The 72,089-nt window shown below is 40.3% G+C and overlaps 2 long non-coding RNA genes across 10 annotated transcripts in view; both read right to left on the bottom strand.

The window, feature by feature from the left end:
* The window catches only part of LOC126503149 (uncharacterized), a 4,472-nt gene extending 626 nt beyond the window's left edge, over positions 1-3,846 (bottom strand). Inside the window, exons 1-5 of one of the 6 annotated variants that reach the window (XR_007592178.1) lie at positions 3,555-3,845; positions 3,275-3,463; positions 2,965-3,122; positions 2,523-2,665; positions 648-742 (exon numbers count right to left, since the gene is read on the bottom strand). This is a non-coding gene — a long non-coding RNA (uncharacterized lncRNA). Of the gene's footprint in view, positions 1-647; positions 743-2,522; positions 2,666-2,964; positions 3,464-3,554 lie in introns of all 6 variants that reach the window. The other 5 variants (XR_007592177.1, XR_007592175.1, XR_007592180.1 and 2 more) reach the window with 5 other exon arrangements.
* A 29,790-nt stretch (positions 3,847-33,636) lies between these two features.
* LOC126503150 (uncharacterized) lies at positions 33,637-50,174 on the bottom strand. 4 transcript variants are annotated; one of them, XR_007592182.1, is made up of 6 exons: positions 49,853-50,039; positions 49,392-49,561; positions 46,757-46,963; positions 37,835-39,079; positions 34,937-35,018; positions 33,637-34,635 (listed from the first exon to the last, which is right to left on the bottom strand). It is a non-coding gene; the product is annotated as an uncharacterized lncRNA (long non-coding RNA). The 4 variants fall into 4 exon arrangements; XR_007592183.1 differs by lacking the exons at positions 33,637-34,635; positions 34,937-35,018 and adding an exon at positions 50,136-50,174 and having other exon boundaries at positions 36,502-39,079; positions 49,853-49,921; XR_007592184.1 differs by lacking the exons at positions 33,637-34,635; positions 34,937-35,018 and adding an exon at positions 50,049-50,130 and having other exon boundaries at positions 36,502-39,079; positions 49,853-49,921.
* Between the last annotated feature and the right edge of the window lie 21,915 nt (positions 50,175-72,089).

Here is a 72,089-nt window from a genome sequence, read left to right as displayed (position 1 = left end):
TAATTTCACTTCTGTGCAAAAGCAGCTGATACCAATTTGACCAAGGGTACAATAGGCACAATAGCTCCCAAAAGGTCTGGGGTAGACTAGTCTAGCATTTGAACAGGCGAAACATACAAAAGTAAAACACATGCTTACTGAGTACCTACCCTGTGACTGGCATATTTAATCTTAGCCAGAATTAAATGAATTAAGGTGGCAGCAACTCATTCCAAAGATGAGAAAAGTGATGCTTAAAATAATTGAATGGTATAACTACCCATTCATCTTCATATCAAAGGGTCAAAAGGAGTCTTAGACCCTTATGTTCCATTGTACTGTATGGCCATCAAATTAAATCTGTTTTCAGATGATGAGACACAGGACCACAAAGGCTACCAAGACACAGCTCAAACAGTATGTATAGGAAACAGAAGAGAATTCATTTCAGTGAGATGTTTCCAGCCTTTTAGCCAATCCTTGTGGTTTTCTCAGGGTCAGCTTTTAGTAGTTAACATCTCCTAGTCTGCCCTTCAAGACCTAAGGAAAACAAGCCAACTAACCTTTAATCTTGAGAGTTTCAAAGAAGTATGTATTATTTTGGATGACTCCCCAAGTGTTAGTTTGAGTGACTAATTTTCTTTAAGATAATCATCACAAATGCTTACCTTTTCCAAGCTGTTATGCTTTCAAGTCTGAAAAGAATGGCTTTTTTTCTTTTCATGTATCAACTTCTCCCAAATTTCTTTACTTCTACAAGCAGCTGTGAATGCAATGGGAAAGCACAAAATTCTTTTGCTATAGGTAGATGCACCGAATATTCAGAACCACAATCAATGAATCCAGAATTGGAAGACATTTGGGAAGGGCAGGATTTTATACCTGAAGAATGGATTCTTTGTATGATGCAGAAATTGTTCTAATTGCATGCTTTTGCCTGTGTTCAAAGCCCTGATTGTGCAAGACTAAGGCTCTTTTGGAAGTATATAAGTGGTAACAGTCCCCAGTGGGCAAATTTAAAGAATTATTTGTTCACTTGTGGTTTTTTTTCTTATGGAGACAGATAAAACTTGCATCGTTGCATGTTTTAGTATGCCAAGTTGTAGAATATAAATATCTTCTCTTCTGATCTCTCTCTCTCTCTCTCTCTCTCTCTCTCTCTCTCTCTCTCTCTCTCTCTCTCTCTTTCACACACACACACACACATACGAGAGAGAGAGAGAGAGAAGCATACACAGACTCTGTGTAAGGGTGTGTGTACATATGTATGTGTGTGTACATATTATAGTACTGGTGAATGAACTTATACTTGTGCATACTAGGCCAGCACTTTAGCACTGAGCTACATGTCCAGCCCTGCTTTTATCTTTGATCGATTCCATGTACTAAGAATTCTCAGTATTTTATGAAGGCTATTAAGCACTAGTATTTGACTTTTTTCATTTTTATCCTTTGTCAACTTTAAGGAGGCTTTAAATCTTGACAGAATCCTAGAATATAATCTTCACATTAGAAAATACAGTGATAAACAAGCAGTAATGTAAGCATACTTGTATCTTAGGTATCAAGAGTTCTGATTTGGAAGGAAAGTTTGATTTTTGACACATGCCCCCTTGTTTCTATTTGATTTAAAACAGACTCATTACGCATGTGGAAGTTTTGAGTTCAAACAATATAGATGATGCAATATGAAGAAAACAATCCTCTTGTCTGGAATCAGAAATCTTAAGTTACCATATAAATCCTATTGCTGATTCCTGTATGCCCTTGGAAAAGAAACTTGGCCCTTCTCCCCTTAATATTTCCTAATCCATATGGATACAATTGGTCTAGGGTATCCCAAAAAATCATCTGACATCCTAAAATCATACAGATATGTGATATGTTTAATGGGAAGAGATAAATACATGATATGACAGGAATCCAGTCATTGCTTTAGAAAGCATTGTGTATCTCATGCTGGATTGCTCCTCTAGAATACATTATCTTCACCCCAGTCTAAGTTATGTCTCTTGTCTAAGCCTTGAATCATTCCAACTGTACAACATTAGCTTACAAGCTTTGGTATGAAACTCACAGAGTGTGGCTGCGTGTGCTACAGTAAAAAGTGGCAGACATGGAGCATTCTGAATTTCATACAAAGTCACAGGAGAAAAAAAATGACCTTAAAATTCGGCAAAGATGCAAGTATTTCTGCAGAAATAACACATACTTTAATGGCAGTCTGTCTCTTTTTCTCCCTTCCAAACACAGGAAAAAGATAGTTCAAGTTACTGATTAACTTCAACACACTGATCTTTGCTTCTGTCTAAGGTCCATAGAAACTGGCTAGATGTCTTTTATCAAACAGAAAACTGTTTTTTTAAATGCCTTTAAAGGCCAAATTCTCTATTATCCTGAGGTATCAGACTAAATCTCATTTGCTTGCAATATGTATAGTTTATTTTCCCAGAGACCAGGGAATTCTAAAGGAATGTTGTTTTTTCCTAACTGCATGGTTATGTGTTCATTATCAGAATGAAATATTAATGTCCATGACTTACCCCCTTTCTCCTAATAGTGTTCATTCTTAATGAGAAAGTAAGAGCAATGAGAAGTTGGTTCTATAAATAGTGATTTCCACCATTGTTGGTGTTGGCTATGAAGGGAAAAAAAACTGTGGGAAGGACCTCTTCACAGCAGTCACCTTGAATATATATAGAAAAGAACTTTAGTAAGAGAATTGAAATTGATGTAACAAATGACATTGTGTTAACATATGAGATACGGTATTGTTAAGGAGAAAAATATATAAGGAGGTATTAATGTACCTATCATTATTATGCAACAACACAAGAAGAATCAGGAGGCTTTGATTTAGAGAGAAAAAAAAACATAATCAAGGCAGCTCATTTCTGAGAATTTTGATGTAATATAAACTGCAAGCACGCTGACTTAGGGCATTATTCAGTGATAGGAAGGGAACATGGATCAGACTGCTGGTACCTGAGCATTCTGGGTCATGTCGCTGTTTGTGCTTTCACTGACATTTATTGCGGTTTGTTTGTTAAGGATTCCCTGAACACCAAGCCTAATCTATCAACCCAGCAGAAATCACATTTTGTGCAGCCTGCTGGACACATTCACAAGGCTGTTCCACACACCTGTTAAATAAACACATCCACCATTAAATCCTCCTTCTTCTTTCTGATAAACTAACTATTCTCTCACCTGCCCGCCATTTTCCACACCTTGCTTTCCAAGTCAAAAATGTTCCAAATTACAATGATTACCTCTTTATCTGGAAACTCTCTACCTGATAGGTAGTATGTCCTGATGATGATCACTCTTGCTTCGGAGTTCTTCTTGAGACTATTCTTCCAATTCACAAGCTTCTCTAATTCCATGTCTCCATCAACTGTCAACGAAATGGCTGCACAGGTCCTCCGATTCTACTGCTTCCTGCACATGAAGCATCCGCCACACCGATTACAAAGTTGTCTTCCTTTAAAAACAAAATAGAAATAGATTTCTATTACTCATGTGCTTACATGTTCAGATATCTACATACTGCACAGGGGAAAAGACAAACTCACAAATATAGCATGAAAGGACATGTGACTGGAATATATTAGCTGCTCATCATGTCCTCAGCTCACGTTGCATTAAGCTTCTGATCATATTCTACATAGATGACCTTGAGCAACGTCTGTCTATGACCATGGACCAAACTATCACTCTGTCTTGAAATTTCCTTTACTGCCACCAGTATCCAACAAGGTTATTATGAACACAAATGCATAGCAGCTATGAATGCCTAAACAAGGCCTGCACAAGACTTGACACCTAACACTGTTTTACATCGGTGGTGAAGTGCCCACGAGGCTCCACTCTCTTCTGAGAGGCTACTCCAAGTTAATAATTACCAAATGGGGGGGTGTTGGGTGTCCTTCAGTGTTGCAGACATTGGTCTGTCTGCTGTCTGTACTCCGTCATATGATTCCCTTCTCCAAGGTGACATTACAAACTTGAATCAAAATCAGTGACTCAAAAAGAATTTTTATGAAGTATGATAGAAGAAAGGGTATAGTTCAGAAGAAGATGAGGTCAGAGGGAAGAGATGAGCATAAAGGGTGGAAATAGGATAAGAAGTTCATAATGCTTTTTGTATGCATGTGGAATGTTTTTTAAATGGGAATTTCCCTTTTTCTAAATTCAAATACCTCTTCATCCTTCTAGATATAAGAAAAAATCATTTTTTCTTTAGCTTTCTATGATAGAACTTTCCCCCAATATTGATAACATGTATTTTTCCTACCTTTCACCCACAGCACCCTAATTTTATTGCAGCTTCACCTGTTTATGCATCAGAGGCCTTTTAATAGACAACAAAACTCTCAAGGGTAGGGGACTGATTCCATTGACCTTTCTATTTCCTGTGTCTCTAATTAGCCTGGTAAATGGCATGTGTTCAATAAGTGAATGACTGATTATCACTTCTGGATACTGTACAAATAAGTAATTACCCTTTAGAAAAAAATCACAATCCACGCCAGGGCGATACACAATACTTTATGAAGAAGAAGTAAGAATTCAGAATCATCTGGAAGGATTGTTTTGAAAGAAAATATACCTATGCCCTTGTAACCAACACAGCTTTGACAGGAGAAAAAGAAAGACGAAAGATACCAACTAACATATTTATGGTAGTGTGAAATCCAAAGTCCACTATGGAAGTGAAATTAGGGACACTCATTCACTCTAAGCTTGGCTTTCTCCCTGGTAGAGGTGGTGACTGAAACTTCGGAAAAGGGTGAGGGTATCAAGGAATCTGGTGTCAAGAGAGAAGACCACATACAGAGTCCATATTGTCCTCAAATTCTTTCTGAGGATTACACAGCTAAAACATCCTCCTGTTTGTTCCCTGTCATACATGTTAACCTCTTAATTCTGACATGTTTCATCACTGAGAGTCTCTGATTCATGCACAATCAAGAAGAAAATCATTTGATTCCAGGGATGCTTTTAGTTGGCTGAAATTCCCAGTTTTTTCTGAGTATTGTGCTCAAATGAAAGACAGAGTTGAAGAAAACATCAACATTCAGTTCTGTCTTTCCTACTTTATGCCAATTTCTTCCTTTTCTCCTTCATTTCAGCAAGTGAAATTGTGATTCAACTAATCTGACAATTCTTGGGGGGAAATTTGTTTTCCCGATAAATTAAACTCACATCTTGGCATATTTGATAAAATTACAGTAATATGCCTCTGAAATTCAACTTATTCCTCATAATATTTTTTTCCTTGTATCAGTTCGTAAGAGGCAGTGGTAAAATGATTGGGCGGAGAGAGGGGGAGAAGAAACTCACAACTCGAAACAAGAAAGCACTTCTAGTTTGTACATTGCATTACCAATTACTTAATACTAATTTAAAGCTACCAATTCCCATCAGTTTCATACTGCAAAGTGTCATGAATCTTATGCATAATAAAGCAGAAGAAAAAGGTTGAAATGAGAGTAGAAGAGCAAACATTTCCACTTTTAAAATCTCTATTATTTTACATCAGTGTGCCGTATGATAATCTCAGTGGTTGAATGACTTAAAGAAAACCAACAGATACTGGATTTTATGAAAACCCTGGGACTGGGTATGAGAAACCCTAAAATGAGAGACTTGAGAGTCTAGAAAAGAGAGCTGTCTATTATCCCAGTGGTAGTCCAGGGCCTGCTATTGATTCTTGTTTCAGTGAGCACATGAATAAGGAAATACAGCTGTTGTGAGTTTCTGGAACCCATTTAGAAATGTTGATAACTCTGAGACATCATTAGTTCATATATAATCTGGATTATTGCGAATCGAGCTGTAAGTAAAATATTGGTGGGAACTTATCTGATTTATATACAGGAATTTTTATCTTCAGTGAAAGGCAAAGTTTGCCTTTTGTCAGAAATGCACAGAAATAAAAAATATGAGAGAGAAGGGGTGGCCGGTCTTTCAGCTCTTCCTTCCATGAGATGAGAGAGAAGGGGTGGCTGGCCTTTCAGCTATTTATTCTATGAAGTCATCCTGTAATAACCAGGTAATGGAAGATCTACTGAGCTAAACCTCCCTTAAGTAATCATGAGTACAATGTATGAAAAAGTCCACTGAGAGACAAGATGTTGTGGGTTTCATGTTCCCTCCCCTACAGATGGCAAAACTCAAGAATAGTAAAGCACTTGAAATACACGAGTAAGCGCAATATAGAATTAGTGACTGTCATCCCCCTCTGACTCTGGAGGCCCTGGACACACATGCACAGCTCAAGCCCCTGTAGCAGAATCAGCAGCATAGAGACAAAACCCCAAACTTAATGACAAACAGAAAACTGACGTAGATTGCTCCATATTGGAATGTATGGACATTGATACAGTCCAGCTCATACTTGTCAACACACAAATAGGAGACAACTGTTCCAGTCATTCTGGTCCAGAGGGATGTCTCTCTTTTAATTCCTCTTCCACTGAAGTGATAGATTTTGTAAAGCCTTTCTGGGTGCCACACATGGTTCAATGGTAAAATCTTGAACCCTGAACCCTTAGTGTAAGACACTTTCCTATCATTTGGATATTGTGTTGGGTAAGAGCTGAGGGATCTGGAATAAATAGACACAAATGCTTAATAATAACTATATTTGGGTTCAAAAATCATAATACACAGTCTGCAATATTAGATGAAAAGCTGAGAGTTCTGGAGCACATCTGCTCCCAGTACATAGAGGATGAAACAGGAAACTCATGAGGTCTAGGCCAGCCTAGCATACATATTGTGAACTTTCCTCAAGAAATAATTAGATTGGTGTTTTCATCAATTGTGATAGAATCTCTACCTACAAATGCTTAAATATCATTTGTAAAATACTTACTTTTATCACCCTTGAACAAAGTCATGCGCTGTAAGTGGAAGGGTTCCACTATGTATGCTTTAAACCATAACTGAAGGGGACTACGCTATTTAAAACACTATTTCTCACTCATAACTCACCCTTCTTCCCTCTTTGCCATCTAGCCCACCATAGCCAGATGAATGAACCTCTTTTGAAATGTGTACAAGTCTTCAAAACAACACAGGTGTACACAGAACGGAGTGGGGCTTAGATGCCTCTTATCTTCTTTCCTTGGTTTGTATGGTTGCCATTTTTAACAAAATCTCAATCATTTGATTTCACCAATAAAGACCCAGAAGCCACATTCTGGGGTCAAAACTTACTGGCTCAGAGAGTCAGAGAAAGCATCCAGCTGACCTTCTTCCTCAGTCAACTTCCCAGAAACCTCCACTCTCTTACCATCTGAAACAAGACTCTCAAACTAAGTGTCCCTCTTGTGGACTTCCTGTGCATCTCTCTATTGTTCCTCCTCCCTCCCTCTTAATCTCTATGGCTTTGTCTTGTTCACTTCCTGTCAATGGGTTGCTTGCTCTGCCTCTCAAGCTTTGGTTGATTCATCTAATACTGTTTACAATATCCAAGCAGAAAGCACTTGGAGCAAAGGTGTGTGCTAGGGCTGAGCCACACCATAATGAGAAACAGGTTTGTCTACAAATTATGCAATCTTGGGGTTCACAGTGCAACACACGATTCATATGATTGATATCCTGCAATATACGAGACAAAGTATTTTTCTTCTTTGTTAAATAAACCAGAGTTAACAGTTTATTTTCTAATTCTTGAAGAACAATGAAGAAATTTCTAAAATTAAAATTTTTATTTTTATTCAATTGTTTTTAATTCTTTTTTTTTTTTTTTAGTTTGTAATATATGGCAGGCACTGTGTTAGACTCTAGGGCAATTTAAGGAATAAAGTCTACATGATCACTGCAGCTGTCCCAGGTAGAGAGACCAAACTGCTCTGAATGGCCCTGCGCCAATGAGTATGTAGACTTAGTGAATCAGAAAAAAAAAAAAAAAAAAAAAAAAAACAGAAAAAAAAAAAAAAAAAACTTTCAAAGAGGATGTGGGGAAGTGGGAGGAGTTAGGTTAGGTAGAGCGGTGGTGGGGTGAATATATAAAGTACATTGATGAAATTCCCCAAGAATTGATCAAAATATATTATTTAAAAACACAGTATTGGTGTAGCCATGCAGGTCCTGATTGTCAAATCAATGAAATGACTTCAGAAACAGATTTACACACTTTGACAAAACAGAGAAATTCAAGCATTTACTCAGTTCCCGCCAATGAAATTTAACAAAACATCTGAAAAATCAAAAACATAAATTACTTTTTATTTAAAAATATTTTAATTTTGCATACTAGCCCAAGTTCCCCCTACGTCTCCTTCTCCTGTCCATCAGACTTCTCTTCATACCCCCCCCATCCTCTCCTCAGAGGAGGCAATGTCTCCTCTATGGAGTCAGCAAAGTCTTGTATACCAAGTTGAGAAAGAACCAAGTCCCTCTCCCCTGTATCAAGGCTGAGCAAGGCATCCCACCATAGGCTCTGAAAAAACCAGTTCATGCTCCCAGGATAAGCCCTGGTCCCACTGACAGGAGACCCCCCCCCCCAGTCCAACAGATCAAGCCATATAACTATCACTCACATTCAGAGGGCTTAAGAAGAAGAAAATAAGTAATTTTAGGCAGATTTCTGTTGTTGCAGCAAAGTACTCCAAATCATAATTTTAAAAGAGTAAGCTGCAGTTTGAAAGCCTCAGTCTAGGCTTAGTTGCATAGTTTTGAGGGTTCATGGTGAGGAAGTAATCATGGCAGAAGCTTGCAGTAGAGTGTGCTATTGACCTGGCAGCCTGGAAGGAAGGGAGTGAAAAAGTGGAGGGTCTGGAATCCCAATACCCCCTTAATGTCAGGCTGGAGGACCAACCCTCTTCCCAGCAGGCTCCACTTCTCCAAACCTTCTGTGCCTCCTAAGAACCCCACACTGAGACCAATTCTTTACCACTTGGGCCTCTGAGAAACGTTTCAAGGCCAATCCATAGAACACAGAAATTTGTTCTAATGCCAAAGAAAAGTCCAAATGCCAATTTGCTGCCCTTCAAATCTTGGCTAATTTATAAATTTCCCTAAAGTAAAATTAGATTGCTCATTATGCTAAACCGATTATTAAGTTGGACTTGCAAGAACTGCGATCATGGTTGAGGAGGAAAGCATGAAGGTCAACTCACACACAGGCAGCAAGAGGATAACTGAAACCTAGGAAATGTATTTGTCAGCTACCTCTTCTCAACTGAGTTGGTGTTTGATAAATATCCTGTATGGAGGAGAGGAGGGAACCTAAAATTAGAGTTAACTGAGCAGAGACAAGTTCCCCCAAAATGACTTGAGAGCTATGTGATTGGCCATGAGCTTTGTCTCCATCCCTGTCTCCGCGAGTTATGTGCCTTCACAAGAAAGGGTCAGATCTTCAGAATAGACTCAGGTAGGAAGGTTTCCTGACAGAACAAACTGTTCACCAAAACATGCCACCTTGAATTAATAGCACCAGCAGATAAAACCACTTCCTTTCTGATGTCATGCTGACTGAATTGACATATAGGGCCAGGTCATATAATCTGAATCCAACAATATGTAGGAAAAAAGAAATGTGTTACCAATTATGAGAATACACTAGCAAAGGAAGGGGGAAGTGATATGTATAGCACACTTTGATAATGTGACCTCAAGAGGTTGGTGGAGCTAAAAATTATACAAAACAACAAAAACAAAGAAACAAAGAATTAGAACCAGAGTATATAATCTTAATTTTAAAACTCAGATAGATCTGGAGATGTAGGTCAGTGGTACACCATTTACCTGATAGACAGAGAACCTTTGGTTCTGGTCTCAGAACCACAAGAAAGAAAGAAAGAAAGAAAGAAAGAAAGAAAGAAAGAAAGAAAGAAAGAAAGAAAGAAAGAAAGAGAAAAGGAAGGAAGGAAACAAGGAAGGAAGGAAGGAAGGAAGGAGGAAAGAAGGAAGGAAGGAAGGAAGGAAGGAAGGAAGGAAGGAAGGAAGGAAGAAAATGCATGTAGGGGGAGATAAATTAAATTAAATTTGGTTTTAAAGTGAGAAGCAATCAATATTCCAGAAGGAATTATCAGAGAAACCTAAAGTATAGAACAAAGGAACATAGAAATAACTGCACGAAGATTCCAGAAGTCAGTGCAGGAGCAATAATTGATGACTGTACTCCAAAACTGTTGAAGTGTGTTAGCATTAAAGAGATTTCACCATTTGACATATTTTAATGCAACTGTGGAGAATAAGAGAAAAAGGATTGTTAAAAGCAACCAACAATAATAGACACTTCCAAAGAACAAAAACTGCACCAAGAGTCAGGTTTTCACCATCAACCTTAAAAGATGGTGGAGTATTTTCTTCAGTGGCATGACCTAAAGTCTACAAAACAGAAATAGCATCCAAGAAGAAAATTTCCACACATGGAGCACTAAAGACGATTTTCATCGAAAAATAGAATTAATATGCTAAATAACTTTATTCAGTTTGGAGACAAGAAAAGGATTTAAATAAAGGCATTTTTAGTAACAAAGTATTAATAAAACTAAGGAATTTAAAAATATTTTTTTACATTAAATGTACTCAAGTCATAGTTCTTATAATTCGATCCTAGTAATTTGTTTCAAATAAATAATAGAGCAAACAATAAAAGATGTAGTTTCAATGTGTTTCTGGTTATTTACTGAATGTTCCATAAAACTCTTCGAAGCATGGGAAATGTGTGTCAATAGAGGATTATTGAAATAAAAAATGATGCATTTATGATTTACGTAAGAAAGATTATAAAGGTCCTTTGTACTCATATAAATATGGTTTTAATGTTATAAGTCGTAAAAGACAAAACATGTTAGGAAATAAAATGTTTCATTTGATCCAATATGAGTTTAAAAGTATACATTTTACTTGGGTAGTCTCCATACTCAGGAAAGTTCAGATGAGAACACATGATCCTTTTTTCCTGGGGTGCAGGACAGTGTGAGGGTCCATGGTCTTTGTTTTATTTTCGTTCTTCTTAAAAAATTTTGTTGTTCTATTTTTATTTGTGAATGTGTGTATTTTTGAGTCTGAGTGTGGGTATATGTGCATGTGCAGGGCTGAGAGAGGCCAGAAAAGGACAGAGGAGAGTCAGGAGTCAGAAGAGGTTGGAAGCCATGTGCTCTTACTGTTGAGCCATCCCCCAACCTCAGATTTTGTGTTCCTTCCCATAGCGATGGTTCATCCGGAGGCCGAGTTCCTGGGTAAGCCCTTATTTGCTGAGACTTTCCTACCAAACGGCACACTTTTGCAGCCCCCATCATGTTCAGGACTGTCATTTCATTTAGTGATGCAGTGGCGTGAGGGAAGTCTCCCTGGGAACTGTTTCCCGCGTAGAACAATAAGCTCTCCACAAAGGATACTGGGACTCTCCTGTGGACTGTCTAGTCCCCCAATGAGCCAGGCTCACTAGTCTACCGGAGTCGCATGGCAAGAGACATAGCATGGCTGTTGCAAAGCCTGGAAATGGGGAAAAAATACAGCTCAGACTGGGTGAGCATAAACAATGGGGAGCAATATCTCACTTCCCCATGCAGACCGCCTCATATCTCATTCTCTTTGAAAACGGGACCTTTGCTTTTTTTCCTAAGACCACCCCAGTTCCTGGGATTTGTTAAAGTCAAATAAAACTCAAGCTGTGCCCAAGAAGAGTCAGTGCTTCTTAACCCGTCCTTGCCTGGTGATCTCACCTGCTTCTGGCCTGAAACATTTCGTTTTATTTTCATTCTCACAAAACGAGAATTTGGTGGGGGGGAGATAAAAGACTGGGCTGTTCTCCCAGGAGAGCAGAATTCCGGTCCCAGCATCACTATCTGTTGGTTTACATGGGTCTGTAACTCCAGCTCTAGGTGGATACAATGTCTCTAGCCTCCTAGGGTACCTGCACGCATGGGCACGTACCTACACACATACACACAACTTAAAATAATAAAAAACAAATCCTTAAAACTTTTTTTTTAATAGACTCAAAAAATAGAAGTCGACCAATCCACAGTCTAATACCACAACAAGATATTCCATTTCTTTTCCAGTTAGGGTAAGAACCACCCAAAGGAGATTTAATCTTGCAATTATTTTTCAAGCCTGCTATTTTACCTCCAGACTTTGCAGCAAGAAAAGTCTTGTAACAATTTTTAGAGTTTGTCTAATAGAGAGCCTGCCTCGTAAGTCTAGCGCTTCATTCCAATCCAAATATATCACTGCCGGTTTACAGCCGGAATCATGGGAGGAATTTGAGCAGCTTGTTGGATTGTTTAGTTGGAATATATGGAAAAGTTGAGGTTATACATTCCAACACATCACTGTAAATGATGTACTATGGAAAATTCTAAGCGAGCGTTTCGGAGGATTCTGGAAAGTATATTTAGAGCGCAGATACAACAGAAAGAGAGGAAGTCTCGGGGCATTCGCAGTGACTCTCTTGCCGCCTAGCCTGGGCCTCTGTGTTTGCAATGAACAATGTGTCCGTTCCCTTCATCTTGTGGAAGACACGTTGTATTTTTAAAATGGCTATACTCCCAGACCATACCAAAAATTTCTATTAATGTTTAACATTCTGATAACCAAGAAAAAAATAAATAACCTCGTCAAAATTTATGGGTTTTGCTTCTCCTCTTAATGTTTTGCAAATCCCTGGATATTTCCTCCTGAGGAACATGGTAAAAAGTGGTAAATAAAACAGTTTTCAATATTTTTCCTATAGACCAATTTTAATAATTAATATGAAGCCATACATTTCCAGAGAGAACAAAGATTATATTCGTTTTTAAACTCTTTCCTATCACAAATGCTGCACAAGGGCTTTTAACTAGGAAGAACATATAGTTCTAGAAACAAGCCTGTTAATTGAAGCCAATCATCTCCGTACAATTGTGTGACGCGCGCGCGCGTGTGTGTGTGTGTGTGTGTGTGTGTATTACTGAGACTCCAACCCAGGCTCTCTGTGTGTGTTAGGCAAATGTTCTACCACTGAGTCACACACACACACACACTGAAATTATTGGTACTATTCCTCTTCATTGTCAGGAACTTAAAAGGTATATAACTCTCTAATTTCAAAAATTTGAAAGGTGGGCTTGGTGACACGTTTCTATTTCTCAGTCCTCAGAAGACAAGAGAGCACTAGGTTTCTGGGTCAGTCTAAGACAAATGTCTGTACCGTGCCAGACAAACATGGAAACAGGAGCCTCTTTTCATGCCGTTCTCTTCGTTATGTCTCGGGATCCACTCCCATTAGAAATCAAAGTCAATGCTGCAAAGAAACAGCATCCTCTTAGGCTGGGCTTGCATGCTGCTGCGTTCCCAGGGATGATTTTCTTCTCAAGGTCTGCACAGTCGGTACCCTCCACTCTTCTTCTTAGATTTGACCCAGTTGGGAAAATGTATGGACTCAGATACACTCAATAGCTCTCCCCTCCATCCGCTTCTCCTTTATGTGCTGCTGGACCCAAACCTGCTGAATTGCACAGGGACTGGAGTCATCAGCAATTTCTCTTCTCTTATTTTTTTAATGATTAGAAATTATTTTTTTTACTTTATTTTTTTATCAATTTTATTCTTCTCTCATACATTGCATCCTAGCCAATTCTCCCTCCCCCAGTCCCCCCCTCACTTCCCTTTTACCCAGATCAACTCCTCTTCTTCTTCCATTCAAAACAAACACACAAAATAGACCTCCCAATTGTATCCACCAAACATGACCCAACGAGATACAATAAGCATGGATACAAACCGTCATATCATGGCTCTTTATGGCAACCCAGGAGGAGAAAGAGTCCCAAGTGCAGGCAAAAGAGTCATGGACAACCCCACTCCTATTGTTGAGACCCAGCAGAGCATCAAGCTACATGACCATAAGGTATAAGCAAAAGACCTATCTCTACCCATGTCGTTTCAGTTTCTGTGGGCCCCTATGAGCCCTGCTCAGTTGATTCTGTGGGCCATGCTCTCATGGTGTCCCCTCTGCCTGTCACAATCCTTTCTTTCCCTCTTCTGAGGGATTCCACTGGATCTGCTTAGTGTTTGACTGTGGCTCTCTAAATCTGTTTCCGACAGTTGGTGGATGATGGCCCTTTGATAGCAACTGGGTTAGACATTGATCTATGAATATAACAGAATATCATTAAGACACTTTATTGAATTTGGGGGGTATTTTTTGTTTTCTGGTTTTGGTTTTGGTGTTTTGTTTTATTTTTGTCAGTTGTGATTGGTTCCATCCTGAATCTCTGGGCTTTTCAGCCTCTGGCTTCTGGCCACTAAGGAGATGTCAGGCATGTACTCCCTCTCAAGGTGTGGACCTCATGTTGGACCAGTCATGGGTTAGCCACTCCCACAAGCTCTGTGCAACCATTGCCTCAGCAGGTCTTACAGGCAGGACAGATCTAAGGTCTGTTTTTCGGTCAAAGGTATTTTTTTTTTTTTGGTGAGGTTGGTGTCCCAGTTCTTGGGTTCCATATCTTGCTTTACTAGGAGACTTCTCTACAGTTACTCTCATAGATTTCAGGAAGTTTTCAGTGCACTGGGTTTCTACATAAACCCTCTAAATTTCCCTCCAAATCCCTCTCAGTACTCTCTCATTCCATCTCTCCCCATGCCAATCTGACCCCACCTGTTTCCATCCACACCTGCACCCAGTCCAGCTGCAAAGTCTATTCTCTTTTCCCTTTCCAGGGAAATCCATGAGTCCCACAGATATAGCCTCTCTGGGTCTGTGGATTGTAGAATGGTTATCCTTTACTTAACAGCTAATATCCACTTATGAGTGAAAACATTCTATGTTTGTCTTTCTGCCTCTGGACTACCTCACTGGGATGATCTATTCTAGTTCAATTCATTTGCCTTCAAATTTCATGATGTCATTGTTTTTAACAGCTGAGTTACTCCATTGTGTAATAATCCATTATGTAAATGTACCACATTTCTTTATGCATTCTTCAGTTGAGGGACAGCTAAGTTGTTTCCAGTTTCTGGCTACTATGAATAAAGCTGCTATGAGTACGGTTGAGCAAGTGTCCTTGTAGTAGGACACTTTTGGTGGATATATCATCAGCAATTTTTAACTAATCGTGTCTTCCAAATGAAATGGGGTTTCCAAATCTTATAGTAATTGTAGAATCTGGTGTCATATAAAATATCTAGTGTTTTCTAGGGCTAATTATTTTTCTCCTAATTTTTAGAACAAATTAATATAATGCATGAATTTTGTTCCTCTATTCTAGTGATATTTATTAAGAACTTGCATATACACAACACTCATAAATATATGTGCTCAGTATTTATTGAAATCTATTTGAAAAGACCTGGGTAATATATAATTGCATATATACATATATTTGAAATCTATATAACATCACAAGCAAGGTTATTCTATGCTCTTTTTTGTACAGTATGTTGATAAAAATCTCATAAATATTTCCAAATTTATGTTTAAAATACATAAAAATATTAAACATACATACAGAGAGAGAAGGAGTGAGAAAGAGACCATAAAAGAAAAGCTTGATATGTTGATACATTTGACCAAATCTATATTTTAAATTTTCATTTAGACATGAAAAAGGGAATGCATTTTTAGCACTAGTGTCACTGAAGCAAAGTTATTTGGGCTTTAAAATCATAAGTACATATAAACAATGACTCAATGTTGAAAAAAATCAAACTTTATTGAAAAAGAAGTGGAATCTGAAGGAGTTGCTGGATGTTTAGAATACTAAATGCCAATGTGTTATAAAAGGCCGCCTGTTTATTTCCTGGCTCCCCAGACTTCTGAAATAGTCAGACAGAAATTATATTATTTAAATCACTGCTTGGCCAATCACTTAAGTGTATTGCTAGTTAGCTCTTATATCTAGTATTAACCCATTTTCAGTATTTTATATTTTACCACAAGGCTCGTGGCTTACCAGCAAGGTTCCAGCATGTCTGTCTCTGGTGGTGGTTCCATGGCTTCTTGTAAACTCTGCCTTCCTTCTCCTGGCATTCAGTTTAGTTTTCCCCACCCAGCTCTATTCTGCCCTGCTCTGCTATAGGCTCAAGACAGTTTCTTAATTAACCAATGATATTCATAGCATACAGAGCGGAATCCCACATCACCAATGCCAACACAAACTGTAGACAATACCAGACATTTTGTTTGCTAGGGATGTATGTTTCACCACAGGGGGACTATATTGGGCTCTGGGTTTCACTTCAGTAAACAAGTATGAGGATGCATTGGGTGCTGATTCATGGCCCACACGCTGGAACTCCTGATGGCTTCCAGAGTCATTGGGTGCTAAGTTCTGTTCTACGTGTATGTTGGAATTCCTGATGGCTTCTGATGTTGACCCAGAAAAAGTCCCTCCAGACTCATTGGCACCAGAAACACAGCATGGAGGGAAAACCCACTGGCAAGATAAAGAGAGAACTGAAAGCCTATACTCAGTGTATTGAGACCATATTTCTTCCAGACTTTTGGGGTTCCCTTATTCCTGCCAGGCCAAGCATGTGTCTCCAAGAGGAGACTTGGAGAGGACACTGTTTTCTAGATTTCTCATTCAGAAAAATCGCATATAGGGAGTGGCATAGAAAGAAAAGGAGAGTTTGACAATTAAGTGGCCAGATCCTCAAAAGAGGCATCCAGGGAGCATCCACACAGACTGAGATTCCATCAGTGCCATGATCTTGCTAGATTAAAACTGCCAAAATTCAAGGAAAGCATTCAGTCGCAAAATAAGGTAAGATCTAAGCAAACAACTCAACTTTCAGTCAGTTCCTGCAGAGCTCAAAAAAAAAAAAAAAAAAAAAAGACCTCAAAAAAGCAATATCTAAAAAAGCCAAAGCAAAGAAAAGTCAAAATAATTATCCTTGGGCACTTAAAAATAGGTATTGCTGGATAAAATTATTACAGGATACAATAAAAAAATATTAAGAGAATGATTTCATTGTTATTGAGAAATAAAAACAAAAATGGTTAAAATGAAAATGTCAGTGTAAAGAGATAGAGGAAGAACACCAGCAGAAAGCAGAATAAAGGGACACAATTCTAGAACTGTGAACACACAAAAAAATTAAGGTAATTAAATTAATTCAACAAATAGAATACATAGGAAATCAAAGTTTAAGATGGAGAATATATAGCAGGCTGGAGGCTATGATTCCAGCACCTGGGAAGATCTTGGCCCAGTAACTGGGGAAATGCCTGTTTCAGCACAGATGCCTATGAAATTTCAGGGCAGTGGATGTAAGGCGATGCAATCAATGCTTGCAAAGAGAAATAAGAGTGTGAATGACAGAATGTAAAACATGATAATCACCAGACAAGTCTACAACCAAGTTTGAAGCTGAGAGATGAAGAGATAATGTCTTCAAATTCGCTAAGTAAATGTGCATTCAAACAAATACTACCCTCAACCAAACCATCCAACAATTGATGGTGAACAGAAATCAAGTATAGTAGCATATGAAGACATTTTCAAGCATGCAAACCCTCCCTAAAAATTATGATCACCCATGTTAATTATCTCAAGAAGTTTCTGAACATGATGATTTGTCCTAAATCAGAAGACACTGATGCTTCGAAAAGAAACCCAGAATTGAGGAATAAGGGTCCAGAAGAGCCATATAATATCTCTGAAGCAAACTAGTCTGTTGAGCAGGAGGGGCATAGAGGGCTCCAGAAGGCATGACTCCTGGCTTGGAATGGAGTCATGGGTGGCTGGGGATGAAGAAGCAGTCATTGGCCAAGCACTGTACACTTTAACTCAAAGAGGATTTAGTTGTCCTCATTAATGAATGTGACACAATCGTCATGGGATGTCAACCTAGAAACAGAAATAAGGCAATTACAGTTCTCATGGTCAAAATGAAATATTTTGCAAGATAAAAATTATAATATATTGCTTTGTCTATAGTAACATAAATACCAATTATCAACTCAGCAAAACTACTATAAAACATAATTTTGAAAGAGTAGGAACTAGATAGAAAATAGATGGTAATAAGGCAAAAATATTAATCCTCACTTTATAAGAATGCAATGTAAGATAACTAAAAGAAATAGGAAATTTAAGAAATAGCAACATAGAATATGAAAAGACAAACACCCAAAAATTTAACTAGAAGAAACAAAGGAAAGGGGGAATACCATAATCAGAAACATGAAGAGCTATTTTCAATTTCTGCTTTGTAAGATACTTTTTGCTGTTTATACAATGTATGTACACTATCTAGAGTATGGGCCTGGGGCATGACTCACTTAGTCTAATGCTTACCTGCAAGAATGAGAAGACATTTGATTCCCAGAAACCATTTTATAAAGCTTGACATGATAGCATGTATCTATATTTCTAATGTTAATTGGGCAGGGATGGGAGGATTCCTGAGGTAGTCAAGTCCAGTGTAACCAAGTGAGTCCCAGACCAATGAGAGACTCTGCATCAAAAAACAGGTGGGCCATGCTACCGAGGGGGAAGGTTGACCTCTCCACAGGCATATACACATGAACAGTATGCACACATATACAAACATACATGCATAAAACAAATAAAATAATAGTATTTCAAATGGACTAGAAATGAATTCAATTCAGAGGAAAGGAAAGAGAAGGCAGGAAAGGAGAAAGGGAAGAAGCTTGCATCCATGTGTCTTATTCTATCTTGCAGTTACAGGATGTGTATTATATGTGCTTTTTTACAATTTGGAGCTAAAAATCTATTTCTATAATTTTATGCTCATTGATTATAAGTAAAATAAAGACAACAAACACAAAAAGGACAATTTGTTTAAAAAGAGAAAAAAAAAAAGCTTCCAGACGCCTATAATGACATTTTTGTCACAGAGAGTGTGGCAGCATACAAAAGACCTGCACAGTTTCAAGACAAGACCCCAGCCATTCTGAGAAGGAAAATGGATACAAAGCCCCACTTATAACCAATACCTTCTGGCAAAGGGAAAATCAGTTTTCTACAAGGGAGTGTCACTGGGTAGGCAGGCCCTATGCCCCGTACTCAGGAATAGTTACCCATCACACACACACACACACAAACACACACATACACACACACATACACACACATACACACACATACACACACATGCACACACACATGCACACACATGCACACACACACATACACACACATTCCCCTTTGTTTATGCAGGCATTGTTTCATCTTAGCACTTTTAGTTTTTGTCTTATTAGTTTTTGTGTCATTCAATTTTAATTGGGTTGTGGTTATTTATTTGTTTGCCATTTTTTTTTGAGAGAAAGAAAAAAAGAACATGAAGTTTTGTGGGTAGAAAAGTAGGAAGAATCTGGGAAGGCTTAGGGGTAGGGGACAATATGGTCAAAATATATTGTATGAAAATAAATGTTTAAGTAAGTTTTTATTCAAGCAGCACTGGCATATACCACCTAATGAAAATGATAAATCTGGAGTTGAAGAAATGAATTATTGGGTGATTTTGACATTGTGCTTAAACTAGGATGGCTATGATGTCACTATGTGAGCTAATCTTAGTAGACACTGTTATTTATGTAGGTGTGATTAAGTAAAATACTATATAGAACTTAACTGTATTGGGGTGAGTAGTATACTGTAGGAAACTAGGAAAAATGATATTGTGTGCATGAATATATTAGGGTTCCTAGATAAAGTGCAAGATGTAAATTAAATTTAAACAAATAAACAACAAATAATTTTTATTATAAATAAGTTGCATGTAATTTGGGGATATTATTATAGCAGTTATTTATTTATCTAAAACAATTGCCATATTATTTTATTTATTAAATGCATGTATTTTTCATCTTAAATGTGGCAACCCAAGTATGCATATACCTTTGTAAGACAGTGAACTAAAGCTATAGAAAACATGTATATCTACAACCTGAAGGTGGGGGATAAATGAATACAGATACAGTACAGGATGAGGCAATGAAGGGTCCCCTTTTCCTTATTAACTTCATTCATTGCCTATCTAACTTCAGTGTAAAGAATTGCAAAAGTCAGGCTAAAACTGGGCATTAGTGTCCCACTTACAACCCCAGCATTCAAGATGTGGACGCAGAAAGCAACAGTTTGATGCAGGGTGATTTAAGGCCAGCCCAGTATACATTTGACCTTTCACTTTTTAAACAAACAAACAAACAAGATCAAGTAAGCTATAAAAAAAAAAAAAAACATCACATTCATTATTAGACAGCTAAGGCTTTGAGGTTACAGTCCCTTAGCAGAAAGCCGAAGGAGAACTGGATCACAAGAGACGTAACTTATGGGGAAGCCTAAGAAAGCATATGGGTCACTGGATTCCATGCCTGGAATAACAAATTAATTTTAGATCATAAACAATAAAAAGACAAAACAAAGACATCGAAGCTATATATTCTTTCTACTTTAGAAAGAGCTCATGGTTGAGAGATGGCTCAGTGGTTAAGAGCACTGGCTGATCTTCTAGAGGACCTGGGTTCAATTCCCAGAACCCACATAGCAGCTCACAACTGTGTGTAACTCCAGCCCTGGGGGTATATGATAGCCTCGAACAGCTGTTCATGCAGACAAAACATCTATGCACATAATTTTTGAAAGAAGTGAGGGAGATGAAGGAAGGGAAGAAGGGAGGGAGGGAGGGAGGGAGGGAGGGAGGGAGGGAGGGAGGGAGGAAGCAAGCAACCTCAGAATGTTCAGGTCTTTTGTTGAGTTGAGGATAGCAATTCAGACTTTGTGGTATTGGAGGACATATCGATGAGGAAAATAGTACGGTATCACAGTTTAACTTTCTAAGTAGGCAGATAAGAATTCATAACAAAGATAACCAGGACATTTGTGGGTCATTCACTAAAAATGGATTCTAAGATCAGGCAGGTTTTGGAGTCCTGGAGCCGGGCTTGCAGGTAGAGACTGAATGAGAAGGAGCATAATTTTGTACAGGTTAGGACTTCTAAAAAGCTCCCTCACTAACCACCATCATTAAGGGAATATGTGTCAGTTACTGTCTGAAGGTTTGGGGACCACACAGAGGATTCCTGAAGAATGTAACTTCCTTTGGCTTGATTGAACTTAAGCCACCAACCATGGAGGTACATATGATGTTAGTTCAGGACCTAGATTTGGTGGTGGTGGGAGCCTTTGATTCTTTTCCTTTGTTCTTACTTTGTTCTGTTTTGGAATATAGCCACAGTCCTCAAGTGATGATCGAGAAAAAAGAGTAAGTTTTAGCACAAGTTCTTGACTATCATCTTCCATAAAATACCTAGTTCAGGGCATGTTTTAAAGATATGAATCAATTTTGCATATTTGATCAAAGAATGAAAAAAACTGCACACTGACATTATAGCCTGATTCTTAGCCTGCTTCTTTTAGCTTTATTATACCTGCTTTTCTGAATCATTGCCACACATGTTTGTAACTAATAGGCAGGTATAAACAATAAGACAGCTATCCTGCTAATGTTTGATTAACTTGATATAAGCTAGAGTCTCTTGAGAAGACAAAACCCAAGTTGAGAAAATAACCTCCAAGACTGGCCTGTATGGGGTAAGTCTATGGGCCTTTTTCTGGATTAATATGAGAGGGCCTAGCCCACTAAGAGGGATGCTACCTCTGGGTAGGTGGTCTTGGATGATATAAAGCATTAAACTGAGAATTCCATGGTTAAGAAGCCAGTAAGCAGCACTCCTCTGTGACCTCTGTATCTGATCCCATATCCAGGTTTCTTCCCCCAGCATCCCTCAGTGATGGATTTATAAGCTATAGGACTAGGTGAGCCCTTTCCCCCTCAAGTTGCTTTTGGTCACATGGTTTGATCACAGTGGTACAAATCTTGACAAGGACAATTGTTAACAACTACTGAGAGTGTATAGTAGGCATTTGGAACAGAAGAAGCTAAGCTACACCAAATCCCATCAAGTGTCTATGCTTATAAGTCATCATTTTGCAACTAAAGAAAATTCTGGACTTTTATGTGTCGTTAGTTGCCCAACTCACACAGTTTGTGAAAGGTGGACCTGGGATTTCCAAATTAGGACTGAAATTTTTAAGTTGTCAGTTACCCCTCAAAATATATATAATATTAAAGATTTTTAATGTCTTCATTGCTTATGCAAAAATATTCTTTAAACATTAATGTATTGTCCAAATAGAGGGTTTTCTGGACCCCAAAATGGCTTGAAAGGTGGCCCAGTGTTTGGAAGCTTTAGTACACATGGCTATTTTATAACTGAATGTTTTATATTCAAATTCAATATTAATGTAGTGACTATTGTAGAATTGAAATGACGACTCTTTGTTTTTTTAATTTTTCTCCTTATTCTTGAGAAAAAAACACACACAAGATAAAAGGCAATCAAGTCCACACCCCACCCCAGCTCCCTCTGCATTACTTCTTGTTTTCTGCTACCCCAGCGTGCTGCTGTGACTGGTCGTGAAGCAACATTGGGAACCTTGAGTTGTTAGGCGACTGCTCCCGTAATCATGGTGAGACATGACATTGTGAAGCTCATTAAGTGAAATGACAACTTTTTAATTGAAAAGGCAAAGAGGATTGGGCACTTGGCCCCCAGTGCTAACCTAGGAAATTCACGTGTCGTAGGGAGGAAATTAAGAGGCTCTTACTATAGTTTACAGATGGGAGTTGACACAGGGAAGAGCAGGTCCTGCCCGGCATCTGCTGAATACCAATGGGCTTTCTGTCATTATCCCTGACTGGGAAGGAGTTTTAATATGTTTGCCTAAGTGATGAGATTGCCGATTCCTTAGGTGGAGAGATTATTTTATAAATCGTTCTTTTTTTTTTTTTTTTTTTTTTTTTTTTTGCCACACAACCTGTACACTGCTGTGCCACTCAGCATTGTGTTGACCTGAATTGAGATGTAATCTTTGTTCTGCACTCAGCACTCATTCATGAAATCTTCTGGGCATTTCTCCTCTCTCACAGCACTCAGGCCCCTGAAAAGATCAACGGTGAATTTACTACTCTCCTTCCCAGCCCAGAAGAGAGCTTGGCTCCCTCTTTCTCCAAGAGTGTCACATGTTTTTACCTTTTGTTGATCTATTCACTTGAAACCACGGCGACCACACCCAGACCTTGAGTGTGAAATGCAAGAACACTGTCCGACTGAGCATCTCAGCCCTGCTGCTCATACGTTAGTTTCTGTCGGTTCTGTTTTGTGCCGTCGTTGAGGCAGGGTCTTGCTATGTAGCCTGGGTAATTTGGAACTTACTGAATAGCCCAGGCTGTGTTCAAATCCATGGATCTGCTGCCTCTACCTAGTGAGTGCTGGGATTGCAAGTGTGTGCCAGATTGTACACTTTTGTAGGCTTATCAATACTGTCTGTTTCCTGGATTCTCACAAGTATTCACATTTGGTTGAAATGTGTTGTTTAAAGGTTCAAGAGCAATTCTGGCTACACACTATAAGGGCAGGAAATACTGTATCCTGGGTTTAGGAAGTCAGAATCTGCCTTTCAACACAGTAATACACAATTTCTTTAATATTTCAGTATCATTCTGTAACACATTAACAAAATTCTCTGAGAAGATACAAGTATGTCTCATTTTTTTTTTTTAAGACACGGTTTCTCTGTAGCTTTGGAGCCTTTCTGGAACTTGCTCTGTACACCAGGCTAGCCTCGAACTCACAGAGACCCACCCATCTCTGCCTCCTGGGTGCTGGGATTAAAGGCATGTGCCACCACCACCCTACTGAGTATGCTATTTTTTAAAACCATATGCTTTCAATTTTGTGGTACTGTGTTTTTCTTTCTTTAATTACATGTAATTAGTAATAGATTGACCACCAAAAGTTCAAATCCCTCAGACATCAAATTGTAACATTCTGAATTGCCTATGGTCAAGGTCATGTTGGAAGTCTTGAGGGTCAGTTCTCTCTCGGGATTTCAAAAACAGAGTTTAGACAGGTTTCACAGAGAAGAGATAATCTCTTCAATGTGTTTGATTCTAAGAAATGAACTTTGAACATTCACATTATTAATGTAGACATATTATTTCAATGTTCCACACCTTTTGAACCAATACAATCTTGAATTTGTGATTGAATAAACTACAGTCTTGAATTTGTGAACATTCATGATACCAAAAATAAAATTAACTTGTGTGAACTTAAAGTTGTAACCATTTTCTTTTTCTTTGTTCTACAAATTTGTTAATCTGAATATTTGGAATACAACAATGAAGCCCCCAAAATATCTGGGCAGGCCGTGACTCACAGCAGTAACCACAGCACACAGGAGGCTAAACAGAAGGAAAGGAGATCCAAAGCCAGTCTAGACTCTACAAGGAGACTCTGTCCCAAGAGACAAGTTTTAACTCAGTGCTAGCCTAGAATGTACAAAGTCTTAGATTCAGTACTGCATCTCTCTCTCTCTCTCTCTCTCTCTCTCTCTCTCTCTCTCTCTCTCTCTCTCTCACACACACACACACACACACACACACACTTTTATTTAATAATGAATCAAACCCTTCTTTAAAGGTGCTTAGAATCTACTTTTAGTTAGAAGATCGCTTAAATTTTGCTTCTTTTGGGGGGGGGGGGCAAGAGAGTAGTATCCCAGCACTCGCATTTCCTATTCATCACCATCGGTTCAGGTGGTAAACGGTTTGTGCTGATTTAAGAGACAATGGTAAGACAAAGAGGGAACAGTCGAATCAGCATATGCCCTAGTGATTTGAAAAAAGAATGGGCTGTCACTTGATCTGAGGATGGATGGACCCCTCCTTCTGCCACATATGTGACCTTCGATTTCTGTCCTAAGGAATGAGTGCTATTATGTTTTCCTGTCTCATATGCCACGCTGTGCATGACTTAGATAAGGCAAGCGGAGCAGAACAAAAAGGCTAATTAGTATATTACTGGAGAGAAGGCAGATGCCAAACGTTTAGAAACTTGCAGACCGGCTTGTAGCTCATAACCGTTCTGGGGTTTGTGCTAATGCTCGGGATTAAATGAATTGTCAGCGTGCTGGGTGCCACTTTGTTTTGTTGTCCATAATCCCGTGTGTGTGTGTGGCGAGCAGGCTGCCGGCAAGGAAAGCGCAGCGTGGCTCACACTGCCAACTCTCACTGAAGCCTCATTCATTCTCATTCTAGAGTCAACACACTTCTCATTTTGCTGGGTAGAAAATTAGCAATGCAGCTCATATCCCTTGGATCAGTGAATGGAGGGAAGGGATAATTTGTACAGATTACCCAACTCCTATGAGTGAATGAGAAGACAAAGAAAGGAGGAGAAGGGAAATACCAGAGTAGCCAGAGACAAATGGGCCACTCACAAGCCCTTGTCTGGAACGTGGGGAATGAGAGCCTGAGGTCATTGTTTGAAGCTGAAGGAGTCCATTGTTTAATAACGTTTAAACACATTTAAGAAGTTCAGTGTCTCTAGGTAAAGTCAATATTTCTGTAAGGAAAATAACCAGAGTTGCATACACCCCTTCAAAGACACAGAAGAGATAATTATTGTAGTTGGTGTTGGGAAGGACATTTTATAAACCAGCTACTGTCCACATTTGAATGCATGCTAAAATAAGAATGGTCTGTAATAAATAAGTAATCAAAACATTTGTTTGTCCTGGTGCTTTCCTTAAAAATTACATCCCTGGACTGGATTCTGGTTGGGTACAATAGTTAAAAATTGTAGTCCGTATTAACGAAAATGGACTCTGATCAGAGATAGAAAACAGGGCCCAGGTGGATCTGTTGGGGAAATGTTTGTTTTAGAAGCTTGGGGCCCTGAATTAGACCCCAGAGCCCTATGAGAAATGGTAGTCCTGAGGCTGAAGAGATGGCTCCGAAGAGCACTTTTAATTTCCAGAGGACCCGAGTTGAGTTCCCAGCATCCAATACACTATCTTAGAACTGTTTGTGAACCCAGTTTCAAAGGATCCTTCACCCTCTGCTGGTCTCTGAGAGCCCCAGTGCATGAGTGCACACACACACACACACACACACACAAATAAAAATAAAAATGCCAGATACGGCAGCACCTGCCTGTAATTCCAGCACTGGGAGGGGCCACAGAGGCATCCCTGCGGCTTGTTAGTTCACCAGTCCAGGTAAACCAGTGAGCTCCAGGCAATGACAGAACCTGTCTCAAAGGAGGTGAACAGCCTTCCAGAGAATGACATCTGAGGTTGTCCTCTGGCTAACATACTTGTGCACACATCAGCACCCACCTGCACATGTATGTGCCTCTGAATACATATGCACATACAATACACACACGTGCACATAAAAAGTAGAAAGTAAAGAGCAGACCGGAAAGAATTTGATTCAGCTGTCATATCCATAATTGTATCTCAATATCAGATATTACCAATGAGACAGCTAGAGAGTGAGTTTACCTCATTGACAAGCTTTTAATTATGAGCAACAGTTGGCACTTGACTGTTTCCCTTTCTCATTAGAATCCTAAATTCCCTACAATCTCGTCAGGAGTGTTCTCTTTATTATCTACTCTGAACTTTCCTGCAGCCTTAAAATTCACCTAAGGCTTTCCTCAACCTCCCTGCCCAGAAAGGATCTCCAGTGCCCACCTGTGTTTGTTTCATCTGACTCTAGTTTTTGTTTTATTTTGTTTTGTTTAATAAATAATGCAGAAAGAGCCCATGATGTGGGAGTCCCCTCTGTTTGCTGTGATTATCATTGATGAATAAAGAAACTGCCTTGGCCCATTGATAGGGCAGAACTTAGGTAGGCAGGGAGGACTGGGCTGAATGCTGGGAGAAAGAAAGGTGGAGTCAGGGGATGCCATGGATCCGTTACCTGAGATAGACATGCTGAAACTTTGCTGGTAGGCCATGACCTCGTGATGATATACAGATTAATAGAAATGGGTTAAATTAAGATGTAAGAGTTCGTCAATAAGAATCTAGAGCTAATGGGCCAAGCAATGATTTAATTAATAAAGTTTCTGTGTGATTATTTCTGTTCAGGGCAGCCCGGTCGAACAGGCACCCTCTCCTGCAACAATCCCCCTCCTGCAACAATCCCAGTCATTCTCTGTATCCTCAAGGCAAAGAGTGCCAGAAGTTCATTATTCAACTTTTTGTGGTCACCAAGTTGTATATGTTCATATGTTGAGCTAAATATCATCATTGTAATATGTAGCTTTTTCTCTTTATATATTTGAATTACAAAAAGGCGACATATATCCATGCTTATGCGCCTGGCTGTATATCTCATGACCATTGTTCATTCTGCTTCTTCAGCTGGTCCAGGGAAAGAATAAAGACAGTGGAGTTGGGAGAACAAACACTTTCTCATACTCCAACTTTAGTAACAAGGACTCCATCAGAGCACATTTTGCTGCAGCAGAGACTGGCTGTCTGTTCTCAGTAGAATGCTCTGTCGGTTTAATGCATCAAAGTATAGTTAGAGAAGTATAAGTGAATTTGCTGTTAGTCTTTGTCTTTATGAAATGTACCCTCTAACTAGTGAAGGTGACCCATAGACCAAAAGGATACCCAGATATCCACAGCTTAAAAATGTAAATAAGGATACTATTGCTTCAATTGATTTTCAATTACTTCAGTAAGACCATGATCAATGCAACTGACAGAAAAAATAATTTATTGGGGATTTACAGCTTCAAAAGGTGACTCCATGACAAAAGCATGACAACAAGTAGGTAGGCATAGTGCTAAAACAATAGTTGAGAGCTTAAATCTTAATACACAAGCACACAGCAGAAAGAGAACTAACCAGGGATGGCATGGACTGAAATCTCAAACCTGCCCATGATGACACACCTCTTCCAACATGGCCATACCTTCTAGTCCTTCCCAAGCAGTTCTACTAGCTGGAGACCTAGCATTCAAATATATGAGCCTAGGAAGAGGATATTCTCATTCAAATCAACACACTCAGAGACACACATGTGCACGTGCTCACAAGCGCGTGTGCGTGCACACACACACACTTACACACTTACAACCATGTCAAGATTAAGAGAAGCTGACTCTCCAAATACGACACTGAAAAGTAAGTGGAAAGACAGCTCTGATGCCACTCTCTGAATCCACATCTGCACAATGATTTGCTTTTGACTAGCTTCTGACTTTGCAGAAAACTCTTTCTACATAGGACTGGAGACATCTTGCAGTTTCCAGTAGGAAGAGTAAACTAGAGAACCAGTTGCTAGCAAGAAGCTACACCACCCTAAGTGGTCCTTAAACTCCCCAACACGCAACAACGGTGTGCAGTCATCCAAGCAACCTCAATTCCTGGAGTCCACCCCAGAAACCCGGGTCTCTGAATTGTCCAAATAAGAACCAGATCCATATCCAGAGCTCTCCAGCATGTTTCCGTATCTAATGGTGCCTTGAAATTAGAATTCCTCTCAGCCAGTAGGGTAATTTTGTTTTGTTTTGTTGTTGTTTTGTATTTTTTTATTTTTTTTTTAGTAGGGTAAATTAAATGCAAAAGTCTAAGGATTTTGGTGTTATCAAACATAAGGGGAAATGCATATAAAGGAAACAAAAAGAATCCCTTCCGGTATTTTTTTTATTTGCCAAGAAAATAGTTTTGACCTAAGAACTGCAAACTCTTCAATAGCTTTCCTATGCCAAGTGCCCGGCAACCAACACATCAGTGTGTGCGTGGGTACACAGCAGCATCCTTACTTTATAGTTCAAGTTGAACTTGACAAAAGCAGTAAAACTAGAATCTAAAACATGACCTTTGTCATTTCTGGGTCCATTCCACAGCAGTGTTGCTGAAGGCGCTGGGGAAAGGGGAGAGCGCCTACAAAATCCCTGTTAACACCCCATTGTCCCATGCTCCTCCTGAGTTTCCAACTTAAGCTTTTAAGAAAAGAGGCTACCCATGCAATAAATCTAATTATTCAAACATTGCTCTTTCTGAAGCTCTTGAGGTAAAATTCAGAAAACTCTTCAAGGACTCATCCATAAAGCTCATTAACATATTGGCAACTTATCTCTTATATTGGTCCCTGGGAAAGCTGGGTTTTAGGTTGTTAGCTCCTTGCCTACATAACCTGAGCACTGGTCTCCTCATCTGCCATGTTTTCCTGTTGGAATCCACTTCATTTTCAACTCTCTTTGCCAAGAACAGTAAGCTGACATGTACACGTTTGTACATAAAATAAAACTATAACCTTACCTGAATTTGCATATTTTGATGGCAGCCACCATCCACTGGCCTTGCTTTCAATTGTCTCATCCATCAGTAATCACACTGAATCATACTGGTCTTATTAACAATATTGATTTTTCACTACCATTGCTATTCATCTAGAAATACGGTAAGAGGAAATATCCAACTTCAACTCGCTACCATCTGCTTGTAGTAGATCTTATTCCAAGGAAGACAGCCAGCATTCCTGTGCAGTAGATTGAGATGCGCAGCCCATATGATGTCTGCTGCTAGATTGCCACCTTTAGTTCTAAGCTTATGTTAGTTCTAAGCTTATGTTAGTATTTACAAAGAGATATTGTCCCTTAGATGCCCCACAATCTTCAATATAAATATGCTCAGGAGAAAAAATACAAAATGAGCCACCACTTCTTTGACATTTATGACTCCTTGTAGGTCCCTACCTAACCTGGTCATCTTTACCAGAAATCTAGGAATTTAAGAGCTCACCACAATAGTATATCCCATTATTTTAACCACCTAAAGAACTTCCTTTCAAACTCCCATTGTTTGGCATTGTACATGGCAAACAAACACTGTACCCTTGAGCAGTTTTCTCCAGCTTTCAAATTCCTTTCTCCCCTCTCTTTGCTGTTTTTTTTTTTTTTTTCCTGACATGCTCTTTGCTGACAATTCATTGTTCCATTTTCCACCACTAAGTGGGTAAGAGCATGAACAGACTTCTAAAGTCTGGCTTATATCGATATCACATGTTAGCAGGTCCTTCTGTACCTTAGACAAGGAAAAGAGGTTGAGGAGAGACCAGGACTGAGAAAGTAGAGATCAGAGAAGGCTTACAGGATGGAAGCAAGAATTTTGTGTGGGAACCATAGTGGGACAATTGGGCCTTTACAGGTGTTGAAGAACAGGAAAGCTAATGACAGCAACTGTGGTCCACATATGCACAGTAATGGGGTTGCTTTTATTAATGTTATTTTTTTTATATGGTGCAACCAGAAAGTTGTGGCTAGCAAAGATGTTGAGGGTAGCCTTGAAGGCCCCGTGCCTTAAATGGATGTGCCTTAGAATTTATCAGATTAAGTAACTCTTTCCAGATGGAATAAAAATATTAGTGTGCTACATGGGAAGAGTGGCTGTCATTCCGACAGTGCAGACCTTTGATGGTTTGACTTCGGAACGATTCTAAGGAAAGAAGAAATATATGCCTCTGTGATGCTTAATTCGGCTGTCAACTTGACGAGACTTGGAACCACTGAAGAGATGGACCTCTGGGTGAGCCCAATGGATATTGTTTTCCTTAGAGGAATCCAAGCGGGAAGATCCATCCATTCTGAGTGGCACCTCCAGACTAGACAGCAAGGACAAAGTGAGCTGAGTGTAGTTCATCTCTCTCTGCTTCCCGCCTGTTAACGGAATGTGAGCAGCTGCCTCAAGCTCCTGCTGCGGCATCTCCCCTGCCCAGGGGTGAGTTGTTTATAGGTGTTAGCCTTTAACTCCAAGTCCCTAAGAATGCACTGGTGTCACATGAAGGAAAGAAATAAAAGCACCTCCTCTCGGAGTCGGTTGACCATGAGTGAGTTCCCATTTGAACTCTCTGCTATATGCTCCCTGTGTCTTCCATCCTCTGGCTCCTTTATGAGATTGACTCTACGCCTGCCTAAAGGCTGTTCTGTGATTCTGTTTGTCCTTGTGTCTTTGTGTGTCTGTCTGTGTATGAACTGCATGTGAGTATGTGTGTGCTATAAGAGTAGTATATGTATGTACCTAAGGAAACCCTCCCTCTGTATTTATTAAAGAGCATAGAAAGCATCACATGGGGGAAAGAATGCAAAAAAATTACCATTTTCCAAGGGATTAAGTCACTCGCTCCAACTGATCCCAACTGACCCAGATAATGAACATTGCTGTTTATCAACCAGTCTCCATAAGCGGTTGCTTTTAACCTTCGTGGTAGATTTTAGGACTTTGCTTTCAAATTCTGTGTTTGCTGCTTTCAGCAAATGATACCCATGCATTGTCTCAGATAGGGACATGGAAAAATACATAATTTTAAGCTTGTAGCTATGCATTGGCTTAGACTGTGAAAGTTGATTACATGGGAAATTCAAGGCAAGCAAGGTTGATTGTTAGCATTGTTCTCTTAAAGAAAAGCAAACAAACAGTTGGAATACGAAGGTAGCTAACAGTCTTATGTGACCTCAAGGTGTGTTATTAACTCTGGCAATGAGGACTAGCAAAAGACTCTTACACTGAAGTGTTTTCAGAACTGCCACAATGATGGACTACATTGTGGATCTGGAGTCAACAGAAACCCTTTTACCCACAATTCGGTTTTGTCTCAGTATTGCTTTTGCCACAGTGACAATATGAAATAATTCAGATAGCCCCTAGAATATGTGCACACACATACACATGGATACACGCACATACATAGACACACATGTGCACTCACAGACCTGTTTGAAAGGAAAGGTTTCATGCTATTAAGGGGTTATATTTGCATAATAGAAGCAAAGGAAACTTTTGTGCTCTTTCATAGGACTCAAATTCCTCTTCTTCTGCTTCTAGCCTCTGTCTCCTCCCCAGCCCCCACCAACTCATCCTCATCCTTTTTACTTCTCTTGCTTTTTTTTTTTCAATAATGTACATGTGCAAATTTGGAGATTAAAAAAAGACAAGAAAGGAAAAAAAATGAAAAGACAAGAAGAATAGGAAGTGGGGGAAGAAGGAAGAGGGAGAGGAGAAAGAGGAGCAAGGAGGAGAGGAGCAGTCAGAAGGGTAAGGAGTGACAGCCAATGGAATTCACAAGCAGCAGAGCTGGCAGGCTGCCTCCACCACGATTAGACAGGCGATGGTGGAGGAGCACATGTTCTGGTCCCAGGTAGCCTGGCCGAAAGCAGATAAGGAAACATAGGGCCACCATATGACTTGGCTTCAGGAAGCCCTTTCTGTCTGTAACCAGTATTCAGAGACCACTTAAAATCAGATCCAAAACTAATAGTTCCCACTGCTGAACTGCAACATCAAGCTGAATCGTCTGACTTGCCAAGTTTCTACGGTTAAAATTAATGCTGTGTTTGGCAAAGGCTGTCACACGAGCAATTGGAGCCATCTGAGAGGAGCCAGAGGAGCCTGGCTTTCTCCACTCTTGGGTCCCCCTGAATCACATCTCTGCATTTATCTGCTTCCCGCACAAGTGAAATGAGGTACAAACCAGTCACAAGAATTCAAACGCACCATTGGATCCAGGGATGTGCAAACTGAGAGCATAGGTTTGAAAAAGCAGTATGTCAGGAAGAAATTAGAGGTGTCGCCTTCAGAATGTGCAGAAGGCGCCGCAAGAATACACCGACAGGAATTTTCCATTTGCTTAACCAACAAGTTGGTCTGAGAAACTCTAAAGAGATTTACTCTAAGCCTGGGATGAGAAAGTAAAGGGGAAGGAGGAGAAGTACCAGCTTCATTTAGAAAGACATTCTACATCCTGACACTTTAAAACCCATGCCTAAGGCAGATAGCCAGATTAGACGTGCCAGCAGCACACCTGCAGATGAGTGAGTTCCTCGTAGGACCATGGCAGACTGAGTGAGACACTAAGTAGACATCGTTTCCCAAATAATAGTTTAGGAGGCAGAATCTGCATATGGAACTCCTTGGTCAATTCTCTCCAAATAGTTGTCTACTGAAAACACTGGTGAAACAATAGATAACCAATGGCCAGTATGAAATAGGATTGACAGACGAAGCAAAAGACAAAGGCTTCGGAACACTTAGCTCCTAGCATCCTACCTAGCTGTTCTAATTGGATCGTTGTTTGACTGATAAACCATCTCATAATCATTAAAGCCAATTTCAAGTCTTAGGGATGCAGCTTTCTCTCGGTAGGATTTGAATGCAGTGAGAGGGCCCACCTACTCAAAAAAACACTGGGTCATATAAGTCTATCTTTCCTACTACATGCAACAGGAGCATGTTAGCTGCTATGACGTTTCTAGAAAGAAAATGAAGTCCGAAATGCATGAGCTACTCCTTTGAGCTCCCAAACTCTAATGAGACCACAAGAACGGCCAGTCTAGGAGAGCCCAGCTCAGTGAGGACAATGGCAATAAATGACAGATCATCCAAGATGCAGGACAACCAACAAGATAGTGCTGGAACACCAAGAGGGAGCGAGAAAAGCCATGTCCACAGTGAGAACGGGAACATTTCTCTGATAGTGAATGTGTCCTGCATCTATCAGGCTAACTCATCATGAGCGTTCCAATGTCCAATTTGCATGAGTCATCGTCTTTTCTTTCTTTTCCCACTAAAGAGACTTTAGTGAGTCTGCTCTGGACACAGATGGTTCCCACTACCAGTTCCCCTACCCAGTCTTTCACAAGCATGTCCTCCATTCCTTTATCTACTATTTCCCTACCCTTCCTTCTACCAAACTAATACAAAACCTTCCAAACAGTCTATCTAAACCAGAAACCAGACCAATTATTTAGCCTTCAATCTATCTCATAACACTTAACAAGTGTGACTTTCCCTCAGGAGATAGGAACAAATATCTAGTCTTCATAGAGTGAGCATAAGCTACAGACTAAAGGAATGGTTTCGTGAGCTACTGAGCCTGCTACAGTTGCTCACAGACGTATATACTAAGGGTTTTTATAGGAACCCTTGATGTCTTAGTTAAATGGCTCAGAGGACCACCAAAAAGTGCTTCTGCCTGTCCACTTGCTCAGGACTTTGCCATCAACTGACTCCTCCATTAGACTGTAGGGGCTGTACCCTGGTGAAGAGATCCTATACAGCTCTGACACAAGCCAATTCTGCTTGCTGGCCCCTTTAAGAAATGTAACATTGCACAAGTTCCCTTCACGACTTGAGAAAGCCTCATTCTGCATGCCAGGCATGATGTTCATTGTCACAATTTATTGCCAATGTGTCAGGGTCAACAATGTATGCCCTGCCTGGTAATAGTCAAAGAAAATGTACTTTCTGTAGTTTGTACATTTAATCTAATTTTGCCTTCAAGCACCCACACTTGTGAGTAATGGCGGACAGCATAGCCAGGGAATGGTTTATGCAATTTCTTTGGTTCTGGAGCAAATCCAGCCTTTTCCATTTTTCTTCACCTGTATTCCCACGTTGGTTCTTAGAATTATGGAGAACTTTCAATGAATATGAGGTGCAGAAAAAGAGGCATCTTGGAGTCATACCCAAGCCTCAGGAACAGACTGCCGCTTGTCCTCACTGACCTCTACCTAGTATGACGTCAGGCTGGCAGTCCCCGGTTATCCGTCCTATATAAACTTGCACTGTTGAAGAAGTTTCATGGGCTTTCGTACTGGTTCCACTGCACCTTGGTTGTCCTAAGAACTGTAGGCCTGAGTGTCTGCCATGTCCTTTCAGCCAGTAACTCTGTCCTCTAGCACTGGCTTGGGTCGTCCAGACTGCGACAGGGGTCCTTCTGACTTGGGCACATTGCTAGTTCATGAGTGCTCCATCCTAGAACATCGCATGTCTCCAGCTTGTCACACATACATAGACTGGTGATCCCTCTCATGGTGAATGAGCCAGAGGTGTATGTTGAAAGACAGAGACATGACCAACTAAGAAAGGCTATGTTACATAGGGATCAGGCTGGGGGAAGGGAAGTGGAAACCCAGGCCCTGGGGAGAAGAGATTTAGGTTAATGGGCAGCACAAGGAATGCTGGGAGGAGCAGTCAGCAGAGTGATGATGCTGAGAGAACTGGGTGGAGCCATGGGTACTGAGGGAGGCTGGGAAAGCTGCCCACCTCCACTTTGGTAAGTTAAAGGCACCTCAGTTAGCCTTTGTCCCAGGTTTCTGAGACCTACCAGGTCTGATCCCTCGGCAGGCCATTTGGAATATATTCTTCAGAACCTCATTCCTCGGGTAGTTTATGTTGAATCTTCTCTCCTACAAATTCATTGCAGCAATATTTTTTACAAAATTTTATAAAAACACAGTAAAAGCCAATTACTAGAAAGACCAAAATAATACACAGTACAACCCCCTCTTTCTCAAAGCATACGGATTCAAAGAGGTTGAGTCTGGCCTATCGAGTTGCTCTAGAAATGACTAGAAGCTGATTGTCCATTTCAGAACATCTCGCTGTGTGGGTTAAATAATCTTACAACAGGATGGCAGGGGGGTGTCAGGCCTGTACCTGTGGGTAGCACTGGCCTAGAGTGTGCCCTCATGGGCTGAACATAGCCCCTGGGCAATGCCCAGAGCTGGCAAGAGCAAGCATTACTACTGCAGAAGTCTGAAGTTTCTTAACAGCCTTTGACTGCCACACCTAGCAGTGCTTGGTGCCACACCCCAAGACTTTAGCCTTGAGGTAAAAGCAGGACACACACACACACACACATACACACACACACACACACTTTTACCTTGGTCTCTGTTACTCTCTGCCTCTTCACAATTTAAGGACCAATTTCTGATGTGTGTTTTTGGTATTTAGATAAGAAAGCTCCCTCTCTCTCTCTCTCTCTCTCTCTCTCTCTCTCTCTCTCTCTCTCTCTCTCCTTCCCTTCTTTCATCCTCCCCTTACCAACATTTAAAAAAAAACTCACTCTGGAAAAAGCTTCGCTCCTACTAGGAACATTTTTTTTCTAAGTTGGCTTTGGAAGTCAGGGCTGATCAATGCCCTCTTTGTTTCTCTTGGTATCCGCCCTCCTCCCAGAGGGAGAACTGCCATTGACAAAATGGGTGGAGAGCCTCGGAGGCAGAAAGAATTTACAGGATATGAAAATATTTCATAAAACGCCTATTAAACTAAAATTTTGGTAATAAAAATAGAATAATTAGGAAGGCTTTTATGACTTTGCATCAGTATTGCATTAGACTTGCTTGATAATTACATAAAATGGTCATTTTGGTGGAAGCCTTTACATATTCTTTTACTGTACACCTATATCGGCATGAGACAGGAAGAGTGTCCTTGTTATATTTCTTTATGGGGAGAGTCAAAAATAATATCCGCACTGTAAAATAAAGAGGTAAATTTTTTTTTCATGTTGTAAAAGTCAGGGTATTGAAATTTTTTTCTATGTTAATGTATATAGTATATTTGAATAACAGTGACTATTTTTTTTACATTATCTGCTCATTTTATGAGGGTAGATGTGTGTGCACACACATACACACATACACACCCACATGGAGGGCACCAGATCCCCTGGAGCTGGGGTAACAGGTGATTGTGAACCTCCTGACATGGGTGCTGGGAGCCCAACTCAGGCCCTCTACAAAAGCAGTGTGCCCTCTTAATAAAGAGGTAAATTTTAAGAGTCCCCTCCCCCATCCTCTCTTTTTCACCTACTACTAGATATACATGTAAACATCTAGAGGGGAATTAGTTTTTAAGTGAATGATCTTTATTTTACCCCTGGCGTTTTAACATCAATAGCAATTAACTTTTACTATGTTTTTACAAAAACTGGCTTGCTAGGAGAAAATTCTCAACATTTTTATATTTCAAAAAAAACTATAAATTCTAAATAATGCCTGAAAAATTGTATTATGCAATTCAAAATAACACCCCCAAAGCAACAAATTTTAGACAGCGTTTGCATATTTTCCTTTCGTTTGCCAGAACCATCTAGTTAGTTTTGTCATCATTTCCATTCCAATAGCTATCATCTATCTGGGAGTTGCTGTTATAACAAAAATTTCTACTTAAGCCTTACCCCTTAAAGCTTAAAGCTAGACCCAAGTCACATTCATCTCATATTTTGAAAGTTTGGCTAAGAGGGAAGGATGTTGAAGATGCAAGATAAATGGTCATTAAATTAGTTAATTATTGAGAGTGAGCTTCTATTGCACACATTACCCCTCCAAGTATATAAATTTTAAAATTAATCTATATTACTTTTTAAAGTACTAAGTGCATACAGCTTGTTAATGCTGAGCAGATATTGCTGTGTCCTATAATAGGTTTTAAAAACACTCCTGGGGTATCACACCAAGTCCACATAGAACAGTGGCATTCTCACACTCTAGAGCTGGGGGGAATTTAATGAATGGGTCACTGGTGGGACTGTGAAGAACTTGCAGAAGATGGGGCTGCATCACAGAGCTGCACTGTTTGCCCCTCAGACCCAAAGGGCCGCTGAGACAGTATCACAGGGTGAGGAAAACTTCGAATGAGGAAACCCAGCTAAAAAAAAAAATACACCGTTCTGTCACACATCCAGAAAACATTTCAAATGACATTGAGTACAGTGCTCTTTCCCAACACTCACTGCTTTGTCCCTTCTGACAGCACCTGTGACTTTTGGTCAAGGGCTGCTGCCAACCTGAAGTCCATGGTCCTGCCGGGAAAGGGCCTGGGGAGTAAACAGCCGGCCTCACTCTGCTTCCTCTTTCTGCTCTCCAGCTGGTGTTTCGTGCTGGCAGAGTCCACCTCCAGCAAGTGGCTAAAGAAGCCTACTTAGATGTAGGTCAGAGTCCCAGTTTCCAGAGGAAAATGGGAATGTAGGAGAGAAGCTAGAAGGATAATGTGATCAATGTGTCTTCTGACAGTTTCTGCTCAGAGATTACCCAGAGTGGCATATATGCTCTTTGGAATTGACATTACCTTCAAAAACATAATAAAGCTAATATGTACATATTAAGAGTAAAACATTTTCCATACTTTTTAATAATATTCATGGAAACAATAGTTGTGATAATTTGTTTTCTGTCAATTTGTCACAAATTAAGGTCATCTGAGAAAAGGAACTCACAGTTGAGAAGATGTCTCCCTAAGACTGGCCTGTGCCAGGCAACTGAGAAAAACTCCGAGAAGAAGGAGTCTTCCCTGGGGAAAACAAACACACAAGAAATATCATACAGATTAGACAGGCTATATTTAGAATATGTATATAATAACAGTGAATGAAAGAGGGCCATGAATCTGAAAGAGAGTTGGAAGATATATAAGGGTAGGTTTGGGAGGAGGTGAGAAATGTTGGAACTAAATTATAATCTCAAAACTTTTTCAAAGATAGTCCTATAAGTTAGTCTACAGGCATTTCCTAAATTAATGACTGATGAGAGAAGGCCCAGTTTCCCTTGGGTACATAGTATGGAGTTATATAAGACAGCTGAACAGGTCTTGGAGAGCAAGCTGGTAAGCAGTGTTCCTCTATGGTTTCCATTTCACTTCGTGCATTCAAGCTCCCTCCTTGAGATCCTGATCTCCCTTCAAGTGTGACCTATTGTGGAGTATTACTCTAACTTTGTAAAGGTGTTGATGCTGCATTTGTTTAACTGTGTAAAGATGTGTTACTTTTGTTTATGCTGCATTTGTTTAACTACGTAAAGTTGTGCTGTTTCACCTTACCTGCCTAAGGCACCTGATTGGCCTAATTAAAAGCTAAATAGCCAGTCTAGGCAGAGAAGGGATAGGTGGGGCTGTCTGGCAGAAAGAGTAAGTAGGAGGAGGAATACAGGTGAGAGAGAGAGAGAGAGAGAGAGAGAGAGAGAGAGAGAGAGAGAGAGAACAATGGAGAAAGAGAAGGACACATGGGGAGGGGGGAGGCAGGTGACAGCTAAGCAGCAGCCAGCCAGACATGGAGGAAAGACATGCAGAATGAAAGAAAGGTGAAAAAAAGCCCCAAGGCAAAGTGTTGATGAATGAAAACAAGTTATAAGAGCTTGTTGGACAAGGATAAACTAAGGCCAAGCATTCATAACTAATATTAAGTCTCCCTGTCATGATTTGGGGCCTGGTGAGCTGAGAAAGCCTGCTACAGTGACCTGAGAATAGTTGTAGGATGACATAAACCCTTTTCGCCCCAATTGCTTTTGCTCATGGTGCTTTATCAATAGAAAACTAATTAAGACAATACTAAGCACTCCTTTTTGGCAGTCCCATTATGTATTAGGAGAGCTAGACATAACTTTGTTATATGGACGTCATATTTGAAGCAGCCAGTTACAAATTCCTCTTTAAATTCATGACGTTTTCCCCTTCTGATTCTTCATTCCTAAAATAGAAAGCAAGATTGAGATTAACAAGCTCAGGCAGGTCGTGTTGAGTAAACCAATCCGACTCACCTAATAAGACTGGGTTTGGAAGAAGAAAACTGCATCTGAGCTTTCTTTTCCCAGTGAGTGTCTGAAGCACAAGACAGAGCCCTTTCATGCTAGACAGGGATCAGAGAGGTGCAGTCTCTGGCCTCGACTCAGAAATTCTTTGTGGACTCCTAAGTCCTTGTCCAGCAGGCTCTGGAGTCAAGAGAATTCCTAAACGTCTGATTTTCAGGTCACCTCAAAGATTCTGCAAACCCTCCTATTTCTATTAAAATTAGCAAAAATTAAGTCTTGCTTTTGTCCTTGGGATTTAACAGAGACTTCACGTTTACTATGGTTTAAAGATGTGTCTTAAAAACCAAAGTGTTGGACACAATGGATTTAGATACTGAATTACACACGTCTTCAACAAATAGTTTGTCTAATTAATGTGTTTGGTTAGGAAAACTCTAAACATATGATAAAATGTCTAGCTACATAAAGATGGTTGTAAAATATTTTAAAGGAAATAAAATGAAGGAATAAGAAGGAAATTAAGTTGCATATGTACAATTTTGATATTCTTTTCAAATTTTCAACCTTTAGATTGCTTGCAAGTTGGGACATAAAACACAGAAATGAATTCAAGGTCCTTAATTTCAAAGTAGTCAGCATCACCAATAAGATTTGTGTTTGTGAGCTTTACTAGTTTGTCTTGTTAATGCTGGATAAAAATATACTTAAAGAAAAGAAAGCATAATATTAGATAGTAGTAGGGTGTGAGATTGATAAAAGGAAATTTGGTCCTGGAGGTTTCAGTTTCTATGATTGAGATGAGGTGCCTTGTGCAAGTGTTTAAAAAGAAGTGTGAAAAAAAAGAAAAAAAAAAGAAGTGTGCCTGGCTTGCTCTTTGGAAGGCTATTTCCTGAGGTCATGACATTCCCCTTCCTACCGCCACAACCCCAGCTCCCTTGGGATGATGCAGCCCTCGTCAAGCAACTGAACCTGCCAGTGTATTGATCTTTGACTTCCCAGTCTCTAGAGCTGTGGGCAAGTAAATTTATGTTCTTTATAATTTAATCAGTCTCAGGCATTTGGTGCCATCAGCACAAGCTGAGTAAGACAGTATCCATTAACAAATCAGGCAACAATGAAGATCTTTCCAATTAATTTCAGATGTGTTCACTTCACTGTAATTCCTGAGTCATGAAAATTCTTCTCTACAAACAAAACTTGCCTGCAATTTTCCCACTCCCAGCCTTCAAAACAGTTTTATTAGCGTGTGGGTTCAAAGGGATGCATTACCATCACTGTGTTTCTTTCAGTCCCTCTTCCTTTACCCTCCCTTCTTTCTTCTTTCCCAGGTTGTCCCAACTCCATCAATTATGCCTCCTTAAGGAAATAAAACTGAAGCATTTCCCTCACAACAAACATATTTAGACATTCCCTGACTTATGACTGTTAACTAGAGAGTTTTAACTTTAAAATAATGTAAAAAGCTCTCGGTGTCTTTTGCTTCTATACCACATGCAATAAATTGCTTGATACTCAACTTTTTATAGCATAGCCTTCTACTAAATGAGTTTTTGCTCAGCTAATGTGGGCCAGCGTGGTTTTTAAGGTAGAACAGGCTGAACAATGATGTTCAACTGGGCTAGGGATTGCAAGTGCAATTTAGGAGACATTATCCATCATAAACTGAGAAGAATTGGTGTATGAACACCTGTCCACGAACACATAGCCAAGCAAAAGATTACTATCCACTTAAAGTCGCTGTCTCTAAAAGACCACCATGATAGATGAGAACTCAAAGTTAAAGAGCACAAACATACATGCCTGATGAAGTATGAACTAAAGGTAAACTCATGAGCATCAGCACTTTCTTCCTGAGAGCTGGGTCAGAGAAGAGTGAGAAGAGCCCCTCTGAGGGTCTGTTGAGAAAGGGATGGAAGCCGGGAGAGGAAGCAAGAGCTAGGCACACAATGCTCCATTCTTCCACAACTTTACAGATAGATAGATAGATGATAGATAGATAGATGATAGATAGATAGATAGATAGATAGATAGATAGATAGATAGATAGATAGAGTAGATGGGTTAGTTCAAGAAAAGAGATGGTACAAAATTAGGGCTTCTAGACCATGGGATCCATTACTATTGATTGAAGTGGGAGAGCATTAGAAAGACACATAAATAATATGGAAAACAATATGAGGGGTCTTCAGGAGAAATGCCCCTGGAAGCCTAGAGATGAGCTTCAACAAGGTATTTTTTACCTTAAAGTAAAAATAAGACAGGGAGCTATTAGCATGGGTGGGCTAATGGACAAGATAATGGACAGGAGGGAAGAAAAGAGAAGTTGTCTTCAGAGAACTCTTCCAAAGGGGAATATCTGACCTTTCTATCCTTTCAGGGGTGGTGGGGAGTGGCATGCCAAAGGGTTTAGCTCAACACAGCCCATGTGACAAAGGCTGTGAGGAATCAGGGAGTAGGAACATAAAGCAGAAGCTGCGAAACCACAGCTTTTTAAGTCTAAGAAAGAGAAAGAGAAACAAGAGACAGAGACAGAGACACAGAGAGATAGACTAGAGGGATAAATGCAGGGGTGTGTGGCCCCATTTCTTTGTACTGTGTGATTTGACCTCTTATAGCAGAGGTTTTTCAGCTTTCCTAACACTGAGACCCTGTAGTATAGTTCCTCATGTTGTGGCAGCCCCAACCATAACATTATTTTCATTTCTGCTTCATAACTGTAATTTTGCAACTGTTATGAATCATAACGCAAATATTTTAGAGGTAGAGGTTTGCCAAAGGGGTCATGACCCACAGGTTGAGACTGCTGTCTTAGAGTGAACAAAACCTTAAAGGGCCAGGCACATGAGCGAGCATTCAGTACCTCTTAAAAACAACATCCTTTCTCAGAAGAAAGCCCTTTCAACTTACTTCCTGCGTGGAGCCAATTTGAGAGGTAACAAAAGGTAGTGGTGAGGGGAGGGGTGGTGAATAAATCATATGTCAGCATAATAGGTTTTCTTGAAACTATGTATTTTAAGATATGTAAAATCCATTCAAATCAATTTGTTTATCTCATGTGACTGTCCCAAATCTCTCCGGCACCAAAATAATTACTACTAGTGCCTTTTCCTTTATATAAACCATCAAATGCCAACTGTAACAATGCCACTCAATGGGCAACTTGTTCCTGTTTTTGAAACCGTGCATGTCAAACTACCTAAACACAAAGCAATGAACCTGATTTCTCACGCCACATACAAAAACCCATTTCATTACCTTGTAATCACATCTCATACTTTGCGAAACCAAACCATACTAAACATTCATAAATCACATTGCAGAGCCGTGACACCTTTTCAGATTCCTAATATCTTTGGGTGGTCTTTTGATATCATGAAGGTGCTTTGTTTTGCCTTTTTCCAGGTAAAGTTAGGGACTATAGTAAATTTAGTAAGGGAAAATCATGAAATCTAGACCAGTTTAAACTGTTACTTCTAGAGATTTGACAACCTGTGGCTTTTTACAATCAGTAACCAGACAACGCAGTCTGCCAAAGGAGCTGAGCTGGAACAACCAGGTATAGACTATATACTAGCTTTCAGACTGCTTGGCCAGCTTCCATTCCATGGAAGTCAAGTGTTGGTGATTTGTTTTTCTTCTCAGAGGTGGAGGTGGGGGAGAAGAAGGAGGAAAAGAGGGAAGGAAGGAAGGAAATCTGGGTCCTTTTCAAAAGCAAGTGTCTTGATTTGTTCAGCTCTTTGGGGAAAGACAAATTTCTCCAGAGCCCTCTGCCCACTGCCTCCCCCCCTTCTACAAGGTTTAGTTATCACAAGCTCGAATGTCTGTTGGAGTCTTAAAATAACCCAGAAACCTAAAAGCCATTGATACTCAGTCAACACCAGTGATGTGAATTGAAAAAAAGAAAATTCTCAATCCATCACAATTCCCTTTAAAAAATGAGCATCTTGACATTTTGAGAGTGGAAGTTAAATCATTTGCATTTTTCAAACCGAACTGCTAAAGAAACACACACACACACACACACACACACACACACATTGAATGAGAATAATATGCTACAGAAAGTTTCACAGCAGACACATAGCAAGCACCTCCCACTAAATTAGCCTTTCCAATGCTTGAAGAGTGACCTCCAGGGACTTTAGGGAATTACCTGGCTTTGTGATTCAAGTGCTCCTTACCTCTTGACACATTTTCTAAATAGAACTGTCTATAAAAGCTGTCCAGCCAGCACTGAAGACTGCTTCAGGAAGATGCCAGGAACACTCCTAACCCTGCATTCAATAGCCTAAGAAACCTCAAGACAGGGCCTTCAGCTTAGAAGGTCAAGGGTTTGCTGGGTAAACACAAGCACCCGAGTATGGATCCCAGTTCCAACATCAAAAGTTGCTTGTGGTATCTCGCACTGTAACCCCACTGCAAGGGAATGGAGGTAGGAGGACCCATACTCCCTGGCCAGCCAGCCTAGTGATCTATTGTGAGCTCACCAAGGCCAGCTGGACTGCGATTGAAAAAGCATGGGATAAAACCGGACTCTCTGAATATGGCGGACAATGAGGGCTGTTGAGAAGCCAAGGACAATGCCACTGGGTTTTGATCCTACTTCATGTTCTGGCTTTTTGGGAGCCTAGCCAGTTTGGATGTCCACCTTCCTAGACCAGGATGGAGCGGGGAGGACTTTGGACTTTCCACAGGGCAGGGAACCCTGACTGCCCCTCAGACTGGAGAGGGAGGGGGAGAGGAGAGGGAGGAGGGGGGAAAAGGGAGACTGGGAGGGAAATGGGAGGCGGGGAGGAGGCGGAAAAATTTTTTTTTCAATAAAAAATTATATTTAAAAAAAAATGAGATCCACGTTCAGTGAGAGACTCCATCACTGCAAGGGAATGGAGGCAGGAGGATCCAGACTCCCTGGCCAGTCAGCCTAGTCAAAGCATGAGATCCAGGTTCAGTGAGAGTCTCTATCTATACAAACAAAGCAGGGTCTCTGAGATAGTTCACTGCATAACGATATTTGCAGCTGAGCAGAGGACTTGAGTGCAATCCCCAAAGCACACATGACAGGAGAAAATCCATGCTTGCTAGTTGTCCCCGCTACACAATGTGTGCACACACTTGCACACCACACACATGCACAGACACACTTTTTATTGAAAATTTATAAAGTGGAGAATTGAAAATGACTTTCCAATATCAACCTCTAACCACACACACACACACAATTACCACAACTACTCCACAAATGAAAGAAAGAAAGAGAGAGAAAGAAAGAGAAAGAAAGAAAGAAAGAAAGAAAGAAAGAAAGAAAGAAAGAGGAGGGAGGGGGAGAGAGAGAGTGAGAAAGAGAGAGAGCAAGCAGAATCTTTCATGGGAGAGCATATGGTTCTCATTACCATCACTTGATGTTAGCATGTAGGAGGGAAAGTTGATTGTGTTAGAATACGTCAAAGCCTGTTTGTTACACAGAAAGGAAAAGAGAGAGAATTTGTCTAAGCAAAACACAAAGATGTTTCAGGGCCTTGGACATTTGTATTTTTAGAACACTAAGGGTGGTTAAGCAGGAACATGGTACCTTGTGATGAAGCAACAGTACAAAAGCTTCAGGTCTGGCTGGGCTGGAGAGGAAACGATAAATCAGCCACCTGTGTGTGGTGCCACAGATACCAAGCCCTTTGAAATCCCTGAGCTCACTCTGAAACAGAAGAGACTGCTTGTCCCATGCTTCCCATAAAACCCTGTGAGAAAAGGCAACCTTGGGGAGCGGGAGCATTCACACTGTAATGAAGCAGACTTTTATTGCTCCGATAACTGCTGACCTGGCATTCTAGTGACTTCAGTGCACATGAAGATCCCCAATTTCTGACTTCAGAAGCACACCGGGTGTCAGGTGATGTGAGCTGTGCTCTGTGCTCCCAGAGGTCACAGGAGCATAACCTTAGACCCCAGCCCACATCTGGAAAGCCAAACATACCCAGAGGGAACGATCTTTGGACCATAAGCAAACAACTATCACAACACAAGGACAACACTCGTGCCCTTTCTTCTAAAGGAAGGAAAGTTAACATAGACATTGGAACATTGAACTTTAGCTCTTCACTTTCAAAACTACTGGTAACCTTGGTTGCTTCATCAGGAAAATGTAAACATGGCAGAATTTACAGTCTCTGAAGATTTGATAGCTGACATACATTTGCGTCTACCTGAAGTGTGGAAGTCTATGGATCAATGGGAGCAACTGACTATATTTATTTGGAATCCTTTAAGAATATCTTATAAGCTTATCTTTTACATCTTAATATATTAATAAGGAAACAGATCTTAAACCAAAGAGGTGTTACCTGCATAAGAAATATCAGCAAAAAAAAAAAAAAATAGCCAGAGCAATGCAGTAAGTGTTGAGAACATCACCTCTCTCATAGCAAAAGGAGCCCATTCACCACTACCCCTCAAAGACACCAAGGCACTACAGCACAAAGTTAACGTCTGCTAGAGTAAAAACGATGAGGAACTTTGAGGTAAGGCATAGAAGGCAAGGAAAATGTGCAACATATTCTTAAATGATTTCAATAAGCATTTTATAAGTTTAAAAAATTAAGCTGGAATTATACTTCAATGGCAGAGTCTATGTTAAGAATGCTGAAATATTGACCTTGAGGTCAATCCTTACACACATCCAAAAAATAAAAGAAAATATTCTGTTTTAACTTTGAAAAATAATAATAAATACAATGTTTGTGCAAGAGACAAACCTTCAAATATGAACTACATTAAGATGTTGTTTTCTACCTATTACATTTGTAAGCTTCAAAAAGTGTGGTTCAATTCTGCCTTGGGTAGGACTAAAAGAGGCAATTGTATATATTTTTGATGGGAATGCATATTTCTGGAGGTAAATTTCATAATTCCTATGAAAAAACACATACTCAAACTCATTAAGACCACTGCATGAATTCCTACTAAAAGTATATACTTTAACATAGGAAACAATATATGTGACAAGATTTTTCTCTATGAAAGTCTTTGCATTAGGAAAACATTGGAAGCAGTATTATTCTTTTATAGTGTAGTCATTAAGTAAGTTACAGAACCTTCGCTTAACGGAATACCTTGTACACACAGGGAAGTGATAGGCTACCAGCAGAGTGCACCTACTGTGTGTTGGCCTCGGCAGTGAGTTTGATCCTGGAACAACAAAAAAGGAAAAAGAGAGGGTAGAGCAAAGATGGGAAAGGAGGGGCAAGGACAGGAAGGAAGAAAAGAGAGAAAGGAAAGGAACAAAAGACAAAAATGGGAGAAAGAAAGAAGGGAACTAATAGAAAAGAATACTGAAGGTTTTTAAAGACAGTGTAGAAAATATTTTCATATAAACACGGTGCAACAAGAGAAAACAGTGAGGAAATATATGATAGATACAAGAGTGGATAAATCAGTACATACGGGTGTATGCTATTTCCATAAAAATTTTAACAGGCATGAAAAGCTGCACCAGAACTTAGCAGCCCTACTGAGCTGCACTGCTGCAGTACTAAAGGGAAGATGTTTCACTCTTTGCACCTGTTGAAGTTGGAAGCCTGTGAATACAGTCCCTGATCCCAAATCAGAGCAAACTCATTGCTCACCATGTCAGTGCCCTCAACAAAGGCTAGAAATGGAAGAGGAGGGCTCTGGGAGATGCTGACTGGGAGATGTTGAGTGAAGACCGATCCTTCCGTGTCTAAAGTCAGACACATGAGGTCAGGAAGGCACATGTGTTATCACCATCAAGCGAAAGGCACAGGCATCCCCGTGTTCACTTCACCAGGAAGGACAGGAGGCAGATCTGGACACTGGGGAGGGAAGGAAGTTGTTAATCTAAGATGCATTTGGGGGGTCCTGTTGCTGATCTTACAAAAGCAGATGATAAATCTGTTTTTCATCCTTTTTTTTTTCTTACCAGACTGCCACTGACTGTAATTCTTCTATGCATGGCAAATAAATTATAGAATCATCTTGGCAAACATTTTCTTCCAAATGTGTGTTTGGGGGAACCAATAATTTTACAGAAATCCTGCTAGGGAATTCCACAGTTAAAGGTTTGCAAACCAAGAGTATCATTTTCACACATGAATATTCATGAGGAAAGGAGCATTTTTTCGAAGGAGGAAAGTCATTTTTGTTTTTTAATCTGAAAACGTGGGCATGGTGCCAGGGCACTAGCTGAGAGTTCGCATTTTATCCACAAGTATGCGGCCAAGAGCTAAGTAGACATGGAGAGGGCTTTCGAAAACCTCAAAGTCTTCCAAAGAATTTCAGTAGCTGGGGACCAAGTCTTCAAATATATGAGCTTATGGATGCCATTCTCATTCAGATCCCCACAGTTATTGTCTGGGACGCTCTGCATCTGAACTTCACCACGAAGGCTCTAAAGAGGGCACCTCGGCAGATGGGAGTGCGTGTGGGAGAAGCCACACATTTGAACTAGAAAGGAGTGACAGGAAAGCCAGGTTGCTCCATGCTAACCGCTTGCAGGCATGGGACAGCCACAAGAGTTCACCCATGGGCTACCTTTATCTCTCTTCAGAGAGAGCGTGCTCCACAACAGCTCAAAGACCTCCCTCAGACTGCTTCCTCTCTTAAGGGTTCCACTCTTGGGAGAGAGCTTTTAGCACACAGATCTCTGGGAGACAGTCAAAAATCATATTTAATGTAGCATACTGTGAAATCGATACACAAATTCAAGAACCCAAAGTTCCATGATTTGAAATCCTTTAATTAGCTAATAACACTGCTAAACATGCCATGTGTCATTTAAAAAACTTTTATGGCGCGAGTCAGTCATAATACCTTGGGAAACATGACAGTAAAACCTGGCATGACTAAAGACAGCTAGTTCCTCTAAGCTAACATTTTCAATAACTTCCCCCAATACACACACAAGCTGTTAGTAGGACTCACCCTCTGAAATTCTCTACACTTCTTTATTCCTAGCCAAACTCTTCCCACTTAACTCTCCGAATAGTTTACATCTTCATGAAATCTCCTTTCATAATAAAGACCAGTTCCATCATCATAAGAGAAGACTCATTACAGTTTCTTCAGAACAAATCATTTAGAATTTTTTTGCGATGTACTTTGATCATATTTATCCCTTTCCCCAGCTCCTCCTAGATCGACCCGCATCCACTGTGGTTATTTGGATGGCAATGGTCCCTATAAGATTAGAATGATGTAAGTTCCAGTGTTGTACCTGCTTACCTGGCTGTTGCCATAGTCCCTGCCGTGATGATCATGGACTCGCCCTCAAAAACTATAAACCCCAATAAACTTATACCTCTACAGGTTGCCTGGGTTCATGATGTCTTATCACTCGATAGTGACCCAAGCATTAATTCTTTTTATCTATAAAGTTTGCCTGTGTCAGGCTTTACACCGGACTGATGGAAATTCTAATTCCTTGGATTTTCAGAAAACTCCTATTATATCAAAGTAATGCTGTTCTGTTATAAAGAGTCTATGGCACGTCCCGGCTAGTTGCTGTGAAGTTGATATGTTTTGTATCAAACATAGTGTGTTTGCAACTTCTGGAACAAGACCTAGCCCCTAGTATGCAGGAGAAAATAGTTATTAGATGACTGATAGAATAAATAGAACACCCTAATGTATTTAATAAAATCTAAAATCAGGTACATAAAACATAGAAGCTTCATTCAACCCCTTTTCTTCTAACTTCAAATGCGCTCTCTGACCCTCTGACACATCAACAGAGCAGCACTCTTTACTCAGTCTTTTTTTATAGACTCAACTTTTTAAAAGTACGAGCGGTCATTTAGCAAATTCTGATCATTGGATTGTCATGTTACTTTCAATGAGTAGTTTTAATAACTTCATAAAGCACATTTTCCTCTAGTTATGACGACTTTGCAATGGCTCTCAGCACCCTGGGACTGTCCTGGCTTGTGTTTGTCAGGATCCAGAAATCATAAAATGTGTCAGACTTGGAATCCTGTCAGAGTCAGACAGTGCCCAAGCAGCTTAGCATGTCACGGTCAGGTGCCAGAATGAAGCCTTGCTGAGTCATCCTGCATCTTTCAGGGGACAGGAAAACATTATACAACATCTCTGGCCCCCAGTCATGCCGGAGGCAAATCAAACTCGTGCTGATTAATTAGTTCGCAGTTCCCCTGAGTCGTTTGTTAAATATTTACTAAGTGCCTACTATGTTCTCCCATGTAGTTCCAGGGATTAAATCATGCCATATAGGCTCCCAAACCCTACCAGCAGAATGCAGCAAGTGTCCCCATGTCCACAGAACTGGGAAGATGATGTCTTTCTGTGATGTCTCATCCAATCATAAGCATCTTTCTGATGGCTGCTCTCAGTTTCACATGTTCCAGTCCAGGCAACAAAGGTCAGTGAGGGGCTACAGCTAGTTCACTGGCACATTGCTAGCGAGAGAGAACAGGGTTTCTTTCGATTTTTTTTGTTAATATATGAGGCAGGAAGTTTAATTATGGCTTTTTTCATGCACGCTTTCTTTCAGCTGAGCCTCCTCCCCTTCTCCTCTCCCGTCTCCCACACCTGCTTGTATGCTATGTTCACAGTACTCCAGTGTTCTCCTTTCTGTATTCGTGTCTCAGGTCTATGACTATGTCTATGACTCCCACTTCCAATCTTTCAAGCCTCTTTTTTCCGTTCTCACGGTCCCCTTTCTTGTTCATTCCCTGACCTCCACCCACCTTCTATTTATCATTCATCATTGCCAATTCATCTTGATAGACGTCTGAGCTGGTTTGACTTCTTGATTTCTGTAAACACAGAAGGAATAAACATGAATGAACCAGGGTCTCTGTGGTGTGATCTAGAATCTTCTGGGTATGTGGATGGTATGATATTAAATGCAGATTAGGAAATCCCTGAGCCCACAGCCTTTACCCTTGAGCAATAATGTACTCTGCCTTTCTCAAAGAAAACATTCACATCAATATTCTAACACAAGAATAGGTAAGGTTTGAGGAGCACCTTCTCTGGGCAGCTCATACAGTTTATTTTGGTTTGGTATATCAGTGAGGAAACAGTGAAAACTAAAAGCACAGATTTGTCTTAGTTAAACTGGTGGTTAAATTTCAACTCAGTCATTTCCTGACCATGGCTATGACCCAGAGTTAATGTCTTTACTTCTCTATGCTTCTCTAGCCTTACCTGAAAAAAAGGGCAGGGCCCGCCTTTCCCAGCCAGGGTTATTCAGTGACTTGTTATATAAACAGAAGACGTGGGCCATAGCTAGCACAGAGTTACATTGCATGTTTTAACGGTTCTTTTAACTTAAGTAGAATGTAAGTAAACTAAAAAGCAAAAGGCACTTTCTGGGGAAAGACCGTAAACAGGAATGAAAGGTTTGGAGGAAAGTTAAAGTCCCAGACCATACCTGGGGATGTTATGCACCTGTTAATGAATGGTACCTCTCTACCTGAATCATACATCTGAATCTCCATATACATTTGGTCTCTATGAAGGAACCCTCCATACCCTTTGGAGAACATACCCTTTGGAACCTGGTTCCAAACTGGCATAGCTTCCAGGGCTACTGTGTGTTCTCTCAATGAGGAAGACTCCGGCCCAGGCCTCAGCTGTTCGTCCCATCATCTGAAAGTCAAATTCTGTTGTCTTCATTGTTCCTAACATGAATACATATCAGAGGGGGCCAGGGGCTAAATAAGAGGACTCGAGCCTCATAAACTTTTAAGTGAAGCTTGTTACAATTGCCAACGATTCAAATGAGACTGCTGTCGTGGTTTGAAAGAAAATGGCTTCCAAAAGGAATAGCATTATTAGAAGGTGTGGCCTTGTTGGAAGAGTGTTTCTCTGTAGGGGCAGACTTGGAGGTCTCTTTTCTCAAGCTTCATTCGGTGGGACAGTCAACTTTCTGTTACCTCTGAATCAAGATGTAGGACTCTCAGATCCAGCGCCACCTCTGCAAGCACGCTGCCATGCTCCTCATCCTGATGATAATGGACTGAACGCTGAAACTGTAAGAGAGCCACCCCAATTAAATGGTTTTATTTATATGAGTTTCCATGGACCTTGGTGTCTCTGTACAGCCATAAAAACCCTAAGACAGAAGTTGGTACCAGGGACTTTGGTATTGCTGTGGATAGACCGGACCATGCTTTTGTTTAGAGTAAGATGTACTTTAAGTTGAGAAAACAGTAGCGTGAGTTAAGCACTACTTAATGCAGTCATACTAGTAGTAGAATGAACAACAATTGTGCTGATAACGAGTTGAAATGTTGGGAGCTGGCACAAGAGGTTTCAGAGAAGAATTTTAGAATATTGCCTAGGAATCATAGCTGTGATATTTTGGTGAAGGAAGTGGCTGCCTTTTGCTCTCGTCCAAAGAGTCTGCCTGGGGATAAAGTGAAGAGTTAATTCTGTTGGCAAAAGAAATCTCCAAATAGCCTAGTATAGACTCTGCCGTGTGGATATTAGTGGTAACTGTAATGAAGATTTATAATTAAAAAGGGCAAGATGAGCAGGGTAAATTACAAAAAGTAAATTTTTAGGAGAAAAAGAGGACCAGAAAGTGGAATAAATCTAAATTATGTGTTCAGGGAGTTAAACAGATTAAGACATGGAATAAAGGGAATGGTGACTTCCGGGCAAGATCCTACCTAGGTAAATTTCCAACCTGTGAAAGGGAACTAAAGAAAAAAGTTAGAGCCTGGTGTGGTGGGGCACACCTTTAATCCCAGCACTGTGAAGGCAGAGGCTGGGAGGTCTCTGAGATTGAGGCCAGCCTTGTCCACAAAGCAAGTTCAAGGACAGCCAAGCTTAGACATTGAAGGAAAACAGAAAGCTGATGAAGATGTAACTAAACAAGGGAGTCATGTCCCAGCCGCAGCAAGCAGCAGAATGTGGCAGCTTTGGCTATGTGCTTCTGGCTTTAGAGTTAAGGATAGAAGAAATGGGCTATGGAAATTGCCTCAGTGCCTAAAGAAAGCCACTAAGGCCAGGCATGTGTCAGCAATGACCCTGAATTCAGGCCTAGTGGAGAAGCATTGCCATTGCATGGAGCTCTGAATTTAGACCTGGATTGTCTTGGAAACCCTGAGATGTTAGAGATGACAGAGCTGTGGGAGACCTGCTGAGAAGAGCTGCTAACGGGGAGCCAGCCCAGGAGAAATAAGTGTGTTGCAACAAACAAATCTGAACAGAATTGAAGATTTGAAGAGTGTTTTGACATCAGATGTGGAGATGCAAAGTTTGGAGTTTGTCCAGCTGGTTTTCATTCTTGCTGTGGTCCAGTATTTCCTTGCTCTCTGTTCCCTTCCTTGAGTTTTGGAATGGTCAAGTGTATCCTGTTATATTACATGTTGGAAGACTGTGATCTGTTGTTTTATTTTTATTTTTTTTTACAGGTGATTTCAGTTAAGAGATTATCATGTATCTCAGAAAAGGCTTTGAAATAAGTTGAGACAGGGACTTTTGAAGTTGCATTGAATGAAATTTTTGTATTGTGATATGGTTATAAGCCCTTGGGTTCCAGGGAGTAGGATTGTGTTGGTTGAAAAGAAAAGGCCTCCAGAGAGTGTAGCCCTATAGGAGGTAAAACCTTGTTGGAGGAAGTGTGTCACTGTGGGCACAGGCTTTGAGGTCAAGCTTCAGTCTGTGACACTCAGTCGACTTCCTGTTGCCTGAGAGTCAAGATGTAGTACTCTCAGTTCCAATGCCACAGCATCTTATCTTGTGATGTTGATGTGATATGCCGCCATGCTCTCCATCCTGATGATAACGGACTAAAACTCTGATAGTATAAGCAAGCAATCTCAATAAAATGCTTTATTTATAAGAGTTGCCATGGTCATGATGCCTCTTCACAGCCCTAACTAAAACAACCACAGAAGAAAAGATGTTTCCAATCTCCTTAAGCAGGAGCTGGGGAAGGGAAGACAACTATTAGAGCAACCTTGGAAGAACAAGTCCTGAAGATTGTTATTTTCTTTTTCTGGAAGCCTCATAACTGCTTTATGATTGTTTTTAAAGGATCCATCATCAGTAAGTATATATAAAAACCTCTGTACTCTAAAAATGCTTCCTTAATCACTGGTCACTGTAACCACCCAGCACATCTTAGTGCTTATTAGAGCATTCAAGTGACCTACAGAGGACTCAAAAGGTCATAGTCATTATCTGACCAATGTTAGCACCATTTCCATTCTGAGTTAAATGTTCCAAGATGATTACTTGACCCCTTCTGCCCTTGCCCACTATTCTCTGCATCAGCCCAAGTTTCTATGGCCTTCAACCACACTGAGCCTGTAAACTCACCGTGTACAACCTGCCAAAAAAAGGTCACAGTGCCAAACCCTTGATGATGGAGTCAGAAATGGTTATATTTACTCATTACTTATAAAACAAATGGTTGTTTTATAAGGCAGCATCTCACACTATTTCCATTGTTTCTGAGGCCTCCGCCATGTCTACAGCCTCTTATTACAGACTTCACACCACTTAAGAGCACTAGGGGAGGAGAGAGAGGGATCTAAGGAAGGATTTATTAATCTATCATTATTAGATCAGAAATAGATATTCACTTGCTATAGTTATTTTTTTTTTCAAAACAGCTCAAAGAAAATATCAGCAAATGTACAAATTCTATTGGGATCCTTGGCTGTCTCTTGCCTGACCAACACTAGAATAAAATACTGTAAACATTAGAGAGAAAGCAAATTCCTAGGTAATATGGCCATCTCTACTGACATCACTGGTACCTAGTATAGAGAGACACTTGAAAGTACATTTCGTGAACATGAAGAGTTTACATCAAATAGCAATGTAAAATTGCAGATGGAGGCTGCTCATTCATTTCCCCGCCGCCCAGATCCAAAATAAACACACAGAAACTATATTAATTACAATACTGTTTGGCCTCTTAGTTCTGACTTCTCATTAATTAACTCTTACATCTTAAACTAACCCTTTCCAATTATTTTATATTTTACCACGAGGCTCATGGTTTACCGGTAAGATTCCCTGGTCCCTGTCTCCTTCAGCTGGCTACAAGGTGTCTGTCTGACTCTGCCTACTCTCTCTCTATATATCAGATTTTCCCACCTGGCTATATGTCCCCTGTTATAAGCCCAAAGAAGATTCTTTATTAGCCAACAGTCATAAAATATATTCACAACATACACAGTGAAATTCCACATCATAAAATGAGCCCCAACTTTGTATTCCAGTAGAAAAATATCTAATGTCTCTCTTACTAAACTAACAAATAATTCTGTTTTCAGATAAATACTATAGTTTAAATAAAAATGTAGATAAAAAACTACATAAAAAACAAATTAGTTAAAATTGTGAGCAAACTAACTTTACTTCTGTTGAAGCCTACTGGTCAGTACAATTCTATTGGCTCCATGTTAGTGGGTGTTGGACCTCTTTGCTTCAGGACATTGCTGAATTCTCCTGTGACTGTGATCCAAGGCCAGGGTGGCTCACACTACATTTGCCTGCATGATTGCGAAGTCTCCCATAATTACGGCTTATCTGAGCAAACTTCAAAATGTTTCATAATGGGAAAAGTATTTGTTGGAGAAAGTTCTCATCAAAACATGATTTGCAAAAATGTTGGTCACACAGTTATTTCTCAGTACATGGCCCAGTGTTCCATAAATAACAATGCTGAATGTTTGGAAACTGATCAAGTGAGAATATGGTATCCAACATTTTTTTTATTTATTTATTAACATAGGCTGGGAAGACCAGCATCTTGGTTTACCATATTCAGTTAGCCACGTGCATTTCTAGGCTCTCATAGAGGTTTTTCATTCTTACAATTCAGTGAATTCTGAACTGACTGAGACTTCATTTTAGTTATTTTTTTTGGAAAAAAATTATGATGGATTTTCATGGAAGATCTTGGAAAGCACAACTTGAAGAAAAATAACTCCAGCATGCTACTAAAAACATGTTTATGTTTCAACACTGATACTTGTGGCTAGAGAGATAACTCAGCTGTTAAGTGTGTTTGTTTTTCTTGAAGATGACCTGGGTTCAGTTTCTACCATTACACAGTAGCTTCCAACCACCTGTTACTCCAGTTCCAGGTGATTAGACATCCTCTTCTGGCTTCTAGGGGCTCCTGAATGCACATAAAAACATGCAAGCACAAATATACACATTAAAAAATTGATGCTTTCATTTAATGTTTCTTAAACATTATCACACATAGAAATCATCTGGAAATAAATGGACATTTGGGTTCAGAAAGGCTAAAGTATAATATGAAAATCATTATTGTTATCAGCCCTGTAAGGGTTGCTTAGACTGATAGAATATTGAATGCATCTTGAGCAGTATGGTATATATTAAATCTGCTTCTGAAAAGTTATTAGTATGCATATAAATTCTTCTAAAATTTTTATAATCTTCATATGGGTGGAATTCTTTTTGTTTTTTTAAATTTTTATTATTTTTATTTTTTAGTGTGTGTCTATGTGAAAGTATGCCGCATGGGTTCCAGTGGAGGCCAGGTGAGGGTGTCAGATCCCCCTACCTAACATCTAAGAGCAGCGCACACTCTTAACTGCTGAGCTTGCTGGGGTCTTATTAAAATAAACAAACAAGCCTTTAGGTCCTGTCCTTGGGTTCCTGTTCTANATTTATTTTTATTTTATGTCTCTGAGTGTTTTGTCTGAATGTATGTAAGTACATCATGCATGTGCAGTGCCCACAGAATATAGCATATGGTGTCTGATCCCCTAGAACTGGGGTTGCCAAAGGCTATGAACCAGCAGGAAATCATCTCTCCAGCCCCTCTTTTCTTTATTACCCCGAAGTGATAAATTAGTGCATAGTTTGATGTTCATGATAATATTTCTATAGCCAGAAAGACACCCTTTTGGATTTAAGAAAGTAGATTGCCAAGTTTAATCACCAACTTGGAACAAAATTAAAGACCATCGATGTTGCTCCTGGGTATTCACCAGTGGGAATTGACTGAGCATAACATTGTTGATAATGGGACATTTAAAATAGAGGAGTGTTTTAGAATATCTACACAAGTACAAATGGAAATGTCCTTTAAGACCAAAAAACCTGATGACTGAGATTTGTATCGATAACAAATCCATGGCAAATCAAGAAGTCCGGGTTGGAGGAAGACATGCAGAAGGCTGTACCTTTAGCTCCTTTCAGTGCATTTTGTCTGCTAGGGCAAATCTGTTAAAGTGTTTGGTAATCCAGTTAGTACAGGAGGTTAATTCAATATTTATCCAAGGCCCAGGATGCTCAAACAGAATTCACTAACACCATTACTCTTCGACCTCATGTGCAGATTCTTTGATAAAATTTGTTTGCTCATAGTGAGGCAGGTCATGGTGGTATAGGAGGTCACCCAGAAATGTTAACCGTTGTTTTGTTTTGTTTTGTTTGAGACAGGGTGTCTCTATTTAGTCCTGGAGGTCCTAGAACTTGTTGTGTAGCCCACATAGACCCTGAACTCAGAGTGATGACGGTATTAAAAGTATACACCACTATGGCCTACAGAAATGACCATTTATGAGCACTAAAACTAAGCCTACTTTTTTCTGATGAGATTATTCTTGAACTGATATGATTTTTCTATGTGTGCATGAAGAAAGTATCTAAAGATGATTTTTATCACTTGGACAGCTATATTTATTTGTAACTTTTGCACAAAGAATGAATTATTGTATCAGTTGGAATTGTACACCCATTTCAGCACCAATTAACGAAGCAGAAAACATCTGAACGTATTGTTGTGCTTAATGAGGTCTGTTGGGTTTCTACTGTGTGTTCGATAACGTGCTGGGTAAACAAAGATTGAAAAATGTACTCTCTCCCTAAAGTCTATCAGGGAGAGAAGAGATACAATAGATGACAGCTACAGTGTCATAGGCATGGTGATGTCATGAGTACGCAGGAGGGGGTGTGATCCTTGAGAGGAATTAAGGAAGATGTCAAGATAGCGTGACAACTGAGACGTAACAGGTGGATGACGGCTGCAGCCTTGCTGCTCAACAGGCACCGTGGTGTGAACTGCAGGAAATGCACATGATGCCAAAGCAAAGCATTGGCCGAAAGGTGCAGAGCACAGTATCTGATGAGAAGAAAGGGCGGGCTGAATGTATCGATAATCTGTTTTGGAAAACAGGACTTCCCCATCCGCATGAAGGCATATATAACTGCACATGCTTCAGTGGGGGCATAGACAAGGGATACGTGGAGACTGTGCAAATAGATGTTAAGGAGGGCGAAGCACTGTGGATTCAGCAGGAGGGGAATAGCCAAACATTAGTAGACCTTCCATGAGGGGAAAGGTAGGCTGGCAGGGGATCGGGGAATACCTTCCATACAATGTTCCAGGCATAAGAAACAGAAAACCAGACTCAAACCTTCTTAGGCAATAAAGAAAATGTGTTACCCAGATTTAAAAGTTGCCAAGGTAGGTTGGGCACCATAGTCTTTGGTTTAAATGTTTTGGTTTCATTCTTTGTAATGTCTACAGCCCCATCCTCTTTCGTCTCCGACAGTTTATTTGTTCTGTTTTGTTTTCTGGCTGGTTTGTTTTCTTTTGTTTTTACAAGCTATCTTTTCTCAAAGCAGTAGAAAAGGCTGCAGAATTTCATGAGGTAAAAATTCATAATTACAACATTGCAGGCACAATACCTGAGATTCATTCTAGATGGGCAGGAGCCAGTTAGTCATTGCTTTAGGATGTAAACTTGTTCAGAGGCATATATGTTAACTCAATCTTTTCTGGGGCAGTCAGCCTCAGAGACAGTGCCAACGGGGAGAAAAAAGTCCAAGAAGAAGTAAGAGGACCTGTCTCTGCCTCCAGAGTGCTGGGATTAAAGGTGTGTGCCACCACTACCCAGTGAAAAGGAAGCCATTTTCAATTGTTTATTTGATTCTTTCTGAAGTATTGAACGGAGAGTTGAGCTCTCATCGTGGACATCTGTGAAGTACAGACGTAAGCAGGAATAAGCGTGTGAAACTGTCTTGCAGCTCATCAGTCATGAGCGACCCTTCTCTGTTTTCACCCACCTCCTCCACCACTGTGTTGATTCCTAGGTTACTTTAGACCAACCTACAGACACTACGCCATTTTAACTCTGGATTCTTTGCTGTGATCTCAAATAAAGCACTTAAATAGCAGGATATTACTATACCAAGTTTTGTCAGAGTCCATAAAAAAATTAAGCAGACCAGGTATTTCAAACTTCTATTTTTGAATGTTGCTTTTTGACCTTGACTATTTATTTGTTGGGGGAAAAGAAATGAAAGTTTAGAAATCATCATTTCTAAATAATAAATATATTGTATAATTATATGCTCATAGAATTTGTCATTCCTATGGCTGGAGAGCTCCAAACCTCAATGTCTGATTCCCAGGTATAATAACCCCAAACTTTATGTTTTGAGAACCACAGTGTCCTACAATGATATGTTTTTCAAAAAACCCAACTCTCATCTCTAGATGTCTGCTCTTTTTATTTTTATTATTAGTTAAATATACTTTTAACTGAAAAACAAAAGATAAAATATTAATGTGACCTCACAAATCCAGTGCCTGTGTGTGTTTCAGTCTTGCACATGTCACGACTGCAAAGAAATGCAATGAAATAAAGCCAGAGTGTTTTCAGAAGCAGGATGAGATTTTCACAAAGGGTGCACCACTAGCCCCCCCCCGCTTTGAAAAAAACTACATGACTCATTTCGCTGGCAAAGACGATGGCTTCTGAGCCTTTATTTCAAAGCAATGAGAAAGGAAGGATGAACCATAAGAAGGATTGGGACCTCAGTCTTTCAATTGCAGGAATTCCAATTGATTAGCTGTTAGAACAATTCCCCTACCTTCAGCACACCAACTCAATTTGTCTGTTGATACATTCTTTGCAATTTGTGAAGGCCTTCTGTCCAATCAAGAATGCTAAACACCAACTATTAGTTCAGTTCTGCTTTGTAGGTTGGAATTGTCTTCTGTACATTGTAGAACTCCACAACCCAGTTAGCCAAAGCCCTACCTGCAGCCAAGGGACGTGCCAGAAATTCTCAAATGAAGGTGAAAATGGCATGTGAACATAGCGATGCCATTGTCTTCCTGGTTTGCTACGGCCAGGTTCCCTCCTCATGTTACCAACCTGAGAGAGCCCTCCTCCCTGAATTTTTTCCATCAGAAGTAAGGGAGATCTCTTCCCTTTCCATACAAACAACTTAGGCAGCCAATCAACACTGACAGGTGATGATGGAGGGGCAGTTTAGAAGGAAAAAGCTATACACCTACAATCTTTCTTCTTAGAACCTGCTTGAGTAATTTTGAGTTAAATTCCACCCACAAAAAGCACAAAGAAGGGCAACACTGTCAATTTTTCGGTGTCGTGGAGTGTGTGCTGTTTTCCAGTGTTGATTCTGATAAAGCAACCTTAGTGTGATGAACCCCTGAAAAACTAGAATTTAACCAGCTTGTGGAAGAACCACGGTGTCAATATGTCATAAAATGAAGGTCCGTGAGACTTTCAATTGCTGACTAAATGGACAAAAAGATTCTTTCTCTGGGCAGGCAGCCTCATCTTTCAGTACATCTCCCAGGAAAATGATGGTGCCGCTTATCTAAATCATCTTCTTTCTCCATCTTTCTTCACACTGAAAGGAACACAGGTGAGATGTAGCACCAGTATTTGAAAACGGCAGTAATCAGTAACAACACCTGCCTTGACAGATTGGTGTGGGCAGAGAAGCAGCCCTCTTTCCTAAAGGACAAGTCAACCAATCATATTAAGCCTATGAGTCATGTGCCGCAAGATTTAAATTCATCTCTGTTAAGAGGCATTTCTCAGCCCCTGTGACTGTCCAGTGACCTCTTGCTATGCATATGAGAACTTTTTGCCTCTCTCTCTTTTGTTTAGCCACAGACATGGGTTGTGAAATCTACAGCCTTTGAAAGGAAGGATTGAATGACAGATCGGACAGTTCAAGCTGGCAGTCTAGATGTGTACCTTGTCAAAGGGAAAGAAAAACCAAGGTCTAGAAACATTTATTGAAGGCAAAGTAGACACAGTGGCTAGTAACACTTAGTGGATATAACTGACTGTATAATACCCATAAACTCACTTTTTGAGCTTAGGTTGACAGGAATGGGGAGATGCTTTAGGTAGAGGATTTTCTGCTCTTCTAAAAACACCAGGTTTGCTTCCTAGCATCCAGGTCAAATAGTTCACATCCATAACTCCAGCTCGAGGAGATCCGATACCCAAGGGACTGACAGATACACACAAATAAAAATAAATTTTGAAAGAAGACAGAAGTTATAGGTTAAAAACTAAAGGGAAACTGTAAACTTGAAAAGTAACAGATCATTACCTTTTAATAAGCCTAAGGGTAGGTTCCTACTGAAGCAGATATGACACCAGCACTCTGCACCTGAAAAAGATTAACCAAAGGAACGCTTCCTAACAATGCAGATAGTCCAGTCTCAACTTTAGTTTAGTCTCAACTGACTGAGACATATCAACAAAAAAGAAAACCGTGCCTCTGAGAGCTAAGATAACTGTAGCTATGCACCCTCTATCTCAGGAACACCACAAAGAAAGCAAGTGAAAGCCCTGGTATTTCCAAAACAGATAATGTCCAAATTATTAAGGATACTCTCCCTTCTCTGTTCACTCTTGTGGCAAACACTGCTAAGAGTTACTATTTCAGCCTCTTTGGCTTGTTAAGAGAACTCTGGATTTCTTTTCCTGGCTTTCATGGATATAATGGAGGGGGGAAGCCCCCTCAAAACCTTCCCAGCCATATCTGCATCTGAGGATTCTGTAAAGACTCCTGGGCCCGCTGGGCAGAGCTCTGAGAAACACTGCAAAAGACGCAGGACCAGCCACTGCAGCTTCTTAGTCCTTCGGTCCTTCCTGCCATCCTTCGCGCAGCATGCTCCTTCCTACATGCTCATGGGCCGGTGACCATGATGCAAGACCACACATTAATAAAAATGGCAAGGCGGAGAGCGGAAGGGAATGACTCCTCAGCACTACTGTAGAGTCCTGGAGCTAGCCATGCGTCACCTGACACCAGACACTTTTAAGGAGAGCGTGTTTATTCTGGCTTCCTGTTTGAGAGGATCATCCCATAATGGTTGGAAAAACAGGGCAACAGGGAAGGCAAAGCAAGGGCAGTGGTGTCTCAATCCCTGTTCTACTTCTGTGAAGAGACATCATGACCAAGACAACTTATAAAAGAAAGCATTTAACTCCGGATTTGTTTAACGTTTCAGAGGCTGAGTCCATGACGGTCGTGGCAATGAGCGTGGCAGCAGGCCTCGAGGCCTTGTGCTGAAGCTGAAGCTGAGAACGAACATGGTGACACGTAACGGTGAGAGAAAGAGAGAAGCAGAGAGGGCTAACTGAAAATTTCGTCAGAGGGTTTTAATCTTCTGCGCATGACCCCAGTGGCATACCTCTTCCAAGAAGGCCACAATGTCTAATTCTTTGCAAACAATTTCCCCAACTTCAGACCGAGCATTCAAATAAGTGAACTGATGGGGGCCATTCTCACTGAAGCCCCCACAAATAAGCCGGCCAGGCACCATACTTCATTCACAGTCAGGAAACTCCAGATGCTTTCCAGGTGAGGAAAATGCAGCTCCTAAGGTATTTAATACTCAGTTTCAGAAGTGTCTGTTATTTATCAATATAATACCCAAGTATATTTCATTTATTTAATATACCATGGTGCATATATATATGCTAATAAACATTTAATGATGTAAAATGTTTTCTGAAGTACAAATTACTAGATCAAGATCTGAAGAAATTGGCTAGCATAAGGTCTTGTAGTTATCTAGACTGTTTTTCTGTGTCTTGCACCACACGAGCCCAGCTTTTCTGATCTCCTCCTCCATCTGCCCATCGCAGCCTAGAGCTAGTGGACTGTCACAAAGGTCCTCTTCCTTCTTTCAGTCTTACACACCGCTTTACATAGCCATCGTTTCTTTACTGGCTGTCTCACACAAGAGAGGATTCTAGGTGGAGAGCCATGCTGCCCTAGATTATCTCATGTCATCAGCTTGGGATTTTCCTATTTAATGTCCCCGGTCATCTTCTCAAAGTGTGTTTTCATGTGGTCACATCATCCCTCGCTTAGAAACCTAAAGGGCTGCTGATAACCATGACGAAGTCAAACTAAAATCTTTGCATTTCATCGACAACCATTAGGAGTCTTGAGCACGCGCAGTTCTTCAGTCTTGTGGTACCTCTTCTCCCGTGTTGTGTGTTTTCAAGTTCACTGAACTGTTGTCTCAGTAATGTATGTAGAGTGCTTCACACAGTCAGGACTAAGCAAAAACAGTCATTCATAAAAATGTAGCTCAGACAAACCACACTCTTTCAAACACCCTTCCTTTGCATATCATTTTTGCTGACTATTTCTGTACACCTCCCTCCCCAGTAGGCCCCCTGTTCAGAGTTCCAACTCAGCTGCAGTGGTATGAGCCCTGGCTGGGTCTAGTAACATAGACAACAGAATTTGTATTTCGTGTCTCATGCTCATATGCTAGACAAGAAAAGTTACAAAACTGCCGAGGAGAATTATTCATACCTTCACTTAGATCTCATCAGATAGGTTCAGGTTCCAGATAGCTGCACACTGATTATAACGCAGTCGGAGAGCAAGGAATTTCCTTTAGAAGAGGCTATAATTGGAAGCTGATTGTTGCAGATGCCTCGTAACCTGAACCGTTCAGCTGTGCAGTGTTCAGAGACAGTGGTAATACCCGCCCGATGCAGCAAATGCAACCAGGTTAACTTCCTATTTATTGTGTACCTAATATGTGCGTCTTGGTGGAGTTGTTAAAGTAGGAACATTTCAGGGGACTTAGGAGCTAGGAAATGAGACAGGTTAGATTTGCAAGAGACTTAACACTAAAGGAAAGGAAATGTATTATCAAACTGCTGGGTTTAGGTAAACAAACGAGAAAGTGAAAAAAAAAACCAGGACTAACAAAACTCAAAGGAAAATAAAAGATAAAGCAACCGAATGCCTCAATACAGCCAACCAATCAGTGTTATGAATGCAGTGTGTGAAAATGCAAGACAGACAGCAGGTCATGGTTTAGAATGGGAAATGTGAGTTGAAGAATTTAATGTTCAAGGTACTGAGGGAGTGGGGGGGGCGGAGAAAAAGTCCACTGAGCAACTGCAGGTTCAGAGTGCAGTGAGAGCTGAGAATTAGAGTTGGCAGGGGAGCCCAGAATCCATGAGGTTAGAATGTTAGTCATCTGCTCCTCTAGGCAGGCAAGGCTTCCAAAGTGATGACCAGATTTGAGGTGAACAGCAAGGCTCAAAGAATGATGGTTGGTATTAATTATCAACTTGACACTCTTGGAGGCAAGGCTCTGGGCACACCCGTGAAGTGTTATCTAGATTCAGTTGGCTGCTGGTAGGATCTGTGAGCATTAGCTAGAGGAGGTTAATTGCTGCTCATACCTATGAAGCAGTGTCTACATTAGTTGTAAGGAGGTGGCAGGATGCACCTTAATTTAGGAGGCCCAACCCATGGGCTGGGGTACAAGACTCAGTATAAAGGAGAAGGGGGACTGAACATCACTAGCATGTACCACTCTCTGTCTCCCGACTGCAGATGCAATGGACCCCTGCTCCCAGGACCTTCTCCCTGCTGTAAATGGTAGCTTTGAACTGGAAGCCAAAATAAACCCCTTCTCCCTTAAGTTGCTTTTGCCAGCCACTTCGTTACAACAGGAAACAGCAAATGAAAAACTCTATGTGTTTCTAGTAGACTGTCTGTGACAAGTCATAAAGCCTAGCAGACCTGAACACTACAGCCATCCTGGGATATAGGTACTTACACAGCGATGGGAGAACATTGGAAACAGCCCAGGATAATTCCCTCTCCCTCCATTCACTCGTATACATGCACCACAGTCTAATATGAGAAAAAGAAGAAAGGTTTCTTTTTTGTTTGTTTGTTTGTTCTGCTTTTTTCAAGACAGGGTTTCTCTGTAGCTTTGGAGCCTGTCCTGGGACTCCCTTTGTAGACCAGGCTGGCCTCGAACTCACAGAGATCCGCCTACCTTTGCCTCCCGAGTGCTGGGATTACAGGCGTGTGCCACCATCGTCCGGCTGAAAGGTTTCTTTTAATTGAAATGGTCAAGGAAACTGTTCTTCTCTTGAGAAATTGTAAGGCTGAAATTACTTGTGAGAAACTGTAGTGATGTGGGTGGATCTGAAGCCCTAGCTTTTCAGTGATGTGATTTGCAGTGGGCAGCTGCTGAGAGAGGGAAATACATTTTCCTGAAGAGTACAGCCCCCACAAAGTCAACCTCGCTCCAAGGAAAGGCCACACATCCAAAAAATATATGGTCAGCCAAATTGGACTTGACAGCCATAAAAGCAAAAAAAAAAAAAAAAAAAAAAAAAAAAATAAAAAAANAAAAAAAAAAAAAAAAAAAAAAAAAAAAAAAAAAAAAAAAAAAAAATTAAAGAAAAGGACACGAAGTTGACTAGGTAGAGAAAGGGAGCTGTCTTTAGTGATCTTTTTATTGCTGTGATAAGATACCATGACCAAAGCAATTTATAGAAGTATGAGTTTATTAGGGTTTATCATTGCTGAGGGCGAGTCCTTGACCATCACTGCAGAAAGCATGGCAGCAGGTAGGTAGATGGACATAACACCAGGGCTGACATCCTTATCCTTATGAGCCTTTAGGGACCATTCCCATCCAAACCACCACCATAAATCTGGGTAGATCTAGGAGAAGCTGGAAAAGGGATAACTATGATCAAAGTACATTGTTTGAAATTTTAAAGGAACTAATAATTTTTTAAAGACAGTGTAATGAGTCTTCTATGAAGATGATGGAATGTTTTTTTTTATTATTGAGATTTCATGAAGATGTAAAATATTGGAAGAGTATTGGGTAGTAGGAGTCTAGCCAGGAACAAAGAAGTACAGAAAATCTTTGGCAGAAAAATACAGCAAGAACCAATAGCCAGAGAAGTTGTCTTTCAGGCACAGATGACAGCTTGTGAGGCACAGGGGAGTTGGGTGGCATCAGGGCTTAACGGAACACCAGGGATAAGAGCTGTGGAGGCTGGCTCAGGCTGCGCTACGAGTGTGTCTTAAGAAAAATGATGTTATTCTTCTATGTCCTTTGCTCTGAGCTTGCATGTAAACCTTGTAAAAAGTCTTTATAGCATGTCTCACCCTGGTGTATTCAAGTTAGAATTCCATTGCCTTCATATTTCTACCACCTTCTGGAAACCTTCAAGGAGGCTGCCAAGCCTTGATTGGATCTCATCTTCAGGATGATCCTGTCAGCTTCAGTCAGAGATAAAAAGCCAGAAAAAGAATAAGAGAAAATTGTTCATTAATGGGTTAGTGTGTATTTCGGCTCTTAAGTTTATGTTAGAGTATAGTAGTTTTGAAAGTATAATTTCAAACTGCTAAAAGGACAGTAAGAAATCATCATTCTCTCCGACTTCCCTCTGAATTACTACACTAACCCAGACAGTTCCTATTTTACCTATGTGAGTTAAAATGAATACAGACCTTGAGCTGGGCATGTGGTTTTATTGGCCTAGGGCTTGCCTAGCCTGCAGGAAGCCCTGAGTTCAACTTCTAACACTCCATAAACTCGGTGTGGCAATGTATGCTTATAATCTTAACACTGGGGAGGTAGAGGCAGGACGATGAGAAGCTCCGATGTGATTCTTGGAGCATAGCAAGAGGAGGGAGAGTGAGCGGCCATTCTCACTGGCTGGGAAGTTGTAGAGCAATCAGTTAAGTCCTCTGTTATTTTTGAGCAGAGAAGGTAGAAATATCAATGGATGCAGTCTAGTGAGATTTCCTGGAAAGAGGAGGGCTCTCTTAAAAAGGGCTTGACTTGAAGAGGCACATACTTCCCATGTAAGTATGAGTTAGCTCTCTGGGAACAACACAGAAGGAGAAATCCAGCTGCTGTAAGTCTTTCCTGATGGTGTCCTGCTTGACCACACACATACATGTACACGCAAATAAATGAATGAATGAACAATTAAATAACAAAGTTCAAAAAAATAAGGAAGAATGAAAGCCTGAGATTAGCAACAACTGATAAATGTGAACGGAGAGACAAGCTTAATCTTCCAGGCCTGTCTTAAACAATTTTTATAAAGTTGTTTCTGCCGGAAAAAGAGAGAAACCCAGCTGGAAAAGATTGGATTATGGGTATTGCCTTCCCACCCAAGGTTATTGTTTTAAATTGCCTCAGGGCAGAGGTCATTAATCTAAGGTCTAGGAGGACCAGCAACGAGTAGAAGCCCCTGGCATGGAGTCAGGAATTCTCAGATTCACAGTCTATTTCTAGAAAAGATCATTGGCTGTGTTATTAACCATGGAATTGACTGGAAACACCTGAAGCCTACTGGGTTCTTACAGGAACTGTATTACCAAAGAAAGCCCAAGGTTAAAAAACAATGGCCTGTGACCACCTGGATATTGGCAATTCCCTCATCTCCTAAATTTTCCCCAACAGTTTGTAAACAACTGAAGGCTGTATAACCCTGGAAAGCCCATTTTCTCCTGTATTCGTCTCCAGTCTTTGACATGAAGGAGAGTTATATTGCTGTGGGTATGGTAACTGCCGAAACAAACAGATCCCGTGTTTAAGTATGGATAACATAATAAGAATTTAATTCTCAATTACATAACAGAACAGTAAAACGTTGGATGGTACAGTAATCATCCATGTAGTAATTTGGGAACCTAGGCTGACAGAAGCTGTACCCTACTGAATTTGTATGTTTTAAATCAACCAGTGTCTCACTAGAAATGTGTGTGGAGGGGTGGTAAATACACATTGGTGGTGTTATGGGCCCAGCCAGCAAGTGACACATGACACTTCCACTAATGTTCTAGGAAATACAACTCAGCTTCTGTAGTTAGAACCAAGTTCAGGGAAATCTAAAAAAGTGGCTCCCCAGGTCCCAGGGAAGAAGGAAGTATTGAAAGGCACGTAACTATTTCTGGCCCTGGAGAAAAAAAGTCCATCAACTCCTGGTAGGAACTGAGACTGTACAGTAGTGTGTTCACCTCCCTCCCCCTAATGCTAGGGCAGAAAGCTCTCATCCCATCCAACAGGACACAAGTCCTGTGAAGCACTGGGTTTGGGGTACTTTCTAGTGCCCCCTTTCAGAATCACGGTTGACAAGCCCAGCTGTTCCAGTGTGTGTTGGATAGACTGGCAAGAAAACTGTGTTCTAAGTGACACATTCCCAGACTGTGATGGCAAAAATGAAAAATAAAGGACAAGACATGTCCAGTGTGAAACTGGATGTCAACTCATGTGTCTGTGCCACCTTCTTTTAAGAAGGCATGGGGACATTTTATGAGATGAGAGAAGGCTTGAACAAATATAAATGGAAAAAGCTGCCCGTAAATTTAGGAGTTTGTTGAATCAAGAGTGACCCTAAAAGGTTGCTCTTGATTGCTATCCAACATCAATTCCCTGCTTCTGCCTTTTAGGCAGAATTAACATTTTGCTCAGGTGACCTGTTATATTCTTCTTAATTATGCTTCATCAAAACTGGCTACCTGTAGTAAGGAGGGCACTAGTTAGTTCCTGGCTGCTTAGCCCTGAAATAATCACACAGAAACTGTATTAATTAAATCACTGCTTGGTCCATTAGCTCTAGCTTCTTATTGGCTAAATCTTATATATTAATTTAACCCATTTCTATTAATCTATGAATCTCTATGTGGCTGTGGCTTACTAGCTAAAGTTCTGGCGTCTCTCTGGTGGGACTACATGGCTTCTCTCTCATTCCACCCTTCTTTCTCCCGTCATTCAGTTCATTTTTCCCTGCCTACCTAAGTTCTGCCCTATCAACAGGCCAAGACCGTTTTCTTTATTAATTAACCAATTGTATTCACAACATACAGAGGGGAATCCCACATCAGCTACCTCCCTTGCTTTGCCTATGGTAGAGAAAAACAGCATGTTATGATATTGTAGTCATGAAAAGTAGGGGAGATCCACTGAATGACTTTAGCAAAGAATTTTCTACTAATAAAAAAGATTCGTAGACATCCGTCTGCTTTTTCTACCCAATTGTTGTACATGTATACAAGATCCAGAACTTGGACAACACGTGTGACTAAATGGTATCTGGATTGGACTGAAGTCCACAGATGAGAGAAAGAGAGAAGGAGAGAGAGAAAGAGAGAGAGAGAGAGAGAGAGAGAGAGAGAGAGACAGAGACAGAGACAGAGACAGACAGAGAGAGAGAAGAAAGAGAGCAAGACACAGAGCATTTAGGTTGTAGCTATTTCTTTAAAACATTAGCTAACTGCCTTAGAGTCAGTTGATAAGACCTGTAGATTTCTTACTATATACAATGACCCGTTTTGATTACTAATTATAGCAATTTGAGTCGTGTTCACTGTCACTTTTAACTGAAAGTCTCTATCCTAGTCATTTTTGACTCAGTATAACACAATACTACAAATAAAGTAATGTGCAGACTAACATATATTATTTCATATACTTTTGGAGATTGGGAAGCCCAGGACTGAGAGTGTTATTTTTAACAGTGGGGCTTCTTGATGTCTCATCCAGCATTTCAAAGCAAAATAGCCAAGCTCACTCACTAAGGAAATGCATTCTTGTGATTAAACACCAATACCACAATAACAACATTAATCTAACCGTGAGGACAAATACTTATGATTTAATGACCTCTTAAACATCCCAAGGGGTAGAGCCCAAGAGATAGTTAAATGAAAAGAACACTTGTGCTGTAAGCACTAGGATTAGTCTGGGTCTCTAACACCCATGTAAAAAGCCAGGCGTGGATGCATAAGCAAAGTCTAAGGAAGCTGACTGGATTCCAAAATCTCACTAGCCAGCCATCATAGTCAAATGGAAAGCTTCCAACTGGGTTAGACATCTTGTCTCGTGGCAGTGTACAATAGAGATAGACACCTGCTCTCCTCTCTCCTCCCAATAGTACTTCACACACACACACACACACACACACACACACACACACAAATGGTACCTATGAGGAATTACATTTTACTAGGGATTAAAGAATTGAAATTCCAATATATCAACTTTGGGGAGCACATTCAAATCATTGTAACCACTTGACTAATATTAATAAAAATTCTTAGTGTTATACTATTCACACCCAAGGCATTAGACACAGGGGATCTGAGGGTTAGTATCTTTTCTTAGAAAATAGAAAGTGTTTTATAACTGGTAAGTACATACACACACATATGCGAGTGCACACACACACATACAATACCCTTTGTAATCTCACATAGCATCAAGAACAGTATGTGTGTGAGTCTGTTTCATGATGGTAATATGTTTAAATTGATCCATGTACATTGTGTGCAACTCAGTCCACATGTTTGAAAACTAGTATCAGTGATGTATGCTTGGTTATGATGCAGGCTGTGATCATGTCAGAGAAACCACTATATTGACCTCCATAGGATGGTGGGGGTAACCATCAGAGGACTGACTCTAAAAAGAAGGCCTGCAACTAGAAGAGATTGAGAATGTTCCTTCAGGTTCTATTATATAGCAGCTATTGCTTTGGACAGATAAATAGAAGCATAAATAGAGACTTGCAGATGTGGGTGGCTTACACAGTATTTTAGGATCAGTGTTTGTTTGGGAATTTGGCTTTTTGTTAGCTTTTTTAGCAACTGAACATTTCCTATGGATGTTTCTGAAGTCATCGCAGATAATTTTCTTCCCATTCTATTCTTTTATACTCTGCTTCCACCTTTCAATTATTGTGAATATGTAATGATGAAAATAACTACTATAAATAATGCATTGACTTTTTATATCATGCTTCCAACAAAGAGAAAAATTCATGCTGAGCCACAGGGAGAGCCGGGTGGCAGCTGCTGCAGCGTCTCAACAGGCTAAGAAACATGGACTGTTTGGAAGGAAGCGATTTTTTTCTCTCATCCGGAAAGAGACAGGAGGGACTGCACACAGCGGGCTTCTTCATGTTTCAGGGACCCTCCCATCACTTTACCTGCCTAGCGCATCTCCCTTCCAAAGGCCAATCTCCTGGATAAATATGTGGGCCATCTGGGAATGCCAAGAACTGGCCTTCATCTCTCTTCCTTTGCGGACCCTTAAGAAGACTGTAGGAGCAAAAGCACGAAAGTGTTGATCTCCAGGCAAGACATTAATTTGATAAACTCTTTGCTCACTTTATTCTCAAGATATGGAACATCCTGAAAATAACCTGGATTTTATAATAAAAACTTGAGCAGAAGCTTCAGGTTCAGCACTTAAGAACTTTTCAGCCTCCGGTTCTAGGGATTTATTCCAGAACCAGCGATAAACCTCCCTAACCCATCCCATGACTGTCTCTTTATAAGACTGTCATTGGACAGGATCTCCCTAAGTGGACCATGCTTGTACAGCACTCATAATCTTGCTGCCTGGCCCTGCCTCCCCCACCCCAAGTAACTTAAAACAAAAATGAAAGGCAGGTGACATGGGCCTGGGTCACTTGAATTCATATAGCTTTGCTTATCCCTATATTTAAAGCAACACAGTCAAATATTTTGTTCATTTTTTTATCTTCCCATACTGCCCTCTTTTGAATGTGTAAATCGATTTGGAAAATAATATATTCAGTGATCACTTGAGGTGTATGGGACAAAAGAAGAAGATCAGAATGATGAATGATAGGTTGGCTACAATGTCATTCTCTCTTGTCTATTTGACAGACCTGAGAAGAGAGAGCCTCAACTGAGGAATTACCTCCATCTGGTTGGGTTATGGGCATGTCTCTGGGGTATTTACTCATTGCTGTTGGTGTGGGAGGTTCTATTTCCATTGTGGGTGGTACCATTCCCAGCCAGGTGGGCCTGGGCTACATAAGAAAGGTAGTTGAGCAGGAGAGCAAACTAGCAAACAGCCTTCCTCCATGATTAGCCTTCAGTTCCCCATTCCACATTCCAGCTTGAGTTCCTGTCCTGACTTCCCTCAATGTGGGCTGTGACAGAAATACAAGCCAAATAAATGCTTTCTTCCCCACAAGTTCCTTTGAGTCATGGTGTTGATTACAGCAACAGAAAGCAAACTAGAATACTGGCCAAATTTCTTCAACAGTTTAGAGTTTGTGGTTTCTAGAATCAAGGCATGAAGGGCAAAATGGGGTTGCATATATGCAGTTTACACCAAAGAGAATTTACGTAGGTTTCTCTGACAATGTTTATAATTTCTAAACTTCCAAAAAAATTCTGACCTTCTAACTTACATACACAAATCATAGGCTCACACATTAAATATATTAAAATCTTTATTCACTTTAGATTATTGTTTAATAGCTTCAGTAGTAATTGTAAACTCTCAGAGTAGAAGCTATCTTCTACATCTTAATAGCACATATGTTCAGACACTGCCGTAAAAACCAGATAGAATTAACATTTTTACATCTTTAGTAGAAGGCGTCTCTGTAACACGTATTTACTTTGCTGTCCTTTGGGAAAGATCATATAGGGCATGATTCCATTTTTAGAAGGGATTTGTGAGATCATCATAAACATCACAAACATCAATGGCATCAATCAGAGTCTTTAGCCATAAAATGTGCATGTGAAAAAAAAATATGTCGCACATAAGGGTGGATAGAAAGCCTGGTAACAGTGGGTCTGTCGCATGCTTTCTTTAAAAAGTCACCAGTATATGTTTTCAGTTAAACAATTTGATTCTCATAAAGGTGGGATGAAGAATGTACAGCTGTTGACCCCTTAGGCAGGGTAGCACAGCTGGTTTTCTGTAAAAATAATTAGCAAAGCCGAACCTGAGGCAAGCTGCCTTCCCCCAAGTGATTTCCTTACCCTCCAGACAGCCTTCAGAATCCCCGGGTCTCTGCTTGCTCCACACAGCTCAACACCATCTTTTGTTCTGACATAGTA

The sequence above is a fragment of the Alexandromys fortis genome, unplaced genomic scaffold (genome assembly GCF_014885135.2).
Source record: "Alexandromys fortis isolate MF-2015 unplaced genomic scaffold, M_Fortis_MF-2015_v1.1 scaffold_43, whole genome shotgun sequence".
Lineage (NCBI taxonomy): Eukaryota > Metazoa > Chordata > Mammalia > Rodentia > Cricetidae > Alexandromys > Alexandromys fortis.
Note: the sequence above shows the minus strand (reverse complement) of the source record. Positions and strands in the feature narration are given on the sequence as shown.